The 60,214-nt window shown below is 30.0% G+C and overlaps 10 protein-coding genes and 1 long non-coding RNA gene across 22 annotated transcripts; 6 read left to right on the plus strand and 5 right to left on the minus strand.

Annotated features, from left to right (window-relative positions):
• The first annotated feature begins 3,072 nt into the window (after nt 1-3,072).
• On the plus strand, nt 3,073-10,505 carry LOC105251689 (double-stranded RNA-specific editase Adar). 3 transcript variants are annotated; one of them, XM_011258655.3, is made up of 8 exons: nt 3,073-3,873; nt 6,227-6,300; nt 7,485-7,545; nt 7,725-8,549; nt 8,654-9,039; nt 9,141-9,435; nt 9,536-9,726; nt 9,858-10,505. In XM_011258655.3, exons 1-8 carry the CDS (start codon nt 3,552-3,554, stop codon nt 9,954-9,956), a joined length of 2,253 nt encoding a protein of 750 aa, XP_011256957.1. In that variant the 5' UTR covers nt 3,073-3,551; the 3' UTR covers nt 9,957-10,505. The 3 variants fall into 3 exon arrangements, with proteins under 3 accessions (XP_011256957.1, XP_025269463.1, XP_011256959.1); XM_025413678.1 differs by lacking the exon at nt 3,073-3,873 and adding an exon at nt 5,712-5,742; XM_011258657.3 differs by lacking the exon at nt 3,073-3,873 and adding an exon at nt 5,736-6,153.
• LOC109610012 lies at nt 3,768-5,677 on the minus strand. The gene is made up of 4 exons (XR_002192569.2): nt 5,555-5,677; nt 5,416-5,495; nt 4,869-5,315; nt 3,768-3,843 (listed from the first exon to the last, which is right to left on the minus strand). It is a non-coding gene; the product is annotated as an uncharacterized LOC109610012 (long non-coding RNA).
• A 4,462-nt stretch (nt 10,506-14,967) lies between the features above and the next one.
• LOC105251688 (coiled-coil domain-containing protein 186) lies at nt 14,968-21,363 on the minus strand. Of its 3 annotated transcripts, XM_011258654.3 has the most exons (10): nt 21,027-21,363; nt 20,432-20,638; nt 18,895-20,350; nt 18,274-18,544; nt 17,479-17,882; nt 16,640-17,175; nt 16,293-16,555; nt 15,929-15,952; nt 15,667-15,816; nt 14,968-15,178 (listed from the first exon to the last, which is right to left on the minus strand). In XM_011258654.3, exons 1-10 carry the CDS (start codon nt 21,124-21,126, stop codon nt 15,116-15,118), a joined length of 3,474 nt encoding a protein of 1,157 aa, XP_011256956.2. In that variant the 5' UTR covers nt 21,127-21,363; the 3' UTR covers nt 14,968-15,115. The 3 variants fall into 3 exon arrangements, with proteins under 3 accessions (XP_011256956.2, XP_011256954.2, XP_011256955.2); XM_011258652.3 differs by having other exon boundaries at nt 18,895-20,638; XM_011258653.3 differs by lacking the exon at nt 15,929-15,952 and having other exon boundaries at nt 18,895-20,638.
• A 984-nt stretch (nt 21,364-22,347) lies between these two features.
• LOC105251687 (probable sulfite oxidase, mitochondrial) lies at nt 22,348-25,303 on the plus strand. Of its 2 annotated transcripts, none has more exons than XM_011258649.3 (8): nt 22,348-22,512; nt 22,678-23,307; nt 23,410-23,596; nt 23,677-23,802; nt 24,025-24,217; nt 24,304-24,504; nt 24,760-24,819; nt 24,909-25,303. In XM_011258649.3, exons 1-8 carry the CDS (start codon nt 22,475-22,477, stop codon nt 25,148-25,150), a joined length of 1,677 nt encoding a protein of 558 aa, XP_011256951.2. In that variant the 5' UTR covers nt 22,348-22,474; the 3' UTR covers nt 25,151-25,303. The 2 variants fall into 2 exon arrangements, with proteins under 2 accessions (XP_011256951.2, XP_011256952.2); XM_011258650.3 differs by lacking the exon at nt 22,348-22,512 and having other exon boundaries at nt 22,678-22,829; nt 22,916-23,307; nt 24,909-25,298.
• An 801-nt stretch (nt 25,304-26,104) lies between these two features.
• LOC105251686 (armadillo-like helical domain-containing protein 3) lies at nt 26,105-30,591 on the plus strand. The gene is made up of 11 exons (XM_025413765.1): nt 26,105-26,281; nt 26,609-26,797; nt 27,211-27,496; nt 27,608-27,741; nt 27,855-28,065; nt 28,303-28,597; nt 28,723-28,940; nt 29,183-29,415; nt 29,522-29,648; nt 29,752-30,026; nt 30,384-30,591. The coding sequence occupies exons 2-11, from the start codon at nt 26,651-26,653 to the stop codon at nt 30,474-30,476; spliced, it is 2,019 nt and encodes a 672-aa protein (XP_025269550.1). The 5' UTR covers nt 26,105-26,281; nt 26,609-26,650; the 3' UTR covers nt 30,477-30,591.
• A 414-nt stretch (nt 30,592-31,005) lies between these two features.
• LOC105251684 (probable proline--tRNA ligase, mitochondrial) lies at nt 31,006-33,547 on the minus strand. Its single transcript, XM_011258646.3, has 6 exons — nt 33,314-33,547; nt 32,764-33,015; nt 32,014-32,275; nt 31,713-31,894; nt 31,376-31,588; nt 31,006-31,308 (listed from the first exon to the last, which is right to left on the minus strand). Exons 1-6 carry the CDS (start codon nt 33,422-33,424, stop codon nt 31,027-31,029), a joined length of 1,302 nt encoding a protein of 433 aa, XP_011256948.1. The 5' UTR covers nt 33,425-33,547; the 3' UTR covers nt 31,006-31,026.
• Nucleotides 33,548-33,840: 293 nt separating this feature from the next.
• Nucleotides 33,841-38,091, plus strand: LOC105251683 (transmembrane protein 18). Its single transcript, XM_011258645.3, has 5 exons — nt 33,841-34,304; nt 36,344-36,461; nt 36,548-36,602; nt 36,709-36,802; nt 36,902-38,091. The coding sequence occupies exons 1-5, from the start codon at nt 34,236-34,238 to the stop codon at nt 37,040-37,042; spliced, it is 477 nt and encodes a 158-aa protein (XP_011256947.1). The 5' UTR covers nt 33,841-34,235; the 3' UTR covers nt 37,043-38,091.
• A 346-nt stretch (nt 38,092-38,437) lies between these two features.
• LOC105251682 (transcription termination factor 3, mitochondrial) lies at nt 38,438-40,037 on the plus strand. The gene is made up of 2 exons (XM_011258644.3): nt 38,438-39,631; nt 39,721-40,037. Exons 1-2 carry the CDS (start codon nt 38,710-38,712, stop codon nt 39,996-39,998), a joined length of 1,200 nt encoding a protein of 399 aa, XP_011256946.1. The 5' UTR covers nt 38,438-38,709; the 3' UTR covers nt 39,999-40,037.
• Nucleotides 40,038-40,277: 240 nt separating this feature from the next.
• LOC105251681 (endoplasmic reticulum-Golgi intermediate compartment protein 3) lies at nt 40,278-44,338 on the minus strand. Of its 2 annotated transcripts, none has more exons than XM_011258643.3 (8): nt 43,873-44,338; nt 43,283-43,441; nt 43,087-43,191; nt 42,980-43,020; nt 42,834-42,898; nt 42,526-42,749; nt 42,324-42,452; nt 40,278-41,007 (listed from the first exon to the last, which is right to left on the minus strand). In XM_011258643.3, exons 1-8 carry the CDS (start codon nt 43,955-43,957, stop codon nt 40,670-40,672), a joined length of 1,146 nt encoding a protein of 381 aa, XP_011256945.1. In that variant the 5' UTR covers nt 43,958-44,338; the 3' UTR covers nt 40,278-40,669. The 2 variants fall into 2 exon arrangements, with proteins under 2 accessions (XP_011256945.1, XP_011256944.1); XM_011258642.3 differs by having other exon boundaries at nt 40,279-41,007; nt 43,087-43,203.
• LOC105251680 (reactive oxygen species modulator 1) lies at nt 41,447-42,695 on the plus strand. 4 transcript variants are annotated; one of them, XR_003123545.1, is made up of 4 exons: nt 41,467-41,512; nt 41,870-42,008; nt 42,088-42,268; nt 42,357-42,695. XR_003123545.1 is itself a non-coding variant. In XM_011258640.3 (3 exons), exons 2-3 carry the CDS (start codon nt 41,878-41,880, stop codon nt 42,194-42,196), a joined length of 240 nt encoding a protein of 79 aa, XP_011256942.1. In that variant the 5' UTR covers nt 41,447-41,639; nt 41,870-41,877; the 3' UTR covers nt 42,197-42,695. The 4 variants fall into 4 exon arrangements, 3 of the variants coding, with proteins under 3 accessions (XP_011256942.1, XP_025269502.1, XP_025269500.1); XM_011258640.3 differs by having other exon boundaries at nt 41,447-41,639; nt 42,088-42,695; XM_025413717.1 differs by having other exon boundaries at nt 41,458-41,639; nt 41,822-42,008; nt 42,088-42,695.
• Nucleotides 44,339-46,087: 1,749 nt separating the features above from the next.
• Nucleotides 46,088-59,743, minus strand: LOC105251679 (MAGUK p55 subfamily member 2). 3 transcript variants are annotated; one of them, XM_011258636.3, is made up of 8 exons: nt 59,297-59,743; nt 54,968-55,083; nt 49,137-49,436; nt 48,343-48,579; nt 47,711-48,185; nt 47,286-47,620; nt 46,988-47,062; nt 46,088-46,359 (listed from the first exon to the last, which is right to left on the minus strand). In XM_011258636.3, the coding sequence occupies exons 1-8, from the start codon at nt 59,394-59,396 to the stop codon at nt 46,183-46,185; spliced, it is 1,815 nt and encodes a 604-aa protein (XP_011256938.1). In that variant the 5' UTR covers nt 59,397-59,743; the 3' UTR covers nt 46,088-46,182. The 3 variants fall into 3 exon arrangements, with proteins under 3 accessions (XP_011256938.1, XP_011256939.1, XP_025269442.1); XM_011258637.3 differs by lacking the exon at nt 59,297-59,743 and adding an exon at nt 57,323-57,491; XM_025413657.1 differs by lacking the exons at nt 54,968-55,083; nt 59,297-59,743 and adding an exon at nt 51,621-51,907.
• Nucleotides 59,744-60,214: the final 471 nt, after the last annotated feature.

The following is a 60,214-nucleotide window of genomic DNA, read 5'->3' on the forward strand; positions in this document are numbered from 1 at the left end:
TGTTCCAGTCTTTGAAATTTTAGATTTATTGTTTTTAGAGAGAATATTCGATTCTCTTTGAAATTGAGATATTTATATAGGAATAGAAACAAGTCAAAACAATCGTTATACATCAAAATATTGCGTATTATGTTGAATGCATTTTGCAGAATGACTAAGTAACTGGCTTTAAGTGACACTCATTAAACAAGAATTGGTACGAGCAATCAGTGTTTACAATTTAGCAAAATGATTATATTAAATTTACTTCGTAAAAATTATTCGATATCTCGAAGACACGTAAAATGATAAAAATCTAAAAAAGATTAATATATGTGACAACAAATCTGAGATTTTATCTGAATAAACGTTCTTAAATCAATAGAAAATAAATAAAAGTTTAATATACAAGATTGTAACTGGAAGGCCTGAAAGATAAACTTGACACGACGAATACGTATCATAGATATCATACGTATCATAGATACTGTAATCGATTCACTATCCTATTGGCGATAATTTAAAAGAAAACATGGAGATAAAAATTAATTAATTAAGAACAATTATCACTTGTAAATATTCTAGGTATAGATTTTACTATATACTACACTTGTTTTCTGTTTTTAAACAGATTGTTGATCGTTATTTCCAAATGTCGATCTAAACTTCTCTTTAGAATCTATTGACTAATATCTCTATATCATATACTTTTATTATATGTATAAGATATATGTTGTGACAGTTGTGTATATTGTTGAAAGAAGAAAATGGAATTAGTAGTGAAATACACACACACACACACACATACATTCATACATACATACATATATGTATATAAATATTGTAGCAGCCAAGAAATTACTTATGGAATCGATATTACCTCCCATATAATTCGATGTAATCGACATCGAAAATACAAAAATTGCCTTTTGTTTTACGCTTCTATGAGGAAACTCATTCATTCGAGGCACACAATAAATAGAAATATGTAACATCTCTATCGAATTCTGAGAGATAATTATATATAAAATAATAAATATTATGTATGTAGTATTTTGTAAATCGTACGTTGACCGATAATAAAAGGGTTCAATTAATAAAAGAATATTATTAGCAATTTTGTAATCATGATACTCTATATTTGCGATACTCTATATTTGATAAAACTTTGTTCTTTATTGAAGAATAATGTTACACACTCCTGTTATCTTTTCTCCATATATTATTGATGGTTAAAGTACGCTTTATGAAATATTACAAGTGTGTAATGCCATAAGTGGTATTTCTTGTATCGGTCATTGACACATGTATCAATGTTTCATGGATTACACAATGTTATAAAGACTGAAACAAAAAGTTCTATGCACGTAGCGACCGATCCAAGAGAACACTTTAAACACGCATATACATGTGCGTATTTGTATTATAAATTATATATATAGAATACTCTCTTGCACTCTTATGTAACGTATGATAATTATCGATTGTGTATCTATATATATATATATATATATATATATATATATATATCGTATATGTTAGCAGGGAAATTATGCTGTAATAATTAGATTCGTATCATGAAAATAGAGCCAAAGTACAGGGCTTTTACATACATTAACAGACTTCTGGATATCTTATGGGGTTATTTTATGTTAAAAATTAAAAATCATACATGATTTTTCATATATAACATGTTGATTATATTTTAGATATTTAACATATGTTATATTATTGTTAATAACTCAATTTTGATGGTACTTGTAGGTCATATTAGATTTCTCTGTATCTAAATATTAAATTTGACTGGATTGATTTCAGTTGAAATAGATTAACTTATATTAAGTTGATGTAATATAATCATCCAGTTGAACAATTTATTCAGAGTAAATATTTTTTTTTCATTATACATAACATTAAATAGATTTTATGGATTGTTACAGAAAAGAATTGTTAGATATTTTAATAAGTATGCTTCTCTTTCAAACTCCCTTTATCGATGATTAAATGAATCATGAATTATATCAATTTTTACCCCACAACTCACCCAAAGATATAAATACTGTCTCTCGATGACATAAATCATATATTATAGTTAAAATAGACTTTCAAAGATGTCTCTAACCGAAATCAGTTAAATGTAATCATAGAAAATTATATATAAGAGATACACAAATATGTAAAAAAAATTGTATTATTGTAATTTCCCTTTTCAGGGAAACAGTAAAAAAGAGGTAAATTTTCGAAAAGATGGTACAGACACAGCAAGTGCATAAAAATTTATATGTAACAACATATCATAAAACATCGTGCGTAGACCTAATGTAGCAAATATCACGTATGCTTATAATTAAGAACAGTTCACTTGCACTCATAATTAGTATTTATTATTCCCATTGATTGCCATATTTTTCTTAATTTTTAATTTTAATTTCAATTAGCAATTTGCATTCTCGATCCATACAAAATATAATTAACAATTTAGAATGCATGAAAATATAAATATTTAAACAATATTTGAACATAACATTAAACTTTTGAAGGTCGCTAGTAAAGAAAATAAAAGACGTAATTAAAAATGACCACATTGGCAAATTTTATTAAAGTGAAAAATCACGACGTTTCAACCATAGGTTTTGGTCAATAATTTAGTTAACTATTCTATCGTGAGAAATAAGGAAATCACTTTGTCAAGATGTCACGTTGACATGATAATCTTGACGAAGTGATTTCCTTATTTCTCACGATAGAATAGTTAACTAAATTATTGACCAAAACCCATGGTCGAAACGTCGTCATTTTTCACTTTAATAAAATTTGCCAGTGTGATCGTTTTTAATTATGTCTTTTAATATTTAAACATTTGTTTATCGTTAAAGAGAAACTTCTCGGATTTGTAAATGTGTTATTTCAGAAAAGTTTATAAAAATAAAACAAAAAATTAAAATATACTCACACATGCGTACAAATCAAAGTACATTTTAGCGAATAATTTTTATTTTATTTTGTAGACCTATAATGGAATTTTTATCCCAAAAATGAGATAGATTAGTATTTATTTGGAAAATATGCTCGTTTTCACTTGGAATAATTTAACCCAGGGCTGTAAATTAAAGAACACATTAAGAACATATTAAATATACACATCGTATAGGGCAACGTCACAGATAGAGTGTTTAGAAAAGAAAGTGATAGATATGTTTACATTGCTCTGTCATGAGAGACCCGTATCACCTCTCTGCAGAGATATGCGTGTAGTATCCGTGCTCCCGAATACGAACTATGAACTGTGTTAATAATTAAACGAGAAACGGTGTTTGTCATAACAATAGCGACAGATTGATGTGATTTGACACGTGCTGGACATTACACGAGAGTGATAGGGAATCGTATCAATTTGCCGTTATCGTTATCAAAACGCGCGCATATACAAAGTTTTCAAATAAATTGCAGATTGTACCGATAAGCACGCACATTATTATTACGGTATACCGAGTAACTCGCAAACAAGAATTTAATTTCATTTTTTTGCTTCGCCGAAAACGGTCATTATCTTCGTTTAGAGCATATATGAGATGAGTGTACAAAAAAAAGATTTATATAAAATTGTAATGATAATAACACGTATATTGGTGCAACGTTCGTCGCGTCTATACCGAGTGTGCAATGTTATGTGGCGTTCTCGTCTACGGAGTCTCTCACGGAAAGGACTGTTGAAGAAATTGCGATTCTTAATAAATCACATGGACTTACGTACGATCGTAAAGTGTTTCAATCGAGGATTATTTGCCGATGATCCAGATATTATCTGCGTCGGATACAACGAAATCGTGCGACGTGGTTTGCACAACACTGTGTATGTTGAAGCTATAGTCAACAAATACAAGAAATTGTACGGTAAGTAAACGAAATATATTTCACATTTATAAATGTTGCGCGATGTATATATTTTGCAATTTTATGTGTTTGCGTTAATTTCGATAATATAATTTTTGTGTACGTCACTTTTTATGTATTTTTCACATGTGTGTGTTATTATTCTCTGCTCTGAAGAGAAATGCACAATCATATATGTTATCTATCATTGATAATTGGTCGTATTAATTATAATTTTTGAGCCTAACATCTATGACATTTAATGATGTATTTACAAGATATATCATCATAATTCGCAATTTTAATCTTGACTGATGATATATATGAATAATTTGGAGTTAATTTTTCCTTTATTGTTGAAAAATCGTGTGTGATGAGAAAAAATTAAAACACGATTTAAAATAATAAAAAGGCGTTAAGTTTTCGAAAATCCAATATAATGTTTAAAATAGAAAAAATAATAATTTTCTTTGTTCAATATTACAATATTTGTCCAATATATTTTTATAAATAATAATCTATACATTTATATCAATTATTTTAAAGTTATTTTGATTAATTCTGAGATTTGTAAAGTTATTTGATATATTTATACCAAATTTGTATAGACTTGATTTGCGCATGTGTGTGTTAACACATAAAGCATATATATCTGTATGTGTAGACATAAAAATAAGAGTGAAGATTGAATAATTTTAAATACGATCTATTATATATATAATTCAGATGTATTTTTTTAATTTTTAATTTTAATTAATGAAATCCAACTTGAGAAGGTAATTAATTATGAAAAATATGAAATATGTTATATAATTTGAATATCTGAAAAATGCGCGAGATCAGTCGAGGCTCGAAAAAAAAGTCCTTTCAGAGTTAATATTACCTCAAAAATTAAATAGGGACGATATGACTTTTCTCGAATTAAATTTAAATTGCACAAGACTGCCGAAAAAGTAAATTATGTGTGTATGTACGTGCTACAGTAAATTATACAGATTAAAAAAGGAAAAACTTACAAGTTCGATAAGATCGATCGCTCCAGGATGATCCTCTTCGTACAAATGCGCAATACATGTTGCGCAGTAAATAAGGCGCGCAAGCTAGGGAATGAATGTCCCTAGAAGATCTTCTAGGAACATTACGATACTTTGCAATTGGCGACGCCTGACGTATAAAGTGTCATAGAACATGCAAAATATATAGATGAACCGGGATGAAGGATTGATTTGCATCGAAAAGGGGGAGGGGATTCGGCGCGATTCGATGTATCAATCCACAAATCACAAGCGCATAATTGAACCGCGCCTACTCGAAAGGAATCGAAAAATCTCACTCTCCTCTATTTCTAAATCTTTCCTCGTCCATATCAGTAGCTAATGATCCGTTTACGTATTTTATAATATTATAAAATTCACTATAAATTCACTCTGATAAATCGAGCATGCACAACGCGGCTTGCATTACTGCAAATTAAAAAAAAATGCATTTTAAATATACTTTTATCTAAATACATGAAATAATTAAGTTATATTTATGGAATAAAGCAAATATATAAATATATACATTACACCGTATGATGACCATATATCCTCGATACAATCCACATGATCATATTCTCGAGAATGACAGATGTCGAAAATCAGCTGGAAAGTGTATAATTAATCCATCGCAATTTCATATTGTGTAAAAAGTATTTTCTCACGTGTAAAAGGAAAAATGTCTCAGCGGTTTCCTTTTTCTCTGTCTTCTCAACCCTTCCTTGTCGAATGCACCACCTATTGCAGGGGTGTCGCTCGCAGCGCCTTCAAGACGAAAGACGATACTACGCGAACGATATATGTAAGTACGGAATACGGAGAATGTCGCACGCACGCACACACTCGCACACAGGCAAGTTTAAATTCGCAAGGATTCTACGTACATGACAGTCGCATCTATCGAACGTTGCGTCTTTTTGAACATTTGTGAAGCTACGTGTGAAAAAAAACAACAAGTCCCCTTTTGAAGTGGCATAGGTGGTCGCTCGTGTTTAATAAAGTATGTCCTCAAGTGTAGCGATATAGAAGGAGTAGGCCGAGGATTAGGTTAGGTTGATTATGCGCGAAAAAACACGGCAATGGCGCTGCGGATTTTCGGGATACCAGAATAATTAAAATCAATGTAATACATACAACGGCGTCTCGAAAACGCACGTTCGCTTACTATCGCTTGTGTATTTCTAAGTATTTTTTAAGTGACAGCCACGCATCATGTCAACTGGGCTAACGTTTTTAAATAACAACCAACAATCGAGTCAGACAAGTACGAGAAACGGCTATTGATTTTCACGATACTCGTATATAATATCGCGAATTTATAATGTTAAATTTTTCAGAATGCAATCCACCTATGATTTCCGCGAATGGTAATACGTTGTTGGATAATTCCCAGAGTGGTCATACAACCTTGGTGAGTTGACATTAAATTTAATAATTCTAATAATGTGTGTGAAGAGTATAATCTCTTCCCTTCCCTCCTCTCCCACATTCTTAACAGATATCTTACACTTGCATAGAAAAATGATTTATAGAATTTAATATGTAATTGGAAAGAAATACAATTTTATTTTATTGATAGAGGAACTTTTGAATGTAATGTAGCTTGCAGCATATATTGGGTAGCAGTTCTTATATAACTTTGTACAATTATTTTTTATTATATATGTATATATGTATATATGTATATATATATATATTTTACAATTTTCAAACTTGAATAAAATATGAGTCTCTTAATGGAATAATGCTTAATCAATTATCTTTAGATGTACATCGAGCATATAATTTTATAAATTTCGAGCTTGAGAAATGATTTTAACGGTTCTGAACTTCTGAAAGGATCTATATATAAATCTAATCCTAATCAAATCTTTAAGATTCAAGATTCAAGATAAAGGACACATGTACATATTGTACACATTGTACACATGTAGAAATGAAAATATATGATATATGTTACCCTTGTGTTATTTGTTGAATTAACTTGGTGTGTTCTGTATTTTTATTCTTTTTCTATAATATATATATATTAATTATCTTTAAAAATTCTTTCTTCTATTTAATCTTTATTATATATTATATTCATATAGAGCAAAATAAAAAAAATCCATCTAGCTGAAAATCAATCATAATTATAACAGGAAAGAATTATGGACACGTTAAAATATTATTTATATGACATAACATTTAAAGTATACTATAGGAATGATATGCCAATATTCCTTGATATTGATTAAAGATTAAAATTAATAGAATCTAGATTACTATTTTACAGAATAATTTTATAAGTCATCAGAATTAATTTATTAATTTGTGCAAAAAACAATCTATTAATTATCAACAAGAATTTTCTCTTTAATTTTTTTAACAATGATAAATCTACTTTATGAATAAATAAGCATATTTTTGCAAAATTAAAATATTAAAAATTTGTGAAATTTGTTACAAGTTCTGCTAATTTGCATCTTTGATTTTCTATACTAGCATAAAATAAAATAAATAATACAAAATCAACAAAATAAAGAGTTATTTAATTTGGTTATATGGAATAAAGCTTGTAATTATAATTGGTATTTATATAAAATTGTATTGCAGATGGGGCAAGGAAATTCACCAAAATCTATACTCAAGAGAACATCAGAAGTAGATTTAGAAGGTCAGTAACACACACACACACACACACACACACACACTTAATTGATTTGATATATGATATCTCATAATGTATATTGTATAACTTACTTGAAAGAGAACCCAATTTGATTTATACATGTATTCAATAATATTTATTTTTACAACATTGTAATTATAAATTTTGTTTTATTTTTTGATTAGATGTTAGCAGCGCTAAAAAGCGTCATAAAAATCCACAACCGAAAAATGCAGTATGCGCGTTAAATGAGCTAAAAACTGGAGCTACATACAAAGTGGTAGGGCAGACCGGACCTACACATGCTCCAATATTTACAATTGCAGTACAGATCGATGGACAGACGTATGAAGGGAAAGGACGTACTAAAAAGATGGCAAAACATGCGGCTGCTGAACTCGCTTTACGGAATATTATTCAATTTAGAAATACACCCGAGGTTCATCAAGCTATTAATACTTGCCAGCCTGTTGTGCCTCTTGAGCCGGATTTCACGAGTGACGTGACTGAACGTGATAACCATCTTGTCAATGCATTTAAAACACAGGAGCCAAAGAATACGAATAAGTTTTTAGATAAAGGTCCAGTAGCGTTGATCAACGAATTGTATCCGGGAGTTATATATAACTGCATATCCGATAACGGAGAAAGTTACGCAAAGTTCACGATATCAGTAACTATTGACGGAGAAACGTTTGAAGGAACAGGCCCAAGTAAGAAATTGGCAAAAGCGGCGGCTAGTAAAGCCGCTTTAGCGAAATTGCGAAATGTCCACAGTTCTTCATTTTGTATACCGCTACCTGTTCGCATTTTGCCAAATTTTTCCAATTCCGCGCATTGGCAAGAACAAATGACTTTACCGCAAATGCTGGCCGATAGAATTGGCAAAATGGTTAATCAGAAATTCAGCGAACTTATTCAGAGTAAACCGCAACATGCACGACGTAAAGTTTTAGCCGGTATTGTACAAACCAAAGGATCAGATGCGGAATTGATATGCGTCACTACTGGTAAAGCACAAGCTTGTCTCAGATTTAAACAAAATTTAATAATAATAATTATATGTATATATCTTTCTTTTCAAATATTTACTAAAATATTTTTCTTGACAAAGGTACGAAATGCGTTTCGGGCGAGCATTTGAGCGTTAGTGGTGGTGCTGTGAATGATTGTCACGCGGAAGTGGTAGCACGGCGATGTCTCTGTGAATATCTGTATAAACAGTTAGAATTACACACCGAGGATAAAAGTACAGAATCTATTCTCGAGCCAATTAAAAAGGGATTCAAATTAAAACAAGGCATCCAATTTCATTTATATATAAATACAGCACCCTGTGGTGACGCGAGAATCTTCTCGCCTCATGAAGAAAATGAATCTATAGATAAACATCCCAACAGACGGGCTAGAGGTCAATTACGTACCAAGATAGAATCTGGCGAAGGAACCATTCCCGTAAAGAGTAATGAGGGTATTCAAACTTGGGATGGCGTATTAATGGTATGTATTACTTGCGTGAAAACTAAATGTCATAATTTTATAAAAATTTTTATAAAAAATATCTCGACTACATTAATCATATTTTTAATTAAATTTTTTAGGGTCAAAGACTGCTGACGATGTCGTGTTCGGACAAAATAGCTCGGTGGAACGTACTTGGTGTGCAAGGTGCACTTCTAAGCCACTTCATCGAGCCAATTTACTTCCACAGCATTGTTCTCGGCAGTCTTTTGAACCCAAGTCACATGTACAGAGCAGTCTGCGGTCGTATTGAAAACACTATTCAAGGCTTACCACCGCCATACAGACTCAATAAACCATTAATGAGTCTAATCACATCTTCTGAAGTCAGACAACCTGGAAAAGCACCTAATTATAGTGTCAATTGGACGATCGGTTTGTATCAAATATATATTTTGGATTTTTTCAAGTTAAATTGTATAAGATTAAACAACTTTTTTCCGTTTTTTTTTCTTTTTTTTATTATACACTTTAGGACAGAGCGAAGCCGAAGTCATAAATTGTACTACTGGTAAAGATGAATTGGGAAAACCATCTAGAATATCTAAACAAGCATTCTTTAGAAGATTCTTTAGTCTCTTAAGTAAACTTCCAACCATAGATGATGTTGATGAGAATCGTTGTCGTCATTATCTCGATGCAAAATCTTCAGTACAAGATTATTCGGTAAGTCATTACATCTTTTATATATATAATATAATAACAATACATGTATAAGATGTATATCAATGCATGGTACACGTGATATTTCGACTGTTCTTTTCCTTTTCTTTTTTTTTCTTTTTTTCCTCAAATAGCTTGCCAAGCGTCAATTGAAGGATGCTTTCGTGAGAGCGCAGCTGGGAAGTTGGGTGAAAAAACCGATTGAGCAAGACATGTTTGAGGTCGATATCTGACTAAATCACAATAGTAATAATATCAGGAGAAATAATGCAAAAAATCAAGTTATGGAATATGTAGTTCCTAGTGCAAAATAGATAGCTCGTTCGGCGTGTCATAATATGGCAGAATTTGGTATCAGTAAAGCATAAATCGTAGGATTTCGCGCATGTATTCTTAATCTTGCGCCTTATGATCTCAATATATTTATCGTGTTCAAAGTATATTACGAAAAATATTTATAATTACAGTTTTGTTCTTTAAAGTGTAGTCGGAAAGTGTAGTAGAAAAATGCCTCACAGAAGCTTATATTATTTTGACGTATCAATAATGGATAGTTGACAAAAAATTAATTCATTCATTACACATATCTGTATAAAATTTCTTAGTATTAATATAGTTTGTAATGTGTATGAATGTGTGTCCGCGTGCATGTCAGCGTGTTATTGCTTCTCATCATTAATATCATAAATTTTTCAAAATTTTGATGCGCTATTTGCAAGTAATTAAACTATTTAGTAAAAAAAAATTTACATTCAATCTTTTCTTACTCAGAATAATTTTGTCATTTTCTAGATATTTTTACAATTTAATCTATTTTTTAGTCATTAAATAGATATTTTTGTTCATTTTCGTATTATAGGCGACTAATTATGAAAGAACAATTTCGTGAATAGTTTTGAATTAAAATATAGTTTAAGAAAAAAACAACATTATAGTGTCTTATATATAAACGCATTGTACCTATGATATACCCAGATAACATTCTATGTCAGAGATATGCAAATTTTACGAATAATTCCTTTCAATATAGAATTATATATAATTTGATCGATTGATGTAATGCATTTAATAATATGCACTTATACAGACGCGTACCATGAACATCGTGTATTATACACAGTAAACATATCTTTGCATAAGTGTGTATGAAAACTAGCTTCTCACAATCAAAGTCTTGCATATTTCTGTTTAAAAGTATCTTAAATTTAAAACTTTGTTATCCATAAATTAGAGAATGCTATCTGGGATCTTTTTGTAGGACATTAGATATTATAGCAACGAATTCAGTTGCGATACATCTTGCATCCTCAATGGCTGTGATTGGATTCAGATCTGAAAAATGGATCTTAATCATAAAAGATACCAACTTCGTCGTAAGTTTAGGCGAAAGAGGCGGGACAGAATTTTTCATCATCAATTTGAATAATAATTTCAATTTTCTGTTATAATAGCAATGTAAGCGTTTTACTCTCGCTTAGAATAAATTAATATTACATTCAGAAATATATCCAATTGTTAATTTTCAATATATGTGTTTCTTGTAGCAGAAAAAAATATTGCGTTTTAAAGATATTGCATATAAGAAATCTCTTTGACAGCGAATTAAGAACGAATCGCACGTGAGATATAAATTAGAATTATACCAACTGTCTGCAACTGTCCGCAGCCAGTTTAATATAATAGAGTTGGTTATTACTTTCAATGCATATAAATAAATATATAAGAATTAAGCAAATATGTGAAAGTGGATGGTATATAAAAAAAACATGATAATAATTACGCGACATATATGATTACATAGTTTTTCAGATTATTAATAGTATATTTAGAAAATCCTAAGGTCATTGCCTCACTGTGCCAGTATTATGATTAATGCAATTCTGCCGTAATGACACACTGCCCGGTGCTGGTCCAGTTTTGCATAAAGAACTTATTTGATTTAATTTAATATAGAGCAAGAACACCAAATATTTTTTTCTTTAGAATTATTGTACATAGATTATTATTAGAAAAAAATTAAGTATGATTTTCTTGGATAATTATATCCCCTATTCTCTTGGATAAAATCCTAAAAAAAAGAGATTTTAATTATAAGTTATATATGCAATTAATTTTACGACAAACACACAAACACTTTTTTATACTGTATGTTTTATGTTCCTTTAATGAATTTAGTAATTTAATTATATTTATATTTGAAATTTTTTTCTATGTTTAAATTAAATTAAATTATGTACAATATTATGCGAGTACAAAGTAGATTATTTTCTTTTTATATAACATAAGATATATTCAAATTGTTTTTCTTTTGGTGTGCGTATCCGACAGATTGCGTAAATAATAATAATGAATAATTTGGCTCATATATATGTTGGAGTTAATACGTGATATCAGTATTATTGCATCTATGCTAACCGCGCCAACGAATTTTACTTTATTTTTCTATTTTCTAATAAATGTATTTAGCCAAAATAAAAAAGGGCAACATAGAGGTTTCAATACATGGCGGCAGCGAAAATGAATGTATATCTGCACTATATCGCCCGAATGTAGTAAGTTGGTAATCGAAAAAGTTATCGTATTATCTATAGAAGGAGTGTTTTAATACTACGTTTAGCAACACTACATTTACAAATAATTTTTTCACACAATCTCCATATATGAGTATTACTTGTATAACATATATACGGAAAACAAAAAAAAAGAATAGAAACGATAGAATTTACTATAACATGATGTTGAAATATTTTTTCTTCATAAATAGTACGATGTCTTTTCTTACCATCCATGTATAATTCATATAATTATATAATATTTATTGCTCACTGTAAATGGATAAGTCGATCGTTGGAATTTCACAAAATTTATAATAGTCTCGCATTCTATTTATTTATTCAAAATTCAAAATTATCTTATACAATTTATAAAATAGTTGTGTGATTTACTTTGTAAAATATTGTGATATATTTTGTAGAATATTTATTTAACTTAATTTATTATTTATTATTTCGTTGAAAATGTATTTGCAACATATTCCAGGAACAATTATTTTTTCATTTTCTTTTCCTTATGCTTTATTCAAGCGCAAAAAGTCATTAATCATAATATTCGATTTTATTATAAGCTTTTTATTACAGCTTATTTATCACGTTTTCATAGTTCAGTTTTCAATTATTAATAGAATATATCAGTCGATCATAAAACCCTAATAAAATAATAAAATATTGTCAATCTCACAAATAAAATAATGTACAGAAATAATTACGAAGGCTTTTCAGAAAATGAATCGGAATTTTTCGAAGATTATATGCCTGTTTGAAATTAGTGATAATAATCTTGCTTTCTCAGAAAGAATGCACATAAAGTAAAAAAGGAAGAGAAATTGTTTAATATATTTATGTATCCAATATATATAACGCTTGTTTAGAAAAGAAAAAAGAAGGAGAATAAGAAAATATATGAAAAATATCATAATTATAAGATATTATAAAATAGAAATATCTTTTTTTTAAATTGATTTCAATTTCAATTTGCAAGTTATTCTTTGCACAGAAAAAAAGCATTTTTGTAAAATTAAACATGATTTAAAATTTAAGAACACACACAATACATTTCATATATATATATATAAATATAATTATAGAGTGTAACTGCAATATTCTATACTATAAAAATCGTATAAAATTTTAACATAAAATTTTAAACAGGCAATAATTTATTTCTATAGCAATTATTTTATTATATGTATAGCACAATCGACTTTAAACACATAAGCAAATGTATTAAACCCAGTGTTCTTATTATATTTATTGCGGTATTAGTATTATCAGTATTAAAATATTTATAGAGTATTCTCTCTTTAATGACTTTATCGCGATTATTTGAAAAATAAAATTTTAGCTAATATGATTAGATATAGATGATTGTAGATATTGAAATACTGCTCTACCGAAAAGTATATAGATGATATTTTATTGTTAAAAATATGCAATACAAAGAACAAGTCCAGTTTTATTAGTGGTAATCTCTCATTTAATAATAATAATAATAATAATAATAATAATCTTATAGGGGAAATTATATCTAGTTTCCTTCATCTCTTCTTCCATCATATAATACAAGTTTGCGAGTATTTTACATACAGCTAACATATATTATTGCATTTTATTATCGCATTGTAGGGTATGATAACGCGATATAATGCAATATGATACGATATAAAACACATCATAGTAATAATATATAGCTCATTAAAAAAATCCAAATTGTATAAAAAAATCTCAAAGTAAATTTAGTGATATTAATCATAGTTTTAGTCAATTTTACTTCGATTACAATCTTTCATCCGTTTACGCTCAAGTATGTATTATGATCAGATCCCCTGAGCATTTAAATCAAGTATTAACTGTCGAGCGAATTTGTAGTCAGCTAGATTTTAAGCTTGAGATTAGTGCCTCTAGATATAAGTACTCTAAAAAAAAAATTAAAACAATCTAGTTGAACTTGCAAAATAAATCTTTATTTACCAGATATCAAATATGTTATTTTGTAACATTTTAATAGATAGTAACACCTTTCTTCCTCAATAATAATTTATTATTATTTTATTTGCTAATAAATTCTTATATTATGAATATACATTTAAATTTTAATTTTAATTTTAAATTTAAAAAAATTTGGAAAAGAGGAGGGATGCCAAGCAGACTATAAATTACGATTTTTTTAACATAAAAGTGGCTATAACTCGGAAACGATTTATTTCTGGATTATATTTATATAGCTTTTTTTTCTTCTCTTTGGGTTTCGATTTCCCGTACTGTGGGCGATTTTCCGGACACCTTACATATATGTATGTATATATATATATATATTATTAAACAATATCGAATTTAATAAAGGCGTTAAAAATTCCACGAATTTAAATAAAAGCAGAAATATTAATTTTTTTAATGTTAGAAACACTACACTTTGAAAACATTCAGTTTTATGTGATAAAATGTATCTGTATATTTTTACATAAGAATTTTTTTCGTTTTTAGCTAAATAAATTATATCCATGCATAAGACATATAATATAAATTAATTTGCTTTAATGATGCTTTTTATTTCTACTTTGTAAATATATAATATAATATATTCTGAATATATTAAATCTAACAATAAGTGGGAAATATACATTTTTAAATAAAGAAATATTTACAATGTTATTGAATTATATAATGATAGATAAAAGAAAATTTGATTAATTTGAAACAACAATAAATATTACTTCCTTTTTCCTCACGTCAATATAACATGATATATTACATATGAGATATTTGTATATATAACATATGATACTAGTGTATGTAAGTATCTATGTACATGTAACAACTATTATAAATTGTCAATATTATTTTTGTTGATGCTGCATTGTTAATTTTGCTATCTCTTTACCTAATGTATCAATATTGTCCTGTAATGTAATATTAAATAGTAATATAAAAAAATAACAAACATTGATAAATTAACTATGTTATATGTATTTCGTTTCAAATAATAAATATTATTATGCTATGCTATGACAGAACGATCACTTTTTGGAGCATAAAAAATTTATATATATATATATATATATATATATATATATATATATATAAATTTTTCAATCAATTGAAATATAGTGTAATACAAGAAAAATTATACATAAGATTTTGAAAGTATCTAATTGTAAGAGGTACTTTTGAATCTCGTTGATATGTATAAAAGTATATAAAAGTATTAAATTTCTTTCATAATTATAATATTAAAATCAAAGTGATTTTTTAAACTTATTCTTTATATTTATCATATTTTTCATATTTGTCAGAATGCATAATAAAATATTTCAAAAGTGATCAGTTTACTATGCATTATTATTATATGTAATATTTTCATTTATATGATTTTATTTAATGTACTTACTTTTAAAGTAATATTTTTTAATAATGCATCTTCAAGAACTGCTTGTAATTTTTGATTTATTTCTAAAGACAGTTCTAGGGTCATATTCTCATCTGAAACTCGATGATTGTAAACGGATGCCATGATACCTCCATGTCGTGCTAATTCGGCCTGCACAAAATTAGAATAGAAAATATGTATATATATTACATATTTTATACATATAATCGTTTGATCTCTAAAACTTTTTAATTTACTAAAGAATTCATTTTCTCACACTTACTATATCTCTTCTGCTTTTGATACGCTTGGATGTAAAAAATAAAGACTCTATTATTATTAATATGTAAATAATGATATAAAGTTGAATTTTTACTCAACATTAATATTGAGAAAATTAATTATATCTATTTTTTATAATGATATTTTCATAGAATCTCATTTAAGAAAAATAAAAATTAAATGTTTTAAATTATATATTTATATAGATATATTTATATTTATATAGATGTATTAATAATATAAGTTGAATAAAGCATATATATATTTTTAAATTACTTTTGCAATATATCGATAACTGTAAAATTTATTTTATATTTGTGGTTATGTATAAAATCAAATTAATTAAAAAAGGTGTTGCTTTTTACCTTATATTTATCTCTTTCATTACATGCCAAAGCTCCAAAATCTTGATGTAAGATATAGTTTTGTATTATTTTTGTTTTTTTCTGTAGCTCTTCTACCAATGTTTGTGTATGTTCCTCTAAAAAGTCTAATTTTTCAGCTCTTTTTACATTTATCTTTTGCAGTTTTATAATGCGATCCATTAGTACTTGTTTATTAGCTTCTATAGAATAAATGTGATCACTATTAGCATTGTTATCTGATAAGGCACCGTTTAATGTATCGCCTAAAAAGAATCAAAGTTTTTGATGTCAAAATTCAATATAGCTTCAATTTATTCGTTAATAAGAAATAATATGAATTTATCAACCTGTTAAAGAAGTATTAGATCCTGTTCTGGATGTAATATCCAATGAATTACTGGGAGATGCAGCTTCAAACATCTCCAATTTTCTACGACATTGTTGTAATTCTCGCGTCATCTCCTTTATGGAAATTTGATGTTTCCTTTTCAATACTGCATTTTCACCTTGACTATCCTCCAATTTCTGAGCAAAATTTTGAGCTCGTTGAGTTTGTTCAGCGACATGCTTAGCCAAAATTTCGCACTCCTCTCTTCGTTTTTTTCGTTCTTGCATCAAATCTTCTTCCAAAACTTTGATTTTATTAGTCAATTCATTAATACAGTCGTGTAACGGACCGTGTTCGGATTCGAGATCACTCACTTTTGTTTGAATGGCAATAAACTCGGATTGAAGACGTACATTTTTGTCTGTGAGTTTTTGCGTAAAATCTAACATATCCGCTTCTTTTTGACGACATGCTTGCATGTCAAATTGCAATTCTTCATTAGCCGATCGTAATTGTAATATTTGAGTTTCAGCCGATGCTAGACATTCTTCTTTACTGTATATTAAATAAATTTACAAATATTAAATAAATAGTTTGTAATTAAAATATCATTTAATAATATTAAGATTTTATGTAATGTAAATTTTAAAAAAAGTTGTAAGATTTAAATAAATTCATCAAAGAGAAGATTTTTTAAATGATGATTGAATAAAATTATGGTCTATAAAAATAATAATTTTTGCCATATTTTTTACATGTATGCAAAGTTATATTTATATTTTTTATATATATTATGATATATTTACAGTAATGACATTTCACATATTATATGATATTATATTCTCATAGCATACTTACTGTTGCAACTGGAGTTTTAATGCTTCTAATTGAGAAACTTTATTTAATAATTCAGTGATTTGCTCCTGACGCTGATTTGCAACAATTTTTAAGTTACTTAAATTATTTGCATTGTGTAGTCGAGCCTTCTCAGATTCTTGAACTTTTAGACTGAGTTTATTATTTTCTTCTATTAAATTTTGTTGTTTAGATTTTAATATTTCTAATTCTTTTTGTAATTGAAGCCTTAATGTTTCTTTATCTTCCGTAACATGTCTTTCTAAAATTAGACGCGCTTGATGTTCTTTTAATTGTTGATCCAATGTCACAGCTTTATTTTCTTCGGATTGCTGAAATTTCCGAAATGATTCTTGAGTTTCCCGGCGTATCTGTTCGCATTCTTCTTTCATATCATTTATTCTCATCTGCAATATGTTTATTATATATTATTATTACTATTAGAATATATCATATATAATAAATATTATATCATATTATTGATAAATATATCATATTTACAATCAATTTTACGAAATAATTAAAAAGTTGTAAAGTGATGTTTGAACAATTTTTTTCAGAGATTTATCATTATGTAAGATTTCGATTTAATAAATTTTTCAAATTAAAAATATTTCCTTGTATATATGAGTTTTCTGCTTATCAAGGCACAATTATTACTAATTTAATACAATAGGAAAAATGCTAGTAATAATTTAATATTTAATATTTATTAAAATGAGATTCAATTATTACTCTCGCATAATTTAACATACTCTTACAACTTAAGCTGTGAAAAATATTGCAATGTATGTTTACCAAAGCTTTATCTAGTTTTTGTTGAGTATCCTTCTGTAAGTCCATTTCAGTCATAAGTTTGTTTTGCGTCCACTTCAGTTTGGTTTCCTTCATTTTAGTATCTTCTTTTAATCTTTCTATTTCCTTTTGAAGATCAGTGATCTCACGACATTTTCCATCCATAATGTTACATATTCTTGTACGTTCACCTTGCGTTTGGCGTAACTTGTTTTGCAATAATTCTTGATCTTTTAAAAGATCTTTAACTTTGCGTTCCGCGCAATCTTTCGCTCTGTTATACATATTACGAATTAAATTTTACAAAGCAATTGTATGAATTAATTTAATGTATAAATATCGGTTTATTAATGGATTAATGACTAATTAGTTGCATTTATGATGAATCTGATTTTCTCAAAATCATTATATATTATAACTGATAAAGTATTGTTCAAAAATATGAAAAATACTTGAAAAATATTTCCCATTTTTAATTTATTGGATTTATTCTTTTTATATGTATATGTATACTGCTTTTAATTGATTTAAATATCTTCATACTTGAAATTTCATGAAATTTCATTTTGCAATTATGTCTAAAAAATAATATAAATACCAAATTACAGTTTTTCTTATACATACCTCTGTGAATCAATCACCTGTTTCTCGCTAGTTGCATATCTCATAACCATATCTTCCTTCTCCTTATTAATTGCTAGACATTCTTTTTTTAGAGCTTCTTGCATATCCAGTGATGTATTCAAATCAGCTGTTAATTTATTTATAGTTTTTTCCAAGTTCTCTATTTGTAAGATAAATGTATCTGTACTTGTTTGTGTTTCACATAATGATTTGTTCAATCGATTTGACTTTTCTAAATGTTCAATTCTTTCTAGCAATTTTTCATTCTTGAGTTTTAAATTAGTATAATCCTCTAATAATGTAAGATGTAATGGACGCTCTAATGAGCCTAATTTTAAAATATTTGACTCTGCCAAAGTAGTAGGATTAGTTGAATCTTTCTCATGCATATTGTTATGCAGTTTTTCTTTGTGCAGAAAATTATTTTTATTTTCATTTATTTCTGACAATACATCTCCTAATGCTTGTTCATTGATATTGTAATCTAATCTATCTACATCATTTTTTTGGAAAATATATTCTTCCTCATTTAATACTTTATTTTTAAAATTATTATGTAATTGTCGTTCTGCATTCTCCAAATTATCAGATATTTTATTCTCTTTTATACATGTAGATAGATTTTCTTTTATACATGTAGATAGATTTTCATCAATTTCACTATTTGTTATACTGTCTAACTTATCCTTGTTTGTGTCATGATCTGGTATTACTATACAATTTGTCATATGACTATTACTCGCATTTGTTGTTAAATCTGTATCCAATCCAGTTTTTCCAATCACATCTTTTAAAAAAGGTTCATTATTAGTATAAAATCCCATCATAGTATTGGTTTCAAAAGATTTTGATATGTGATTGTATTTCATTGCCAAATGTTGTGGTAGTAGAGCTTTCTCCATAATATTTGTCGATTTTTCCGTGATAAAATTGAAAAAATTACGACTTTTATTTAAAAGTTGAACATTTGATTGCATTATTGTTATTGGATTTGTCAGGAGAGACATTTTAACAAGTTTACTGTCATCAATTAATGTTGGTCGAGATGTCAAACTATTTTGCACATGGGCATTTAGCGTTGAATTTGACCCATTTTCCTTACATATATCTTCTTTCTCATCTTGATTTTTCTCGTTTAAAATTTTATTATTTATCTGTGATTGTAAATCTATTATTTCTTTACAAGATTGTGTTGTTTTAAGTACACTAGTTTCTTCAGCAACAGTCTGTTCTTTTTTATCATGTTTGTCTTTTATTAAATTATTTTCATACACATTAATAACTTCTTCATTTGCGGAACATTGCAAAGTAAGTGAAAGATTTTTGACTTCATTCAATTGATTAAATAATGTTTCTTCTTCATCTGTGCATGTTATATTTTTATATGCACATATATCATTTTCAGATTTATGAACTTTATTTCTGACTAGAAATGAATCTAAAGATGATACTGGTACTATGGATAAAGAAACACTCATATTATTGGAAAATGAGTCACAAAGAAGAGATTCATTGTTATTTGAAAGGCAACTCTCACTTTTAGATAAGTGACATGTTTGAAGTTTTACATTAGGAATGTTGGTAATAGACTTGTCAACATTAAATCTAGTCAATAAATTAATGTTATCTGTCATCTGATAATTCGGTCTTCCATCATTTTTTCTTGATAATGCTGAATCGCTTTTACTTCTGAATATATTACTTCTACAATGATTATTTTGCAAAACATTCTGTATCATCATTCCTGGTTGCAGACAAAAATAATTATTTTAATCAATATGTCTCTTAAATTCAAGTACAAGTTTTGATATTAATAAGTTGTACATATTAAGTATATTATTGCAACATCTCAGAATTATTTGAAAAATATAGAACTAATTTTCCTTTTGAATTACAAGTAACATCAAAGAGAAGCATTAATTTTATACACATGTATATTAAGAAAGAAATATATATATGTATATACATATATAAATTTATTATGTATAAAAATATTTTTTCCCATTATAATGTTAATATATATTCTAAAATAAATACATGTGTGCATGAGTTTAATATAACTGTATAACGCATACAACAATCTAATATACTGTGAGATAAATATATTACATATTTCTAAACTGAATTTATACCTTCGCTTAATCGAACGTCTTGCTTTGGAATAAAATTAGCACCATCACATTTTTCCATAAAATTCGTTTCGTCATCGAGAAACTCTGATTTTTCACTCATCTTAATTGAAATAGCTAATCAGCGTATAAAACTGATTTTATTTCATTATTTCACACAATCGGAAATGTAAATTAACAGTACCGAAGACATTTATTCATTTCTGATATAAGAAACAAGCTGTGATACTTAAAGTTTTCTATAAAATTGAAAAAAAGTGATCTATGAAATAAAGGATTGATTAGAAATTATATCTGCGCGCAGCTGTCAATGATTGAAAACTACAATCTACAATCAGTATTTCCAGAATACGTATATATGTCAACGATGTATATATGCATGTATGCATGTTCATATACAGTATAAACATAAAGATATATATGTGAAAATATATATATGTGAAAGCATAGATATATAAAATACATAGATGAGTTTATGTTGCAATGATTGGATCTCTATATAGGGATTCTGTCTACCCCTAGTCAGAAGGAAGACTGAGAGGTGTCATGGCCTGCTTTTAGGGCTGCGTTCGGAAACATCATCCGAGTGTACACTCCGCGACAACGATTCGTTCCGTGGCTCCTCTCTCGCGGGGCAAGGGGAGCGTAGAAGTGACCAATCAGCTGGCAGCGTGGCAGTGGCTGATTGGTTAGAGGCTACGCTCCCCTTGCCCCGCGAGAGGGACCACGGAACGAATCGTTGTCGCGCAGTGTACTTGGGTATCATTTTATCCTTGTTTAACATTCGGTGAACAACAAGGATAAAATGATACCCGAAGGCATTCGGATGATATTTCCGAACGCAGCCTAGATCCCCATTGAACTAATTCGCTGATTGGTTGCTCACTGTTGACGCGTCCTGTCTGCACCAGACTTTATACGAACAGATCTAATGTTACGTAATTGGCTATCGAATAGGGAATTTTTAAAGTTCAAAAAATTTTTTTCTATTTGACAGATTTGACAGAATCATCCTAACCCCTTCTAATCAGCTGATTACATTAATGAGATTAGATTTATATGCTAAATCACTTTTTCAGATCGGGGACATTCTTTTGAATATATAAATAAATACACATACATACCCAATTATTTTGCTGAGTCACAAGCATCCTTAGAAAAATAACAAAAAAAATTGATATCATAAAGTACGCCGGTGTATGTTCATTGTTCACTTAACAACACTCTGCAAAAGGCTTTTTTTATTTTTTTTTATTTTAATTCATTTTTTATATCATAAGATAAGATAAGATACATCATATTTTATAGATTTATTTATTTACTTCATTATACTTTATACATTTTATGTACATCTCTTGCAAAGTGTTAATAGATCGTACATAAGATTAATTGATATTGCATTGTTGACGAGAGTTTTAAATATTAAATAAATAATTCATTTACAAACTAATATGAATTTACATTCGAAAATATTTTGTGAAAGACGAAGGTATTCATATACATATTATTTTTATTATTTAAGGACTATTGTGTCTGTTAATTAATAGTGTATTATTTTTGATAGTATATTATTAAATTATACATGTAAATATGTGTGTAGATATATAAAAAATTTAAAAACTTTACGAATTACCTTTTGATTAATTCATTTCAGATCGCAGATACCATTGTTACAGGTGGTTGTCAGGAATTATGCTAATACATACAAACAATGTTCCACGGAGAAGAAATATAAATTTTCTAAAAACACACAAAAATCTGTTACGTCATATGCACCATATGTTGCTGTAGCTGCATCAGTTTTAGGTATATCCTATTATGTTTTTAAATATAAAAGGAACATTTATACTTTAAATGCAACACAAAATATACAATGTGGTCAATTACGAAAGGATATGAAGGTCTACACTATGGAAGAAATAGGAAAACATGATAATAAAGAAAATGGTATTTGGGTTACCTTTAGACAAGGAGTATATGATATAACAGAATTTGTAGACAAACATCCAGGTGGTTCCTCAAAAATTTTGATGGCAGCAGGAGGTTCAATTGATCCTTTCTGGTCAATTTTTGCCAATCACAATACACCTGAAATATACTCATTATTAGAATCTATGAGAATAGGAAATATATCAGAAGAAGATGCTAAATCTAATAAGAATGATTTGTATGACGCATATGCAAATGAACCTACTAGACATAAAGCTTTAATAATCAATGGCCATAAACCTTTCTGTGCAGAACCACCATCTTCGATGTTAGTTGAAAGTTTTATTACACCAGTGTAAGTTTTATATATGGTATTTAAGTTTTCTCTTTATTATATATAATTTATATTATATTTTAAACTTTATTATATTGATATTATGTCTTTTTTCACATATAGTGATCTCTTCTATGTTAGAAATCATTTACCAGTTCCAGAAATAGATTTAAAAGATTACACATTAGAATTAGCTATAGAGGGGGAGATTAAAAAGACACTTGATTTTGAGGCAATAAAAAAGTATGACAAGCACACAATAACAGCAGCTGTCATGTGTGGTGGAAATAGACGATCAGAAATGTCAAAGGTATATAAAAATTAAGAATTCTGTTCATTAAGAATTCTGTTCAGAATATTAACAATATTTATATAGCATTTTATTTATAGGTAAAAAAGTTGAAAGGAATTAACTGGAATGTAGGCGCGGTTGGAAATGCCACGTGGAGTGGTGCACGATTATGTGATGTATTAAGAGATTTGGGAATCAATGAAGATGCATTTAATCATATTCAGGTATCTTTTTCAATAAAAAGTAGTTTACAATTTTTATAGAAATATTGTTATTAAGTTCTGCAAACATTAATGCTATTCTTCTTCTGATTGCTTGTGTCAAAGTATTTTATTGATAGAATATTCTAAATTAATTTCTGGTATATATACTTGTAAATAATCTATAATTTGCGCTTAAAAATGCACTAAAAATTCTCTCTGAAAATATTGATATCTTTTCATCAGTTTGAAGGATATGATTTAGATCCATCTGGTGCACCGTATGGTGCAAGTATTCCAATCGCGAAAGCTATGGATCCAAGAGCAGATGTGATTTTAGCATATGAAATGAATGGTAAATCATTAAGCAGAGATCATGGATTCCCGATTAGAGTAATCGTTCCTGGTGTTGTGGGTGCGAGAAATGTGAAATGGCTTAGTATGGAAAATTTTAAGACTAATATTGTATATTTATATATAATTGTTGAATTCATGTGCTTATGACTCAAAATATTTATTTGATAGATAAAATTTGCGTTTCAAAGCAAGAAAGTCAATCGCAATGGCAGCAGGGTGATTATAAAGGATTCTCTCCGAGTACAAATTGGGATAATGTAGATTTTAGTAAATCGCCTGCGATACAAGAAATGCCCGTAATATCGGCGATATGCGATCCACAAGATTCAGATGTAGTTGAAATAAAAAATGGAAAAATACAAGTAAAAGGTAAAGTACAAAAATAATAATGAAATGTAATGAGTATCAGAATCTCTGAATCAAACATTCAACTTGAATCGTGAAATTAAAATTCAATTGTAATCATAGAATATTGCAAACATAAGAAAATAATATATATAATAGTTGAAATATATATTATATTTATGTATACTATGCTAGTCATATTACTTATTTTGGTTGCATTTATACCTCTATATAATTATTTTTTTTTTACAAAAGTACTCATAAAATAAATTTTGTCAGGTTATGCATGGTCTGGTGGTGGTCGAAAAATAATCCGTGTCGATGTAACAAATGATAAAGGTAAGGCAAAAAATAAAAGCTCGAATTATCCTTATTATTTTCTTTGTTTTTATGGTTTCTTATTATTAAATTTTTTATTTTGTTTAAAGGAAAAACTTGGTATACAGCAGATTTGGTAGAAGATCTTCAAGCAAAGCAAGGTCGATACTGGAGTTGGTCATTATGGAGAGTGGAACTTCCAGTTGAGAAGAATATTAATGAAATTGAAATTTGGGCAAAAGCAGTTGACTCAGCATATAATGTTCAACCTGAAAGCTTTGCTAATATTTATAATATTCGAGGATTACTTTGCAATGCATATCAAAAAGTTAAAATTCAATTAAAACAATAAATATGAATTGGCTACTTTTTTCGACTAGTAAGTAATCTGAGCTTGTATCTTATGAATTAATCATTTGGGTGTGGCAATTATATAATTGCCAAAATTCCAGATAATAGTACTATGTTATATTGATTATATTGATAAATCATTTATCAGATTAATTACAATCAAAAATATCGAATTTATTATATTATTGATATTAATGAGATTGATATTAATGAGGTTGATATTAATGAATGATATTATAGGTTGATATTAATGATTGATATTATAATGATATTTATTGATATTTATGAGAAAGTACAAAGTAAATAAATTCTTTTAATTATAATTTTTTTACATAATAACTTTTGTTCTTTTAACTTTTTTCAAAAAGGAAAGACTCGATTATTTGAAAAAAAAATATATATACAGATATATTATATTTATATAGTATATTTATATTTTATATATCAAAAATGTAATGTACATTATTATGTATATTATGTTTTACATTAAATAAAACTGAATAAAATAAGAATATGTTTGTCTATTCTTATTATTTCTATATATTATACAAATTATCTATAAATGTATTCAGAAAAAAATTCCTAAACGAATATTTAGATTTTATTATGATCTGAATATTTGTTACGCTTGTCAAATAGATTCTTTTTCCTAATAAACAATAGTAGAGATATAATTTTGAAGATAAAATTTGTTACTGTAATGAGAGATTGCTTAAATAAACAAATATAGAATTTATTATCGAATCATATCTTTAAATATCTTATAAATCTTATATCTGATAAACATATTTTAATCGGTCGATTAGATCAAATTAGATTATAAATTTAAATTCTCTGTCGATTATGAATTGTAAACATAGGGTTCAAATCTCCGCTAAACGGGGTTTGCATCTTTGCTACGCAAGGTTCGAGTCTTTGCTAGACAAGATTCTCGATATTCTAAGTTTGAGGTTAATTCAAGCAGGTTGCATTCTGGCTGACACACACACAAGTTCTAACCTTGAAATATTTTTCCAACAGATAATTTTGGATATAAATGATGTTTTCGATTCTATTATAATTATTCGTTACATACGCGATATTATAAATTATATTCATTATAGTTGTTGAATTATTAAATTTAAAGAAATTGGTAAGAATTTTATATATTGAATGATCTTTCTCTTTATCTGTCTCTTTTTCTCATCATTCTATAATTTCACATTAATGTAAATTATAAATTTTATAAAGATATATATTAATTGCTTGATGTCACTAAAATTTTTTAGACATTAATAAATAAATATATAAAGTTAAATATTTTTATTAATTGTAACAAAACAAGTTAAATACAAGTTAGATATTTTCTTTTAATCTTTTTTGAAAAGTAACTCTTAAAAAGTTCAATGCACTGTTTGAGATTCTATATGTATTCATATTATATGGAAAAATTATTCTTAAATGTTATACATGTTCTTAGGTTTTATTAAGTATGAACAGTAAAAAATAATTTGCTATATAAATGGCTATGAGAAAAAGAAGTGGCTCTGGTGCCAAACGTCAACACAAATGCAAACTAGTACCAATCTACGAGAGTTTCTTCAAAGGTGAAGATTTAACCTTAGCTCATCCAAATTTTTGGAATGAATTGTTTCTTATTAAACCCATGGTATATATCTTTTACTATATATATATTTTTATACTATATATTTTTATTAAGAACTAATGTGTACATGTGCGTTAATAATTCCAACAAGTAATCTATTTAATCTTGATTTGTACTTTGTTATCATTTATGAATTTTGTGGACTTTAATTATTAAAACTTAATTATTATTGTTCATGTATGAATACTTTCGATTGTTAATAACTAATACGACTTATTAAATAACTATAACATATTTTATGTAATGTATAAAGATAAAAATTATGAATTCAAGTTTATATATTTTTGATATATATAAATCATTTAATATATTAAATTGTTATTGATAAATTTTATTTCTTATTAGAGAATATATATATATATATATATATATATATATGTATGTATATATAAATAAAGATGAATATAATATTGTAGGTACCTCATATTGAGAATGAAATCTTGCATATGACATCAGAACAATTAAATGCTAGTAAAGAAAATCTGAATGCATTAGTATGCCATTGTGTCGATACATTAGTTGATGAACATCCATTTAGAATAGTATATGCATTGCAAACTTTAGCAGCAGTTATCCAATCTATGTACAAAAAAGCTAATCAAGGAGACTATGGGTTTAACTTAATAGACATTTTAGTAGGGTTTGATTCTGCAGAACAGAGAATGACAACATTAATGCAACATTGCAATAATTTTTTAACAGGTATGAGAGAGATATAAATGAATAACGATTTAATTATAAACATTTATATATCTTAATTAGAAAAAAAAAGATTGGGTAGCAGAATAATGAGAAAAAAATTGATTCTTTTAGGTGAATATCCTGATAGTTTGAAAGCTTTGTGCCTGAAATTATTATTAATAATAGTTACTGGTATGGACAATATCAGCCAAAATACCTTATTGGAATATGTAATGCTAAACAGTGTTTTTGAATCATTAATTCAGGTATATTAGAGTTATTTATAAATCACATCATTTTTTTACATAAAATTTGTATAAATTTTATGTAAAAAGAGTTGTATTCTAATGTAAAATTTATATTTAATGTTATATTGCAGTTATTGAGAGATACAGCTAGTAGGAATCGCCATGGTCATGATGTGGTTTTATTATTAACACTTCTAGTCAACTATAGAAAATATGAGAGTGCAAATCCATATATTGTTAAATTGTCAATTTTGGATGATGAACTAGCTCTCAATGGATACGGACAAGCTATATCAGGCTCATTAACGGAGTTTTGTCGACAATTCGCTCAACAAAGAGCAGGTATTGTAAAATATAATAGTATAATTTCTTTCTTCTAATTAGAAATCTTTTTCACCAATTTCTCATGAAATTTTGTGTAATTTAATTTTAATATATCTTAGACAAAAAAAAAGATGCCAGATATATTAAATCATTATGATAGAAGACTAGATAACTTCTCTACAGGACTTTTTCTATATTGATATTGTACAACATATATATAAACATTTCTCATTGCAATAATCAATATATTTCCAGAGATACAAGCTTCTTGGTTATCCTCTTTGACTAGTATAGTCGGTAGCATGTTTATTGGAGAAGAAGAAGCAAAAACACAACAAGTTCGCGCGAATAATGCTTTACTTTTAGCTCTGTACGAGGCTACACACTTGAATCGTAATTTTGTAACTACTCTGGCCTATACGCAAAGCGATACCAGTGCACCTCCGTCACCGAATAATACATTGGGCCCGAACGCGGTAGCTCCTGGCGCTTCGCTACCTGATGTTACGTCTCAACCATTTAATTTATTAGCGACTTTTCTACAGTACTGGTAAGAGAAAAAATAAATAAACACATAAAATATACATATTTATGCATTCATGTGCTTAAGTATAAACATACATTTAATAATTTGCTATTTGATAACTATATATTTGATATTTATTTGTATTACAGTTCAATAGTTATGCAAGTCATTAGAACTGAGGCTATAATGAATAACGTGAAATTATGTTTCTTGATACTAAGCTGTATTGCAGAGGATCAATATGCAAACAGTTTGATGCATGATGCAAACTTGGCATTCAGAGTTCAATTACATAGGGTACCTATGCATCATAGAAAATTACAAGACAAAGTAGCACCTGCTCAACCACTTGCAGCTACATTACTCGGTATTTTCTCTTAATATATGTTTTAAGAGTGCAGAGCATGGTTTTTTTAGAAATATCATAAAGTAAGAATCAAATAAAAAGGGTTACTTTAATAATACAAAATTTTATTAAACTAATAAGTTATTATATTACTTAGACTTTATTTTGAATGAGTTATAATAAATAATCCTTTCTTTGTTTTCCATCATAACATATACTTGCAAAGATATGTATTGTATGTGTATCTTATTTATTAATTATAGATCTGCTTGTTGAATTCATAACATCGCATATGATGAAGAAATTTCCACTCGAATTATATCATCAATGTATCGGCGTTCTACAAAGACTGCTATGTTATCAAAAGAGATGTCGTGTCAGACTTGGTTATCAGTGGCGAGATCTTTGGACTGCACTAATCAATTTGCTAAAATTTTTAACAACACACGAAAGTCACCTCATTAAGAAAATGAACATATTTCCGTTAGCTATTCAGGTAAAGAATAATTTATATAGATAGAGCACACAAAATTTATATAGTTGAATTTATATAATTGAACATATAATTTTTAACATAATACCTTTGTTACTCTTCAAAACAGGTGGTAAACATTTTAAACTTTTTCATTACATATGCTGATACATTCCTGTCATCACCCAATAGTTATGATGAATTATTTTATGAAATTATTCGTATGAGGCTTATCTTTACCAATTTAAATGCTATGGGTAAGTGGTTAATAATAATGTAAAAATCTTTATAAGATTATAAGTAAAAGATATATATGTTTAAAATATAAAATATATGATATTTTATATGAAAATATTTTAGCACTGAGATATTCGACTAGTGAATCGTACGAGTACAAAGAACATGCACTTAAATTAACAAATTCTCTTGTGAATGTGAGAGATATAGTAAATCATTTTCCTCCAAAGATAGCTGCATGGCTAGCGAAAGAAAGCTTGTCGACACCAACGGAACAACAAATTCTAGCTATCATAATACAGAATTATGACAGTCTTGCTTTAAAATTGCAAGATAATCTGGATCAATATGAGAGATATTCAGAAAAGCCTAATCATACTGCATTTTTTGAAGAAATGGTAATTACAAATATAAATAATATATAAAATTATTACATGTGTAAAGTTTATATAGTTTGTATATTTCATGCTGTATGAACCTTATCTGTTGTCTTTTACATTATATAATATAAAAGATAACAGATAAGGTTCATACAGCATGAAACACATGCAAATAACATAAACTTTATGTAATAATTTTATATATTATATTATTTGTATTGTTGTCTTTATATATATATAAAACAATATTTGAACTTATTTTAATTCATATTAAAATTATTATTTCTAAAAATTATTTCAATAAAATTTGTTATATATATGTATAGTTATATTTTCAGAAAAATTATATGCAAGTATTATTTTAAACATTTTCAGGTAACTGGTGTAATAGTAGATACCCGGGCTTCGATAGATCTTAATACCTTAGATACGCAAAGTATATTAGAAGAACTTTCAAATATTTCATAATGTAAGAGTATGTATATTGCAATATATTTTCAACATTGTGGCTATTACTGTTATTATAATATATCCTTGTACCATGCATCCCAGTTTCTGTTCTAAATTATTTAAGGTTCCTGATCTTATACTGATTATTATGATATTAGGATGATATTATTATGATATTAGAAGCAAGAAATTTTCTGAAATATTCATGTTTATGAAAACAATTTACATGAATTTAATTTTATTATTTACAAAATTGAAGTCAACAATCTATGTATTAGCATGTACATATGAATACTTATAGTTAAATATGAATACTTATGGTAAATATATGAATAAATACTTATAGTTAAATATATCAATAAATTTTCTTTTTTTCAATGATCGTACATTTTACTAAAAATTTACTTTAAACATGTTATATATGATAAAAAATAAATAAATAAAACATAAATATAAATAGAAAATATTTATTACAAATATGTAATAAATATATATAAAAAATTTAGATAATATACATTATATCAATTTTATTTTCTAAATATATACTGTACATGTCTTCTTTAAATGTCTATTTAAAATTTATATTGTCAAAATAATGATTTATTTGTTCCAATGATAATTCATTAGTAACTGAATTGTTTATATCATGAACTTCGAATGAAGGTATCGATCTAGTTGAAGCTTTGCCAATAATAATTATATAAGGAAAGCCTAATGCACGAGCAAGTACAAATCGTTTTCCAATCGTTAAATGTGTACGATCATCCAATACTGTATCGATATCGCGTTTGCAGAGAATTTCAGACAATTGCTCGATATATTTAGATGAGTTTTCTTCTTTACTACCAGCCTGTGAACAATAATTTGGCATATAATAAAGCATGATTTTTAAATGAAAAAACTGCATTTATTATTACCTTTGGTGGTATAATGCATACTGTATATGGTGCTAATTTCACTGGCCATCTTATCTCATTAATTGTGGATAAAATTTCAATAGTTAACATAATGATACGACTTAATCCTAGACCAAAACAACCCATTACCACAGGTTTCAATTCATTTTGCTCCACATACATTGCTTTTAATGGTTGTGAATATTTAATATTTAATAAAAATGTGTGCCCTATCTGCAATCATTATGATGTAGTGTGCATATTTATTTTTTTGTGATATTTGCATGCTTATATCTGTTTTCTACATCAATTAAGCAAAGCAGAAGTACATATAAATCCTCAAAAACTTCTATATTACCTCAGCAGCAATATGTCGCTGTAATTCGTTTTTACACTGTGGGCAATTTGTCGTCTTAGAAATAGTTTGATTAATAGAAAAATAGCATGAAGGACACTGAAGTATAACATCTTCGCCAATATTAGATATATAATGATATTCATGTGATATTAAGCCTCCAATTGTTCCTACATCTCCTATGACTTTTAATAAATTATTAAATAATTTTTTAATTTGTCATAGATTTTTTAAATTTTATATATAGATTATGTAGATTTCATAAATTAGAAATATGTATAAAATAGAAATATGTTATGCACACCTTTTTCATATTTTATACCAATCTGTTTAAAAATATTATTGTAAGACTCGCAAACTAGATCATATGTATATTGTGCATTATCCAAATTAGTATCAAATGTATACAAGTCTTTCATAATAAATTCTCTGCTTCGTAGAAAACCAAGCCGTGGTTTCATTTCGTCTCGCCATTTGCTAGAAATTTGATATAACCTCAAAGGTAATAATTTAGTTGAAAGAGATCCTGTTGATGATATTAAGTCACAGATAGCTTCTTCATATGTCTATAATAACATAGGAATATTCAAAGGTACATATTTTATATGAATAAAATAACATCATTTAATCCACATTTATCTAGCATATTATTTAGCACTAGTGCAAAAAACTTCTCATATTAATCAAATACATTTAAAGAGAATTATATATAATTTTGAAATATAATTATTAATTTTCAAAATAATTGTTAATAATTAATTTAGTTACCACTGTTATTATATTTTTTTAGTTTTTAATTAACAAAAACAAATTAGTAACTATATTTAAAATAAAATTTAAGGCAGAAAATTAATATATTTTTTGCACCAAAATATTTTCTTGCAGAAATTTTATTTTTGACTAGCTAATAGCTAAAATTTAATATATGTTAAGATTAAAATCTATTTTTTATTCAATTATGTACATTAATATATTGTAATAATAATATTGATATATTTTTCTTTAAGCAATTTTTAATCAAATAAAAATATGATATAGATGTTTTCTTACTTACTGGGCTTAATATGTATTCTTTCTCATGCCTATCTTTAATTGTAAATAATTCGTTTTTATTAGAGTCATATCTGTTAGTTTTTTTCCATAGCGAGGTAGAAGTTAATGCTGGAAGTAATATCTTTTCTGCACCAAGATTTGTCATTTCTTTATCCACAAGATTTATAAGCTTATTTAAGACTCGCATTCCCAATGGCAATAGTGCATACATGCCAACATTACATGGTTTAATAATTCCATACTTAATCATTAACTGAAATTACAATTAAATTTACAAAAAAAGCAGTTGAAAATGCAAATACGTCAAGTCAAGAAAACTTGGCTTAATGGAATTTTAATAGAATATATCAAAATATATATTTGGAACTTAATTTGTTAAAAGAAATGCCAGTCTTTAACAATTTTTACTAGATTGTTATTATATTGAATAGGAAATTATATATTCGTAATATGCATCTTTTAAAAGAAAAATTGAAAGATTTATCTAGATAAATCGTTAAGAGTTTCTCCTCTTTTTAATTGATATTTAAAGTTGGAAAAAGAGGACATACCTTATGACTTCGAGATATTTCTGTTTTGTCTCCAGTATCGGATAATTCAGTTGCCATAGGTTGAAATATTTTGGACATTCTACTTAAATTAATCATTGTTTTACTTGCCATTGTAGAAAATGTTTGTCAATATATACAATAACATATACATTGATTGGTAAACATGAATGTTACCGGCGATAATTTCCAAACTTGCAAATATAATTTAAATCAGCTGTTCCTTCCTAGTTAGGTTACTTCCTAGTTTTTAGTGTCCCTAGAAACCACTAATCTCTTCTAGGGATACTAGTTACTTCTTTTCGAGTGGTCGGTTCAATCGCTCCAGGGTAGTTACTATAAGAATGACTGTGATTGGTCAATAATATGGTTACATTCTTCAGAAGAATGGCTATGATTGGTCAACGTATGGTTACATTCTTCAGAAAAATAGCTGTGATTGGTCAGTAACGTCTAGTAAACTATCCTGGAGCGATTGAATCGATGACTCGAAAACGCTATAAAACTATATTCTTTCGCCGCACGAGGTCATTAAAGTCAAATTGCTGTAGCAGATCCGCTTGAAGTTAGCCCGTCATACTCCTGTTGCGTCATATCTGTCATCTGTCACATACACATCATACACTATTCGTAGCGTTCCTGCACCGATTTGCGTGCTCTACGCTCCGTGTATGCGCACACATGCATACATTCCGTTTGTGACGATCGCACAACGCAATCGCACCGATCAGTCATCGTCATCGCTCTGTTTAGTTGTCATTGTCGGTCGGCAGTCGGCAGTTAGTTGTGATTCGTGCAAGTGGCCGGTACGTGAATTTTCGTCGCGAATGCGCTCGCCTTCTCGTCCTCTCGTTTTGCTGGCTTCTCGCCGTCATCGCTGTGCGATACATATTTGTAAAATCTGTGCATCGGTACAAACGCCACAATGTCAAGCCACGAGCCGATGCTCATAGCCACGGACAGCATCGATGGTATCTGGCCCTTTTTACAGAGCGTGAGTCTCTCTCGAGTTGATCTTTTTCTATTGTTATTATTATGTCATTTCATCGTGCGGTCTTTCAGCGATTTTCACATTACGATAACAGGTTCGCGCATTTTTCTGTTTTTTACCGATTAACGATTAAACTTGGACGACACGCGCGTGTATGTGTATTACACGCGAGGCAGAAATGTCTCGTTTAGGCCAGGTTGCAGCAATATTATTATTTTAGATTTAAGCGAGACTTATATACGTGTCTATCTTTATCTTTCTTTCTAAATAAATAAAAGCAGACACATATTTAAGCCTTGCTTATTAAAGCCAAAATGACATTTGTGCAATCGGGCCTTAGACCGGGTTGCTCTAACATTATTTTGGATTTAAGCGAGATTTAAATATATGTCTATCTTTTATCTTTCTTTCTAAATAAATAAAGACAGGTATATATTTAAGTTTCGCTTAAAGCCAAAATAACGTTGGTGCAACCGGGCCTTAATACCATGAAAATAAACATATGTCAACGTTTTATACATACATGTGCATATGTGCCTCTCTCTCTCTCTCTCTCTATCTGTTCAAGCGTCTTATTAAACGTGATAATGTTGATATTGATATTAAAGAAGTTTTATGCTAGAATTAAAGTTAGGTTTTGTAAAAGATAAAAGCATGCAATCTCTTGTATTAAATTATATTAAATAATTTGTAAAATCTCCATATTACGATTATATTCTGGAATTTAATGCAGGACTACTGGACAGTGTATATTACATAATTTTATTTTTCTGAAGGAAAAATTTCGATTAGTTTTTTATATCGTGATAATATATTCCACGCGTCAAGTATATTAATGAGCAACGCTAATTTGTATAAGAATTTCTCCAATTATATTTTTTTATCGTATTTTTTAAATATTTTTTTCTTGTTACATCGACAAATCATAATCGACAAATCATAATCAGAAAGATAGATCTTTTTAACTTTACGTTACTGATATATTATATCTTTGATATATTATACCTTTTGTGTGTAAAATATACATTTGGAATTTTCAAAGAAGAGGAAAAAATGTAGAGAGATAAAGAGAAAATTCCAAGAAGATAAAGTATTTAAAAATAGATATGTGGAAATAGATATGTGAAAATAGATTACATTTTTTTTACAATAACAATAAGATAGATACGCTCAGTTTCTAGAAGGAAAAACAAAGAAATGAAGTGCAAAGTGCGACCAACAATAAAATGAACGACAGAGCTATTTAAATTGTACAATTTAGCAATTGTCTAGATTGTAATAACGTAAAAAAGGGGGATACCGAATTATCAAGCGTAAAACGTTACACCGTTTATTACTCTCACGTTTCATTCCAAATTCCTAACTAGCGATCTCGTTCACTTTCCATTTCGATCCAGCCGGTCGCTCGTTTCGTGAATGCGTATGTATACGTTATGTCAAGTTAAATTGACGGCAATAGCGCACTTATCTTATCATCGGGTGGCGCGTGCATGACGAGACACGATTAAAATGTAACATGAGAGAAAATAAAATATAAGTTTTGTCTGGCTTCGTATCAGCTTACAAAGAAATTACCGAAAGTTGCTCGAGAACCGCCGATTACATATATTAATATTCTATTTTGGTCACGTTCGCCTTCGTTCTCAAGGGCGCCTTATATCGGGCGACTCGTGTCTCGTGGAAACATCGTGTCCCTCCCTCCGCCTCCAGTCGACTTATGTTCTCCAGAAAGTATTTCTGGACATTCTTAAACAGTTGTATCTCGTGCTTTCGAATTTTATACTTCATACCGTACCAGTTTCTTTACACATGTCTCTTTTTTTCAATGAGTTTATCATTCATTTGTGCGATTAAATTTGATTAGAAAAGGGAATGAGAAATATATACTTTTCTTCATTCAAAAATAAAAAAAGATTTTAATAGATAATAAGTGTGAAAATTAAATATTTTTTCTAGAGAAACTTTTTTCTATTATTAATTTTAATATCAATTTTTTTTCCAAGATTGATATAAACAAATTTTGTATAAATATATTGTTGCAGATTGATTGGAGAGATCCATGGCTAGCTGCCTTAATTATTTTTCACATAGTCATCACAATGACTGCGTTAATGACAAGGAATCATGCAAATTTTCAGATAATTTTGTTTCTTGTACTATGTAAGAGTTTATTTTGCTATAGTTATTGCAATTCTATTTCTAGAACATTTTATAAAATTATCTCTCTTTCTCTCTTTCTGTTTCAGTACTTCTGGTTTATTTCTCAGAAAGCATTAACGAGATTGCAGCAACAAATTGGATGTATGTATTAATTTTAGCTGAAGCACTTCACATGCAACATAAACCAATTTATTCTTCTAGATTTGTACTAAATTTTAACTTAATAATTTGTTCATGATTTTTACAGGGTATTTTCTAGACAGCAATACTTTGATTCCAAGGGTTTATTTATATCTGTTGTCTTCTCTGTACCTATTTTAATTAATTGTATGATTATGGTGGTAAGTACATGTAATATTAAAAATACTATATTTACCTTGAGATTGATTAACTTTATCTTTTGACATTTAACTATATGACTATTGCAAACAATTTTTCAGGCTAGTTGGCTCTATCAATCAAGTCAATTAATGACAAGCCTAAGACGAGCACAATTACGACAACGGGCAAAAAATCGTCAGTTAAATGGAGAAACGACGAACGGCAAACAACTGATGATAACGCGACCGAAACACGAATAAAATTCATCAGCCATCTAGTCATAAACAGTGGAATACGAGAACAAGAGAAAGCGCAGGGCATATATTTTATTTAATTTAAGGACAAAGTGCAGATTATATATCTACATTGACTTACAGCTAGATAGTCTCACAGAGTGCTGTGTATACTTTGCCATTGTCAATTCGATGATCGCTCCGATCTCAAACGCAAAAAAAACGTTAATTAACCTAACGAAGAAAAAAAATACATTTATTTGTGCAATCACACAGAATAACACATCAGAGTTGCCTAGTCAAACTTTCCGTTAAAATGTATCTTATTGTGCCGTATTACAATTTTACGAAATTAAACCATTCGATGACTTTAGGAAACAAAATTGGAGAGAAAATCAGTATAAACAATAATAACAGATAAGCATGTATGATAATATGGCTAAATATGTTATTATTTTAATGAACATTCCGAGTTCATTTCCGTTTTTTTTGATATTAAGATTCAGATTGATATTAAGATCCAGATTGTAAATCAAAGTGTTCTTAATGTATTATAATTAATGTACTTATTACCTAACACATAGTGGATATACATTATTACACTTTCAATTTTACTATAATAACTCTGCTGTAAAGAAATAACACATAATTAAGGGTCCTAGTACACAAAATTTGTATGGATATGCGTACATGTGCGAGAATAAATGAATGAATATATATATAAATCTACAAATGTGTACGTATGTGTGTGTATATGTGTGTGCAAATAGTTTTTTGAATTAAAAGTGCTTTTGAGAAAGAAACAGTAACTCCAAAGAGTGTTGTATTGCCTGAATTGTATATTAATGTAAATTGATACGTATTACCTTGCCGCTTTTATATTTAACATGCGTTTCATCATTTTAAGATAATAAAATACTTGTTTACATATTATCGCATTTTTGCTGCGTCGCATTTTTTGTTCTTCCTTTTCTACGTGATGCACGTGCTGACTCAACAAATTGCATCTCATTAATTATACATTCATGAACTTTATACATTCTTGCAATCAATATGTACGTCAATCATTTATGTAAAGGTGCAATGTCATTTTTCATTTGCTATTAATATAGCATTGCTTAGGAATCAATAAATTATCAACAGAATAAATAAGAAGTAACTGCATTTTTTATTTTATTTCTTATGCTACATCTTTTTATAATTATATATTTCATAAATATGCATATTTATATTTCATAAATAATTTTTCTCGGAATCTGCATCTTTGATATTTATTATTGAAAGAGTTTGTTTCCCATTTGTTAAATAGAAAAAGAAAAACAGGTTTTTCCTACTTACATATCAAATGGATTTAAAAAATTAAAAAGAATTGCTGCATTGCAGATTTTGTTACCGATATAGCTCAGAACGAAACCAATTAAATAGCCTGTCATCTACTGAAAAAATTCCTCTGCGGCTTCGTAGTTCAACATTCCTGTTTTACGGAGGCGCCTCATGCGGACCACATGTGTTTGTATGGGTTCTTTGGACGCGATATAACAATGTGATATAATGCATATAAAATAAATGTAGTGTATTGTTGAAAAATAGCCAAGAGTGTATGATAGTTGTACATTAAGAATACTTGAGTATATGTACGTGTAAAAACTGTCATCTTTTATTTTAATTATTCTACATAATTGTAAATATTGGACATGCCACTTCAACGATGCTATTCACTCGTGTCAATATCACGACCAGTCGCAAATTTAATCACCCGGTTCGTTTCGAAAAGTAACGGGTTCAACCAGTGTTTGCCGAAGGAACATGATAAAAGTGGCACCAATGTTACAATTTTCGACTCGAATATTTCATCGGAATGTACAAAAGCCGATAATGAGAATTATACGTGGAAATCTAGGCATAACCTAAACGAAAACGTAAACACAACTGCGCCTCGTCATATTCAACCAACTATTACTAATTTGCCTAGTGAAGATTTTCTCGACGATCAGGATGTAACGTTACCGAATCCTCTGGACACGTGCACCGAAGATATATCGGATATTGGTCCATATCTTACTCCGACTTTTACCTTTGCAAAGTACGCCAACAAATCTCGTACGATCCAAGAGCTGGTAAAACTCGGGGTCAGTCTATACAAAATTGAATCAAAGAAGGGAATGTTGAATTATATCCTTACTCTTGACTTTGATCGCGATATAAAACCATACATAACATTTCTGCACGATTGTGGCGTACCTGCTGATTATTTGGGCGATTTTCTTACAAAGAATCCCAACATCTTGAAGGAAGACATGGACGATCTTCACACAAGAATAAGATATTTGAGAGCTCATGAATTTAACATTGATTCGATAAAGACTATAATCTGCAAAAATCCCAAGTGGTTGTTGTACAGCACAAAGGATATAGACGGCAGGCTTGGCTATTTTCAAAGTAATTTCAAACTTAGCGGTAACGAAGTAAGAATCTTGACAGTCAAGGCCTCAAATGTAATCACATATAAGATGTCACACTTAATGGAAAATACAATGACTATTAAAGAAGATATGGATTTCAATGAAAAACAAAGAAAACAATTGCTTCTTACTCTACCTAGGATATGGGTGAAAAGTATATATTAATATATATTAATATAATATAAAATCTCAGAATTTATAAGTATAAGATTTATCTGATCATTTGTTTAATTGTATTTTCAGATCGTGAAAAATTATTTGCTGTATTTCAATATGCTCACGATGAAATGCAATTGCAACATAATCTTCTTGTAAAAATGCCACACATTTTACTCTGTAGAAAAACTAGACTTCAACAAAGACACTCATTTTTGGTGGAAATGAAAAAAGCACAATACGATCCTTCTAAACCAATGTATGTTTCACCAAAAACCTTAATCAGTGGTACAGATGCAGAGTTTTGTATAAATATCGCAAAAACATCTGTCGATGTTTACAATGCATTTTTAAAAACATTTTAATTCTAGTAATGTTGTGATATAAATAAATGTTGATTTATAAGTTGCATTTACATATTCTCAATTTATTTCTATTTTTATATCACTGTTTGATTTCCTTTTATATATTTTTGTTTTTTTTTATGTACATATACAAATAATTTTATGTACATATACAGATAATTTTTTATGAATATAATATTATTTTATCGTCATCTTTTAAGTAAAAAGTAAAAAAGACAAATATTTAGCGCATTAATTATACATAATAATTATACATACTAATTTTCTTCTTTTTATATTACAAAAAGAAGAATAATAGTATCGCACAAATAACACTAAATATCGTCAAATGGTTCTGAATTTTATTTACCTAATGTTTGCGAAACTTTTAATATAAATGAGGCTCGATAACTGTACTAAATGCAGCACAATGATAATTCAGATTTTTTTTTTATAATGGAAAATGAAGCATAGTGTAAGTCTTAATAGTACTTTTTTTAACTCTATTTATTAATTATTCTCCTAAGATCGTGTTGCATCAACGATTAATGCTAATCTATTTTCAGCACCACATCTTGTTTATTTGAAAATATAAAAATTGTTCAGGTTTATTGATACCATTTTAAATGTTTATATCAATAAAAGAGAGAACAAAAGTGACAATTAACGTTGCTGTAATCAGATCCAAGTTATTAATAATATTTTCCTAACTCTATCTTCTTTTGTATCGCGCGCACCGAATGATAGAGCAACGAATCAATCAGTCCAGCTACGGTAAATACACCGCCAATAATGGCGCAAGTATTTGTCGCAAAGTGTCCGAACGATTTTGCTTTCTCCGTATACTTTACCATGAGTGGGCTCAATTCGTAGCTGAAGAATATACCTGGCATTCCGGATTCACCGGTAAATAAAGATACTTGCTTCGCATGCCGTGTTACGGAAAATTGATTTGTGAAAAGGGTCGAGCCATCCGTGCGAACATACGTCGTTGGAACGATTTTAATATAATGATAAAACATCATGGCGCCTGAAAATATAATAATGTGTCAATAATAATATTCCAAACCGATTAAAATGTTCCGATTACTCATATGTCAGCGGCAAATTGTTGTTGATACATGATCAGATGAATTGGATGAAGAATATGAATAAGAATTTATTCATAAAATTAAATTTTTAGCTCTTAGTGTCTTTCGTATAGAAATAATTAAAAAATTTTTTGAATATATTTATAAAAGTAAATTTTTCTTTTAATTGCATATATATTAAAAGTTTAAAAAAATTTGCTTCTATTTTTAATACTTTACAAAAAAATACAATTCTAGAATTTTTTATATTATTTAAAGAACAAATTTTACATGTCTATAATCTGTTGTCAGGAAATAAAATTTTCGTTTTTATATTTCGTGATTTTGCAATTTGAATATCCCGCTACGACGAGTCGACGAGTGACGTCAACGGAAATAGGTAGCAGACAGCGCAATCGTCCTTTTTATCACGAATGCATCATGGCGCTCTTCCGATATTGCAACGTGAGTGTAATGCGTTAAGAAACTTTGGCGAACTTTACAGAACTTCGTGATTAAGTTCTTAAATTTGATAGTAAGATTAAATACATTTGATTAATCGCAACAGCCTCACATAACGGACGCTTTAATTGTAAGTGTCTGCATAATCAAAAAACATTTTATAAATATATATATGTACACAATACATTTTGTTTGCAATATTTACAATTGTGTGTCCAAAAGTTCACTAAGTTATTCGTGCATCAAGATAAATTCAATCTACGTTTTCTGTTGTATTGACTTAAATGAGTTTAAATTGAAAGTAATTTCCAGAAAATTAAAAGAGAATCTCGTGAATGTTGGAATCGTAATGTTTTGCAGACCACAAAATGCCTGTAGTACCTGGAGGAGCTTATCAACAAGGACCTACTTGTTTTGATAGAATGAAATTAGGTTTTACAATTGGTTTTTGTGTGGGAATGGCTTCTGGTATGCTCTTTGGAGGATTTTCTGCTCTTAGGTATCATATCGAATAAAACATTGTATATGTAGTATTAGTTGACTCGAATGTAAGTATCCGTATAATGTTTTATTATTAGATATGGATTAAGAGGAAAAGAATTGATACACAATGTTGGCAAAGTGATGATTCAAGGTGGTGGTACATTTGGCACATTTATGGCTATTGGAACAGGAATACGATGCTAGTATAAAGAGAGTTACATTATGCAGCCTACATATAGAACCTTTTGAAGCTTATCTCCGAGTTGCAACTGTATTGTAAGAGCAGACCATTGAATTCTTAATAAAATAGGTTTACGAAGCAAAAACATACCTTCCGTGGCAATCACAGTTGTATCATCCATAGGATTTGTTTTTCCTGGGATATTGAGACCAAAGCTTAAATGTCTAATTTTATGTGTCATATTGAAATGAGTCGAAGTGTAAGGCTGAACATCGTGTACTGGAATATTGAAAAAGAAGTTTATGAAAGTTACAGTGAATGTTATAGGAAAATTTAAGTTTTGTTAGTTTACCGTGAACGTGATTCACTGAAAAACTGTCGCCTGGTGCAATGTGAAAACTCCCACCGACTCTATTCACTTCCATATAACCATAGATTTGGCAGCCTTGTGTGAAGGCATGTTTGATTTTTTCCATAGATTTGTCATCTTTACACTGTTTAATATTAGCTGGATCTGGTGGAGCCCACTTTTTGAGTTTATACGCTTCTCGTACTTCCTCACAAGTATTGCAACATCTATGAATAAAATTTTTTGATACAAATATACATTTGATAGATTATTTCCAATACATGGACAGAATTTCTTCTTTTTTTTTTTACCTCAGCGTCTCTGTGGCTGCTCCATAGCAGTCTCCACAAGATTCTGTGGAACCGATCTCCAATGCCTGTAAAAATGTCCCATCCAATAATAACTAGTTTGCAAATGGACATTCAGTTGGAAGATACCTATAAAAATCCATCGTTACCTTCTCTGCAGTTTTATTGACAGCTTTAGAATCTGTGATATCTGCAATAAAAATTTCATAATATAACATTTTATTTTATACATAATATTGAGAAAAATGTTACGTACTCGTCCTTTGTGGATCCTCTATGGGTTTTCCATTTAAATCTAACCGTCTTTTAAAAATGTTGTGTTCTATATGCAGATGCTGTTCACCAGTTGTATCCATAGCATCTATTGACAAAACTAAAATTCTACATAAGACAAAAACTATATTGCTCTTTTTTTTTCTTTTGTAATAAACATTGAGGCTATTTGTACTTACGATCACAGGATATGACAGGAACTATTATATCCAAATTGATTCTCAATTTAGAACCTCTGGATGTATCTACAAATAATTCCTCGCTCATACTTGGTGTGAGATAATAATTTATCTCTGACATGAGCAATATACCCATAATGATTGTACTAATAACTGTAACTGAAACGACATTATTTGCATTGATGTAATGTGTGTAAAGTAAATGGTTTTATCAGTCGTAGCAAAATGTATCGGTATGTGTAAGTTGCAGTTTTCATTTATCGTGAGCCAAATTTAACTTTGTTAAATATGAGAAATGCACGAAGAAAATAGAATGGCACAAATTAATTATCAACAATAAATATTCGCGGAAAAAATCTCAAACAAATTTGGAGATTATAATGGTACGTCACTTTGCACTGTAACGAGCATCATTAGATACACAATATATGAATAATAATAATATAAATATAAATATCTCCGTTTCCAATCTTCGTAGTAATTTTCGGGATTTGTTATCGCTAAGAAGGCGGAGGTTATCGATGAAAAGTCAAGTAATTAAATCCATTCGCTCCAAATCGCTCAAAACAATGAGGATTCTTTGTATTTACCGATGGCACCGCTAAAAGTTCTCACAAGAATATCCGCCTCTTCGCGCACTTTTGGATGCACGTCTAATTGCCGTAATATTTGCATTTTTCTCGATGACAGAGGAGGAAATTTGCGCGCGGCGCGATATAATAATATGCAGGAAGCACGATATCTTTACGTGACAAATCTGACCACTTTGAAACGTGGCAGATAATTGGCTGGTCGGTCGCGTGAGCTGTTTAAAATTAGGTTATGTTAGGCCGTCGTATTCATATTCATGCTAGCGGGCATTAACTTGTAGCTCTCTTTATTTCTTTCATCTGCTATATTTTTCAGATTTGCTCTAACTTGATTTTTTTCTTTTAACGAATAATTCTTTGTTATTGTAATGTTGATTAGACACGAATCTTTTACACGCACATGCAAGATTTTAACGTTTCAAGGATCTTAGAAAGTGTATAAAACAAGTTGTAACTTCTCTATTTTTTTTGTTTTAATTTTTTATACATATGAAAAAATACTATAAACTCGTTATACGACACATGTAATATTTCTCTCTCTTTCCCTCTTGCTATATTTAATACTTGTAAAGTTGTAAATTATTTTCGAATTTCTGCTAATCTCTACGCGGGGTTCGAGTCTCGGCTAAATGTGGTTCGAGTCTCGGCTAAATGTGGTTCGAGTCTCGGCTAAATGTGGTTCGAGTCTTGGCTAAATGTGGTTCGAGTCTCTGCTAATTGTAAGCAAATTCAAGTCGCTGCCAACAATAAATGGATTTAAATCTCTACTAATTGCTTGAACTTTTGCAGGATGGAGTTTTAAAATATGAAATATTTTTTATTAGAAAATTATATATATTTAATTAAATTACTCATTTTACTGTTTGCTTTGTTAAGACGATATTGCTTTAGTTGCTGATCTATCAGCAATTAAAAATTGGAGGATATATTTCACGCATAAATTAAACCTAGAATCAATCCATTTTAACATATATATATTTTTTTTTTTTTAATTTGCAACAAAGATAAAAATATATTTAGTCATTTTATACTTGATAAATTAACAGTATTCTAAGATTAATGAAAGAAAAATCAGAGATAGGAATATTGAAATAATAATCCATTTATTATGTTTCTAATTTGTAACAAATAGTTTTAATAAACTTTATTCCACATCGTGCATCACATTGCTCTTTTCGAAACAGGACAAGTGTATTGATTGTGGATTTTTAATTTGTTATGTTCGTCATGTATCTATGCAAAATTATTCAGATCTTAATAAATGAGATCTGATAAATGGATGCATCGGAAGGTATCAGTAAAGTTGAAAAAATCGAATACGTGTGTGCACATGTGACTGTCCGTCCGACATTACTTTCGAGAAAACATGTTATTAGATATGTCTGCAAAACTTTGAATGTGAATATAAAGCCGAGTCTGTCTCGACATAGTATCTTTGCGTTAACCCAATTATAGGCTTGTGTTATTAAGGCACTCTATGCCAGAAATATATATATAATATTGTTAGCGTGCACGAGCAGTAAAATAAAACAAAATCAAATGGAAACATACGAGATATGAGAAATTGTACATAAAATGAACTCGAACATGTAAATAATCATATACACGTGTTAATTAAATTAAAAATATACTAAAATTAACTGGACGGCAGTCTAATATTTTTACATCAATCGACCCGTTGTTAATATAGTCGTTGTAGAAATTGGCAGTAAAAAATGCAGCGCCTTATGATTTTCTCTCTCCATTATAAAAAAAGTATCTTATTCTTAGATATAAGATCTCCTATCTTAATTGTTTTACTTATCAAGAATTTATCAAGATTGAAATGAAGAAAATTCAGTTGCCAGCTCTTCTCAATTACAATTTAACATGTATTGTGTGTAAATTGTGTGTTAAATTTATGTGAAAATTCAAGTATTAGATTCCATGGAACGGGCCGTGTTTTAGTAAATTTATAAAAAGCTAATGCTAATTTTTATAAAAAGTAAACACTACGTTGCACTTAATTATAAACTGCAATGAGATTCTCTTGAATGCGCTTTTTAGGCGCGATAGCAATATCGCTTCATGCTGCACGAAGTAACATTTTTGTACTCTGATTATACATGCCTTGTTTTTCCTTAGTTGCGGGATAAACGGAGTTTTATTCTGAATATAAAAACGTAATGTACACCTTTTGCAGTGTAGTCTCACAGTTTTCAAATGTGACATCATCCAGTAATAAATCCTTCGTTTATTCACGCGTAAAACTGGCACACAACTCTTTCAACTCTCTATTCTGTTACATTGAATGCTGCATTCGAAAACCAATTAGTAAATCCAATTGACTGGCACCCATTGATGCTCCGTAGCTAAGGCATCCAAAGCTGCAACCACCTGCCTAAACGTATTGTCAAAATCTTCATTCACGATCACCAGATCGATGTATTTCTCGTAAGCTCTCTGTAAGGCTGCGGATTCCTCCAACGTGGATCTCAAATCATCCTCCTGTTAACGGATTAATTGGTTATTTAACTTATTTATCTTATTATGTAGAATATTATTTTTCTAAGAAAAATGATGCTTTACGTGATACAATATGTTATGCAAGAGTATCCGAAAGAAAAACTAGATGAATGCCTAGTAATGTTTAGAGTGTATTTCAAATTCTCGTTGGTATCTTTTTTTAATTTTTCTTTCAAATATATAGCATTATAGTCACTTTTTAATACAGATTAAGATAGGATACTGAGTGCAATATGAAATGCAATTTTTATGAAATCACAACTTGTTTCCTTTTAACTCCGATTGTAAAAGTTTGGAAAAGTATTTGATTACAGTAGTATAATGACACGAAATTGATTGTCACCTTTGCCAAGAGAACATGACATGTTTGTGATGAAACAGTGATTTTATTCTATGATATAGATTTTTTTCTATAAATTAAAATATGGAAAAACGTGCGATATTAATCTCTCATGACTACATACTAAAATAATCTTACAATACTCCAAATTAAAGATATTACAAGTACATGCTCTACATAGGAAAAAAAATTGAAATTGTAAGGATTGTGAGGATTGAGTATAAAATGGAGTAACATAATATATATAAACGTACGTCATGCAATACAAACCTCGTACAAAGACGCGAGGGATTCCAATGTCCTGGCTCTTCTCGAACTGTATCTGATGGAACTCTGGCGGTCGAACTAGCGAAGCCCACATTGAATTTTTACAACAAAATTTATTAACTAAACTGATAGTTTTGAAAAAAAATAAAACTAAATACAAATAAATAAGTTTTCGCATATATGAATTGCTAGCGTCGCATAATAAATATCGACAGAAGGAGCTCTAAAGCGAGCGTAGAAGAATTTAACAGACGCAGGGAAGACAATTTTACAGAATGTAGGCAAGTTAAGAGAATTATACCGTTAGATTCCGACTGCTGGCACCGGTCGACCTTCCAAGATCATATAAAGACTTCAACTGCTCCATTCCGGGCGCCGCGATGAATATAACATAAGGCATGAACTCGGTACTGTTATGGAGGATCTTGAGCGCGGCTGGGCTGCAATCCAATACGCACATCTTGCCGGCTCTTATCAGTTCCCGCACAGAATCCAATTTCGTACCATACAAATGTCCACCGTGTTCACCATGCTCCAAGAATCTGTGCTCCCTGATGTCAGTCTCCATTGACTCGCGATCGGTAAACCAATAGCTTTTGCCGTCCTCCTCGAGAACTCTAGGTGGTCTCGATGTGTCTTGAAAGAAAGATCGTTTGTCAAATATGATAATTGGATCCACTTTATTCGTATTTAATGAAACGCATTAATTAATTGTATGTTTCTTACAGGGTACGATAGTGCCAAATTTCTCAGGATCGCTATTGATCAACCTATTTTTCAGAGTTCGTCGACCTACGCCGCGTGGCCCGACCAGGGCTAAGGTCTTGCGTCGAAATGGCGGCATTCGGGCGACTTCTTCGTACAAAAGCAGCTCGGCAGCATCGAACTCGCCGTTCGATTTAGATTGATACATCTTCCTTTTTTTCTTCTTGGATATCCTGGTGCCGCAAATACTGATCTTGTGAACAAAGTCGGCCTCGGGCGGCACGAAGGCTTTTCTGCGCTCTTCCAATTCCAACGAAGGTATCAGTCCGGGCGATCCGAGACTTTCGCCCTCCACTCTTCGCGCCTGCCACCAATTCGGATCAGCTTGGTCGACAATTTGGAGGATATCGCCTTTTTGGAAAGGTAAGCCAATTTCTCTACAAGGTAGAAGCGTGTCCTCCGATGGATCGTAATCGAAAAGAGCTCTCATGTAGCACTAATAAATCAAACAAAATATGGTAAGTTATAATTTTCGTTGCTCTGCGATTATGATACGCGACATTATTCGCTACACATGAGTAAGCACCGTGAAGAAGAACAAAAACGTAGCAGTTATCGGGAGCATCGAAGTGAAAAAAATAACTTGGATTTACCGTGGATTTGAGAAGTCGATTCGCATCAGTAGCGATACCTGGAGCCAGTTTCAGAGATAGATTCTCTTTGGCTTCCTGAATCGCTTGCTGGAGTTCTTCCGGACTTCGAACTGTTTTGCCATTGACCTCGAGTATTACTTCACCTATCCTCAGAAGCTCTTGACGAGCCGCCGTGCTGCCGCCAAGAATTCTGGCAATAATCATATTCCCAGATTCATCGACTTGTACTGTCAGACCCTAAAAAAACACATATAATACATAAAATAAATGTCTTATTTTCGTTCGGTCGATTCAATAAAATGTCCTTTACTTGCAGTATTTTAATCGCGTAATGATTAACAAATCATTCAATGTTAAAAATTATAAATATATTTTGATGTGTTAAAATATTTTGAAGAAGCATGTAATATTAGAAAATCGCTAAAACACTGGTAATCGTATTCGCCTCAGGAAATAAATATTCGTATTTATTTATGAACTGCGAATGGTACTTCTGCCTTTAAACAAATCTGGCAGTTAAGTTCGAGAACTCTGGCGATTTTCACACGATAAACTTCCAGTATTATCTTAGATACACCCAAGTTTAATTTTACGTATAATCTAACAAACATTTTTCTTCCTCGAGTATTTATAATTAAAATATTTATGAAAAATATCAAGAAAAATTTCTTTAAGTAGATATCTTGTGGATATTAAAATTAACGACAATAGATTATCTTTTCTCAAATAGTGAAATAAATGATTTGTATTTGCTTTTTAACGCAAAATTCTTTATGCCTCTAAGGTAGACTTACCAAAGGCTCGTCTGGTTGTCTCCTAAGACCAACCACCCTGATAGGCATCGCTTCCTTCTTGTTCGTTGGCATTGCCACTAAGGGAGAAATCGCTTTAGAAGACGCTTCCTTGCGTTCCACAACTGCGTCGTGCGTCTCCAAGAGCGCTCTTAGATGCGAATTGCCGAGAAGATTCACCAGTTCCTTAGCATATGAGTTTCTGGAGGTTTGGAAGGCGTGACACACTTCGTCAACGATGTCACAAACGGACGAGCATACCGGTTCCACGGGCACCGGCGGGTCTTCCAGACGCTCCTGGACCTAAACCACACAAAAATTTCAAGTCAAAATCCTTCAAGTCAAAACTGGTTTCTCTCATGGTCCTTAGAGATATAGATATTCTTTCACAATTTTGTCTCCTACATGCTAGCGCATCTTATATAACTTTTATCTGGATTAATGTTTTATTTTTCATATATATTATATTAATATTATATACAATATATTTTTCTCTATTTGATTAATATTTACATTATTTTGCATGATATATTTATCGATTCTGTTTTCTTTATTTTGCATTAAAGCACACATATAAAAGATATCAATATTATATATTAATTTCCGATATTGTTTACAAAAAATATGCAATATCTTTTTCTATTATTACATTTTATTTATTGATGTAGCTGCGTAACCTTAATTCCTGCCAATCATAAAAGTCAGGGAAGAGAACAGGTTTCTGTTAAATTTATCATGTGAGATAGCATGCAAAGCGTTGGCTGTCTCTTTTTTTGTTCATCAAAGAAAGAAAAGCAAATGGAGAAAGTACATGTTGTTGAATCAACAAATTACTTGTGTATATTACGGTTCTTGTAACAATATTTATTAAATCTTACTCTGATATCTATGACCTACTTAGAAAGAGAGAAACTTAAGCAAATTAGCTCTGAAAAAATAAATATTGTTTAATGTACAGCCTATCAAATAATTACATGTACATTTATACACATACACAGTTTCAAAATTCGAAAAGAAATCTGGCCGTTAATAATCAGATTGTTAATAATCAGAGTAAATATGCGATGGTGATGATGCCGACAACTTTTAATTGGATTAGAGTTAATCTAATTGACACATAAGTCATCATATTTATTATATGCTTGCTTGGAATGGTGTAGAGTTGAACAATGAATGAGTAATTCGAAAAGTAGGTCAATCATAAATCATTCGTTTCATATCGTTATCATATGTTAGAGAGAGTTCTGAATATCCACATAATATTGAAATTTTTAATGTATGAATATAATTTATTGTTTCGCACGATCGCTTTTTTTAAATACAGAATAATCTAACAAGTATAAAATATTCACGGACGAAAAATTAAAAACATTATTTAATTGTAGGCCTGCGAGTCTCTTTTCGGTCATTTTGTAAATAACACAGGCATATAATATAGTCGAATAAATAAATAAATAAATAAATATATAGAAATAAATAAATAAATATATAGAATATTATCAGAAGTCGATGATTCACTGTCAAATTATTTCTTTCCTCAATCTCGTCATTACAATAGATCATTACATTGGCTTCATCAATTATCGTAATGAAAGTGAATTTCTCATCACGTACTCGACTGTGTGTTACGAAATTGGTAGATTTCTCAATGATTACCAATCGGCCAAAAATAACGGTTGTATGTTTCTTGAAAACTTTTCGACGCCACGCTTTCAATTTGTTTATTCTACGCGCACATGTGCTTTAAACATCGAACGTGATTTGTTAAAAAAATCAGCGTTTATAACATATTATTATTTACCAAGATGTACTTTGTTACGGATTAATGTAATAATATTTTCTCTCGATAGAATTGAATTTGTATTGATTTCCAATTTCATTAAAATATGATATTTATAAAACTGTGCTAGAGGCGCATTTACTATAGTCATATATCTGATTCTTTATGGACTATAAAGAGTTCGAGCATTTATTTATCCACTTTGCCACAGAAATTGCGTATCCTTTCAGATAAATTGCTCGTTTCTTTGAAAGAACTGAACGTTGATTTGCTGTAATCTTTTAATGAACGAGAAGCCATATTTCTCTTGAGAATAATAATCATGCCACATTTTGCATTGGAATTGCGATTAAAAACGCATGTTTCCTTGATTTTCTTTTGAATATTATCAAACGAATAGATTCGTCACTTGCTTTATCAAAAAGATATTGTATATTGTTGATCTTTTTCTATCATTTACCCTTGTCTATCCTGGCAATTGGCAGAGTTGTTAAGTTTTATAGCAATCCTATCAATTTCACTATCATATTGCACATCTGAATCTTTAGTGATTGACTAATATAAATCATTTCACAGTGTTTATCGCAATTTTGTAAATAATTATGTTCTGCTTAAGATTCATAAAGCTGAATAAAGAACAGCGTTTTGTCCACTTTAGATATCTTTCCATAGACATTTTTTCTGCATTCGTCAGACACGACGCTCACCTGGAGAAAGACCTATGTGACCTGTGCGATGCTCCGAGAAGACTGATGGAGACTAAAGCGCGGTCGTGTCGATGTCCTCGCGATGGTATCGATCGGCCAGAGTCAGACACACAAAGGGAAATTAGATTTAGCTACTGGACGGCAAGAGAGGCATATATCACGCAGACGAGGAAAATATTCGGGTTCAGTATGTCGCGACACTTCCTGCGTAGGTAAGCAACGTCAGAAAACTGCCGCGCCTATACTGACGTCGGCTACCTCCCTCCGCACAGGCAGCCTGTTCAGGCGACTCGCCTGCTGCCGTTCTGGAGAACAGGTGGGGGTCCTTCCTCTCCTGGCATGCAACACTCACTCCAGGAACGTAGTTGCTTGTCTGGAGGCCACTATTCCAAGGTCATCGTTTGAATAAGATTGGTCGAACTAGTGAAAGTGGTCCTCGAAATAGCCTTCGATTAATTCCTTAAAATTGCATCTTCCTTGGTGAATCTTGAATTAGTAGAAAATTATTGAGAAAAGTCTCATTTGTCACAATTTTTTGATTTTAAATCTCACATGTCCTTAAAATTAAGAAACTCAAACTGAAATTTTATGTAAAATTAATCGAAGAATAACAATAGATTAGGAGTATATTGATCTGTTAATTTGCAATGTATGTCCAGTATTATAATTTTTCTGCTGATACATCATAAAATAAATGATGAATTTTTTTTTCTATCCTTCATTTTCAACAATCATGCAAAATGCATATAAAATATTTGCATATCTATTGCTTTCAATTGAGAACGTTAGCGACAGTGAGATATTTGATTTCCATCTTTACGAGTACTTTGTAATTCTATGATTGGAAGAATAGCTGCAATCAAGACGAAAGAATTGAATACATTGTTCCATTTCCGGTACAATCATTATAGTCACGTTTACAGTCCTGTCACCCACATACATACAAATTTACACACATGTTGTATGTTCCTCCCACTCTTCTTCTCGTACGATCACAAAGCCGACTCCCCGACTGAAATGATGTCGTCTTGTATGACTTACGAAAACACGTATGTAAGCTTCGTATACTACTGTGACACGTTCGCATGGATTTCTGCGAGCAAGCGATGACTCTTCGGAGGCACCTATGACCCGTCCAATTGAGGGGTTTCTACGAGGTCGCAGTCAATTATCCGACATTAAGAGAAAGAGAGTAAGTTTTACAATTAGTCAATTGATGAAGATCTTAAATCTTTATTCTCTTTTTCGCGCCTCTTAATTTTATTTGTAAATTATAACATTTCTTCATGTATGTGAGAAACATGATGGAATAATCTCTGACTCATTCAGGCGTAATTGTGTGTTATCAACATTCTTATAAATATTTTTAATTTCTTTCTCCCTCGTCGGTTTTGGTTTTTTATGACACCTTCTTCCTAGTTTTTAAACAATTAATTATCCAGATGTTGATTACATTTCTTTTTACCATCTAGAAATTCTTTCCAACTTGATTTTCGAAAGATGTAGACATTCTATCATGCTCGTCAGCAGTTTCCATTGTTGGCTCAATCCAGCTAAAAACGAGAAGCGTGAGCCGATTCTTTAATGATTTCTTGGCACCGCTTTCTACCTGAAGTCCCATGTTTTATTTGCGTGTCAGGTAAATTGTCGGAATGTGGGCTCGGACAACGGAAAATGCACATGCATACAATTGTGTAATCAATGGAGAGAAGAAAAAACTTTGATATAAAATTTTGCTAGAAAGAGAGAAAGAGATAATAAAAATCAGAAAAGAATTTTTATACGTTACATTTAATACAGAAAAAAATCACATCGCGTTATAACGACCGATTCTCACCGATAATAAATTTCATCGACGAGGTATTCTTCGCGGTAGAGAAGTATGTCGCGACCGAAATAGCGTGGGTGTCGCGGACCCGGTGTTTCAAGCGTGATGCAAGCACGTGAGAGAAGGCACGTAAAGCGAAGAAAAATAACACGCGTGTTATCAAATTCTTTTTTGTAAGTGACAAACGAGTTTATTTTCTATCCTGCCGCGTCTTTCTCACTCGACCAGATTCCAGTGAGGTGATATTACTCACTCTTCTAAGTTAATTACACACACGTATCGCTCGGCTACGCGCGCAATTAGGCAACATACAAGCAAATCGAGAGTGGCATGTAGAAGGTATTTTCAAATGCTTTACGAAAGACCCTCAGAATTATTCGATGTAGCATTCAATCCAAGGAAAATATTCTAAAGATGCTTAACACTGCACAAGCTCGAAGCAATCTGAAATATTTAATATAATCAATTATATTTTGTATATTAGATTAATTCAATTTTATATCGTAATAAAAATATTCTTCAGATGCAATAAATACATATATTAGTCATAAGCAATAAATACATATATTAGTCATAGTTCAATCATGTATTACATTATTATTTCATGTTGTGTGTGTGTGTGTGAGAGAGAGAGTGTGTGTATGTACAATAAATATAGGTACGTGAAAAATGCAGTTGATTTATAATTAATTATTGCCTCGCTCTTTGGTTCGTGCACGCTATACAAACTAGATTTAGAATTGCATTAGGAATTTAAAAAAATGTATAGAAAATAGCACATTAAAATTTTCTGGTTTAATCAAGCCAACATGTTTTAGTTATGTAATCGCGTTCACCGATTTAGATCAGCGTTTTATTGATGAGACGAACATCAAAGAAACAAGCCATCGGTTCAACGACATGGAGTATTTAGAGAGCTTGCTAGAACACTTGCGCAAATGTTTTAATTTTTCATTTAATGATGCAATGAATTAGAAAGATATCGCGGCAGGGTGACGGAGAAAGAAATAAAGAGAGAGAGAGAGAGAGAGAGAGAGAGAAAGAGAAGATCGCTCATAAATCTATGTGTTCCTCGTAAATTTTCGCGAAGTAAAGACTATTTAATGAGCATGGACGTGTATATGGAAGCTTTGCGTAGCGTATAAAACGAAATTATATCCATTCATGCGTTTACGATTTGCTAGTTAGAGCAAGGAAAATTGCCATCATTTTCCATTGAGAATTTTCATTTCCTTCGACAGCGATAAATATGTAAGGCAATTGAAGACTTAAAAAAATAAATCTTTTTGCATCCATAATTCAATTTTACACATTCCTTTCTTGGAAATAATATCCAAATTAATACAGAAAAAAATTCATATGAAAAAATTCATATGTTTCTGACAAAATTTTTCATATAATAACGTCATGCCGATATGCATAAAAAATTTAATTTGGCAAGCTAATAAAGCTCGGAGATACTCTCGCATTGTAGGTGGTTCTTCGTCTACTTTCTTTTAGAGATAAGATGCGCACTCACCTTTACAAGGGACGTGACGACCGGACTGTCGAGGAGACCCTTCAGGAACAGCAGGTCTGTGTCGTCGGCGACTTTACCCAGTTCCTCAATATTGTCACGTACGTGCATGAAAGCAGCTGGAACAGTAACGGCGCACTTGTTCATAATCAGCTGCGGATTCACGGGCCAGGAGCAGGAGCAGCGCATCGCCGCATGCGGCATACGACCGCAACGGTAGTAACGGTTGAGAGAGAGAAAGAGAGAAAGAGAGACTAGTAAAGGGTGGCGCAAGGAAGAAGCGGGGGATGCCAATGGGGTCGCAGCGATGCGAGAGTGAACCCGGGCGTGGCCATCTTTCGGCCTGATCAATATTTGGGTCAGCTACAGGTGGCCGACGCATCAATGATCGCAAGATCTCTTTCAATTCTCAACTTGAAGTGCTATTAAAATTTCCTTTTTGCATCTCTTTCTACGATTGTTTATTCTCTTCTTCTCGTATTAATTAAAAGTTTGTTAAAAGATGAAATAAAAATATAAATTGAAAATAAACTAAAAGGAAAAGCAGTAATTAAAATAAATACGTGCAAATAATTCAAAAGAAAATATATGAGAAATATGTAAAATTGGCTGTTCGATCAGGATTTTACTGTGATACCAGTCTCTCTTATTTATAAGTAAAAAATTTTACAATTTAAAATTTCTCTACACAAGATCCTTCCTTTTAGTTTATAATCTTATTACAAATTAAAAGGAAGGATCTTGTGTAGAGAAATTTTAAATTGCAAAATTTTTTACTTATAAATAAGAGAGACTGGTATCACAGTAAAATCCTGATCGAACAGCCAATTTTAGATATTTCTCATATATTTTCTTTTGAATTATTTGCACGTATTTATTTTAATTACTGATCGAAAGTACAACAAGCTCGAAGATAAAGTGTAAAGCTGTTAAATAACACATCCAAGTGCATTTCAATTAACGTCACTTTTCGCGACTTCAAGTAGTACGATGCTTTTCCAAGGTCTTTTAGATATTATTATCGCGTTCTACCTAAGTGATATTATATCTGTATCTAATGTACATGCGATTCGATTATATCTAGTGCATATAATTACGATATTTCTTGTAATATTTATCATGATATTATTAATTTATTTAAATATCCTACATACATACTTACAAACATACATATATACATATATAATTTATCATTTATAATTTATAATTTACGATTAAAGAAAAAGAATAAAGTAGAAATATATTTGGGAAATATATTCCTTGATTTTCCATTTTGTGAGAGAAAGAGAGTGAAAATACAGTGAGAGAATGAAAATACAGCTTTTAAATTTAAATGATTTGGTTTGTACGAATTATTGATCGATTACGTTTCAACACATACTTGAAACCTGAGTCCTCGATAAAAAGTCACTTGACTATGTAATAATAACCTATGCCGAGTATGCATGAATGATAAATGTATGCCATTACAAGGCATTGAAGCATGGATCGGAACATGAGAAGTACAATGTGTACGGAATGCTGCCGGTTTTCACGCTTTTATAAATATATATTTTTTACAAATATTTTTCAGCATTAGCTAGATTAAATTTTATTTAAAAAATGTGATGACATGTAAAATATACGTTTCTCTATCGAAAACATGTTCGTATATGTTCGTTTATTATATTAATATATATTATATAATATATATTAATATATATTATATATTATGTATATATTATATAATAATATAATAATTTATGTTTATAAAAATAATGCAATCGTATATAGTATAAATATACAAAGATATCAAAAATAGAAATGTTATAATTAAAATATATATTACAACTATTACAAATTTGATATTACCTTATTGCATTGTTTTCGGTCATCAATAATATTATCGATTCATCGTATTAATACATTGCTATTATTATCAATTTGATTAGCTCTGAATGCAGTCTTGAAATGCATTGTTATCGCAATGCATTCATGAATTTTACACACGAGCAAACAGGAAACGCGACAGTTGAAAGTTGTCAACTGAAAGGTGTGTGTGTGTGTGTGTGTGTAATCGTTACGCTATATAATTAATATTAAAACTAGAGAAAAACAAACGAGGGAAATTAAAAATATGCGACTGGCGATAATATTTGCATTCATTCCCACCGGATGTTCGAAGAAATACGTTTCGCTATCGAAAACACGTATTCGTATGTGTGTGTAGAATAACAAAATATTTCTCTTTAATCTCGGAGAAGCGTGAATATTTCTATCAGAGGGAGAAATTATTTCTATTATAATATAAAACGTTTTACAGATTATTCGCGAGATGCCACATAACAATATTTTGTCCTGCAATAATGGAAATTTTACCGTTATCGATTTGATGGATAATCGCGCCATTCATCGCATCCATGCTAGCCAACAATCGCTGATCTTCCAATTTTTCTTTTTTTCCAAAGAAAACCATGATGACAACATTCAGCTTCGTGTGGGCAGAATAGAAAATTATATCTAGATAACTTTTCCGATTTTTATGAAACTTAGTTTTTTGCAAGTTTAATATAAAAGTTTACTTTTTCATATTCACACACATATTGTTTTGCATATTTCTTTTGTTCCATTCTTTTTTATTATACTTTTATAAAGTTATCATTATTTTAAATTTAAAATATTATTTTACATTTTTTAATATTTCCAAGACGGAAAACACACATATATACACTTTCTTCTTGAAATTTAGAAGAATTAAAGAATCTTGCATTATCGTTAATAAGCCTGTTGTCACAATTTGATCATTGGCATAATAATTACAGCATTAATTCACCAATGCAATATTTTCGTCGTTGCACTTCTTGCTATCACTTTGCGGTGAATGGAAACACTGTCTTACACCTGCCAGGGCCCGAGAGACTTGGTCCAAGTAAGGGGATTGCGAGCGGCACAATGCCAAGATAGTGGGGCAACTAAGACGAACCCGACTACGCTCGTTGACACGATTTCAACGTCACATAATTCATGCTACTTGTTGAAATTTTTCTCTCGGATAATCATTATTATATCTCGCGTAGTCATTGTTTGGAAAAATTACTAATTCATTTTGAAATAAAAATAACAAGACACAATAAAAAATTGCGAAACTGTGATAAAAAAGACCTGTGATAAAAAACTGTAATGAAAAAGTAATAATAATGAATGAAAGACAAGCGCGAGAGATCGGAAGACCAAAGATTCGTAAGCGGCGTTGGCTGCCGACTGCCTTCAGAAATTCAAAGCTAGCTTTTACGAAGAGTCGGATGTTGTATCCAGAAACAAACCAGCTGGTAGGCCTATGGAGGGGGCATATAGCATGTAGAACGAGAAAGAAGAGAAGAAAAATAAAAGGAATGAATCGGTGCGCCATGTTCCACGTGTTCAGACGATTTCGCGGAAGTTTCGTTTTTTTATTATTTTTTAAGTGTACATTTAATATCTCTTTACATTGTTTCCTCTATTTAATTATCTAGAAAATTTTCTTTACATGTATTAGAAACTAAAATTTTTTGAGGAGAAAAGAAATGGAATTCTATTAATTATATCAACATTTTAAAATTACAGAGGAAAATCAATATAGTAATTCCTGAAGCGATAAAGGAAAAAATGATTGATTCTGGTGAAAAGGTCAAGAAAACGTGATGACAAGATAATTGACGCAAGCTAGAGAAGAAAGAGAAAAGAGGAAGAAATTGAGAAATATATAAAATCAATAAAAGTCTAGCATCTAACGCCGACAATTATCGGAAGTATTTCAATCGTATTGACCTAACGAGGCTTTTCCGCTACAAACAGGAAGAAAATCGTAAGCAATCAGTGTTCGCTTTTCTCGTTCAAGGTTGCAGACCGAGCGTCATCGATCGCTCGAGGTTTCCGTCTTCTAGAGAACATGTGCGTAACAATCGATCGAATCGCACAAACTTTGAACAGCATGCTGACAGATTTGGACTTCGACATTCAAATCCATTTCAAACAATTTCAATATACGCAGCTGATATATTTTCAGTATTTTACATTTCTTCTCTTTCGTTGAATTTCGTTAAATATAATTTTAATCAGATTAAACCAGATTTAATCAGATTACTTCAATTATTTATAATTGATGAAAAGCAGTTTTGACTTTCCAAAAGTGTTTCATAAGAAAAGAGGACCTCAAACAAGATTTCATGCAAATCTTACAAATTAGCGTTCAGCGATAAATGTAACACGATTGTATGACATATTAGGCAACGTATCAATGTAAATTTAAGGATAAATTTAATTTAAAAAAACGAAAAAAGAACATGTAGAGATGTCTTAATTGAATAATCTTACCTGAAGTGGAGTTGAGGTTCTTTCTTTGAATGATCGACGAAAGAGCGGAGCAACCACAAACGTCGTCGATGACGCTTCCCTTTGATTTATTCCTCATCATTTCGGTTGACTTTCTGAGATAATTCCGAGCGACATTACGTCTATCCTGACCGATCACTCAGGTCTTTCACTTGGGATCCGGTCATTACGAAAATTCGCCGTAAATTCTTCGATTCCATGGGGTTGTCATGCTCGCTCCTCCGTCCAAGATTCCACGTGCGTAAGTCGTTGGCTTTTCTTGGTGGATCGATGCTTTCGGGCGATGATCGCTATCGCGGCTATTGAGCGATGAAAATAAACCGCTGTTCGGCGGATCAAGATCTATTTATAGATCGAAACGACTTCGGCGCCAAGTAGTTTTTACGCGAATGCGAAAACGATATCGCCGGGATCGCAGGACGCTCATGAGTCGCACGAACCAACCGCGACCGGTACTTATAGTCGGTGCAAAGGGGGTGGTCTTTGTGCACTCTATCTATCTCTCTTTCTTCCTCTCTTTCTCTCCGGGGCAATTCTTCGACTCGTGGCAACGCGACTGTTACACGTTATATCCCCCTCGATCGATAGTAAACGCGCCCATGAAAGGGTCGGAGATATTTTTCGCGGGACTGCATGAAGGAGAATTAACGCAAGGAAATTCAAAAAAAGTTTGAAATAGCACACTTCCTTTCGTTATTATCTTATTGCCGTCCTCCAAATTTATAAAATGTTATTTTCATTATATAATGTTCGATGTTCTTTGAATCGAAATATAAGAGAATGGTAATCTTGTTAAATTGACATATATTCTTTATATTATTGCTCCTCTTTTTATTTATCTTAGATTACTCCTTTTTTTAAGATATCGTTCTGACTCTACAAGTGGTGTATTTAATTAGT

This window comes from Camponotus floridanus, unplaced genomic scaffold (genome assembly GCF_003227725.1).
Source record: "Camponotus floridanus strain SB8 unplaced genomic scaffold, Cflo_v7.5 scaffold7, whole genome shotgun sequence".
In the NCBI taxonomy this organism is placed as follows: domain Eukaryota; kingdom Metazoa; phylum Arthropoda; class Insecta; order Hymenoptera; family Formicidae; genus Camponotus; species Camponotus floridanus.

Coding starts and splice junctions, on each gene's coding strand:
- LOC105251689 (XM_011258655.3), top strand. CDS start 3,552: ATGAGTGTACAAAAAAAAGATTTATATAAAATTGTAATGATAATAACA. Junction 6,301..7,484: donor AGAGTGGTCATACAACCTTG/GTGAGTTGACAT, acceptor ATTGTATTGCAG/ATGGGGCAAGGAAATTCACC. Junction 9,040..9,140: donor CTTGGGATGGCGTATTAATG/GTATGTATTACT, acceptor TAAATTTTTTAG/GGTCAAAGACTGCTGACGAT.
- LOC105251688 (XM_011258652.3), bottom strand. CDS start 21,126: ATGAGTGAAAAATCAGAGTTTCTCGATGACGAAACGAATTTTATGGAA. Junction 18,545..18,894: donor CAGGTGATTGATTCACAGAG/GTATGTATAAGA, acceptor TATGTATAACAG/AGCGAAAGATTGCGCGGAAC. Junction 17,883..18,273: donor AAAAACTAGATAAAGCTTTG/GTAAACATACAT, acceptor AACATATTGCAG/ATGAGAATAAATGATATGAA.
- LOC105251687 (XM_011258649.3), top strand. CDS start 22,475: ATGAATTTACATTCGAAAATATTTTGTGAAAGACGAAG. Junction 22,513..22,677: donor ATATTTTGTGAAAGACGAAG/GTATTCATATAC, acceptor AATTCATTTCAG/ATCGCAGATACCATTGTTAC. Junction 23,597..23,676: donor GACGATCAGAAATGTCAAAG/GTATATAAAAAT, acceptor TTTTATTTATAG/GTAAAAAAGTTGAAAGGAAT.
- LOC105251686 (XM_025413765.1), top strand. CDS start 26,651: ATGGCTATGAGAAAAAGAAGTGGCTCTGGTGCCAAACGTCAACACAAA. Junction 28,941..29,182: donor ACTTGCAGCTACATTACTCG/GTATTTTCTCTT, acceptor TATTAATTATAG/ATCTGCTTGTTGAATTCATA. Junction 29,649..29,751: donor TACCAATTTAAATGCTATGG/GTAAGTGGTTAA, acceptor AAAATATTTTAG/CACTGAGATATTCGACTAGT.
- LOC105251684 (XM_011258646.3), bottom strand. CDS start 33,424: ATGGCAAGTAAAACAATGATTAATTTAAGTAGAATGTCCAAAATATTT. Junction 31,895..32,013: donor TGGTATAAAATATGAAAAAG/GTGTGCATAACA, acceptor ATTTATTAAAAG/TCATAGGAGATGTAGGAACA. Junction 31,589..31,712: donor AGCGACATATTGCTGCTGAG/GTAATATAGAAG, acceptor TAATGATTGCAG/ATAGGGCACACATTTTTATT.
- LOC105251683 (XM_011258645.3), top strand. CDS start 34,236: ATGTCAAGCCACGAGCCGATGCTCATAGCCACGGACAGCATCGATGGT. Junction 34,305..36,343: donor TCTGGCCCTTTTTACAGAGC/GTGAGTCTCTCT, acceptor ATATTGTTGCAG/ATTGATTGGAGAGATCCATG. Junction 36,803..36,901: donor TTAATTGTATGATTATGGTG/GTAAGTACATGT, acceptor ACAATTTTTCAG/GCTAGTTGGCTCTATCAATC.
- LOC105251682 (XM_011258644.3), top strand. CDS start 38,710: ATGCCACTTCAACGATGCTATTCACTCGTGTCAATATCACGACCAGTC. Junction 39,632..39,720: donor ACCTAGGATATGGGTGAAAA/GTATATATTAAT, acceptor TTGTATTTTCAG/ATCGTGAAAAATTATTTGCT.
- LOC105251680 (XM_025413715.1), top strand. CDS start 41,482: ATGCATCATGGCGCTCTTCCGATATTGCAAC. Junction 41,513..41,869: donor CGCTCTTCCGATATTGCAAC/GTGAGTGTAATG, acceptor AATGTTTTGCAG/ACCACAAAATGCCTGTAGTA. Junction 42,009..42,087: donor GGAGGATTTTCTGCTCTTAG/GTATCATATCGA, acceptor TTTTATTATTAG/ATATGGATTAAGAGGAAAAG.
- LOC105251681 (XM_011258642.3), bottom strand. CDS start 43,957: ATGCAAATATTACGGCAATTAGACGTGCATCCAAAAGTGCGCGAAGAG. Junction 43,442..43,872: donor AACTTTTAGCGGTGCCATCG/GTAAATACAAAG, acceptor ATGTCGTTTCAG/TTACAGTTATTAGTACAATC. Junction 43,021..43,086: donor AGAGGATCCACAAAGGACGA/GTACGTAACATT, acceptor TTTTTATTGCAG/ATATCACAGATTCTAAAGCT.
- LOC105251679 (XM_011258636.3), bottom strand. CDS start 59,396: ATGATGAGGAATAAATCAAAGGGAAGCGTCATCGACGACGTTTGTGGT. Junction 55,084..59,296: donor GAACCTCAACTCCACTTCAG/GTAAGATTATTC, acceptor TTACTGTTCCAG/CTGCTTTCATGCACGTACGT. Junction 46,360..46,987: donor CCCTCGCGTCTTTGTACGAG/GTTTGTATTGCA, acceptor ATCCGTTAACAG/GAGGATGATTTGAGATCCAC.